At 45.8% G+C, this 72,089-nt stretch overlaps 1 long non-coding RNA gene and 1 pseudogene across 1 annotated transcript; both read left to right on the top strand.

The window, feature by feature from the left end:
- Positions 1 to 23,963: 23,963 nt before the first annotated feature.
- On the top strand, positions 23,964 to 41,716 carry LOC136502122 (uncharacterized). The gene is made up of 4 exons (XR_010770433.1): positions 23,964 to 24,022; positions 24,131 to 24,295; positions 24,472 to 24,585; positions 41,497 to 41,716. It is a non-coding gene; the product is annotated as an uncharacterized lncRNA (long non-coding RNA).
- Positions 41,717 to 43,647: 1,931 nt separating this feature from the next.
- Positions 43,648 to 50,252, top strand: LOC136499372 (uncharacterized; annotated as a pseudogene).
- The last annotated feature ends 21,837 nt before the right edge of the window (positions 50,253 to 72,089 follow it).

The following is a 72,089-nucleotide window of genomic DNA, read 5'->3' on the forward strand; positions in this document are numbered from 1 at the left end:
CAGGTCAGACAAACAAAGGATATAATGCATGCACACATTGTTTTGATGACCTTGACAGTATATATTTGAAAAGATGTCGAAAGGTCGTGTACCTTGGCCATCGTCGATTCCTTCCTTTGAATCACCAAGTAAGAAAGAAAGGGAAGCATTTTAAAGGTAAGCCAGACCACCGGAAGAAGCCTCATAACCGAACCGAGGAAGATGTACTCGCAATGGTCAAGGATGTGAAAGTAGTATTTGGAAAGGGACAAGGCAGCGAATCTGTTCCCAAAGATGCTAAGGGACACACACCCATGTGGAAGAAGAAGTCCATCTTTTGGGAGCTACCCTATTGGCAAGTCCTAGAGGTCCGCAACGCAATCGACGTGATGCACCTGACAAAGAATCTTTATGTGAACCTATTAGGATTCATGGGTGTGTACGGGAAGCCAAAGGATTCACTTGAAGCACGCCAGGACTTGCAGGGCATGAAAGAACGAGACAACCTTCATCCAGAGAAGATAGATGATGGACGTCATTACTTAAGTCCTGCTAGCTACACGCTTAGCAAAGAAGAGAGGGACAGCATGTTCGAATGTCTAAGCAGCATCAAGGTCCCATCGGGATTCTCCTTCAATATAAAGGGTATAATAAATGTGCCAGATAAGAAATTCCTAAACTTAAAGTCCCACGACTGCCACGTGCTTATGACGCAATTGCTTCCAGTTGCTTTAAGAGGAATTCTACCTCCACATGTACGTCTAGCCACCGTGAAGCTATGTGCATTCCTCAATGCAATTTCTCAGAAGGCAATCAATCCAGTGGAACTAGATACTCTATAGAATGATGTGTTGTCAGCTTTGAGTTGGTGTTCCCTCCATCCTTCTTTAATATCATGACACACCTCCTAGTTCATTTGGTGAAGGAGATTAGTATTCTTGGACCTGTGTTCTTACATAACATGTTCCCCTTCGAGAGGTTTATGGGAGTCTTGAAGAAATATGTGAAAGTCCGTTCTAAGCCTGAAGGAAGCATCGCCCAGGGCTATGGAACAGAGGAGGTCATTGAGTTATGTGTTGACTTTATTCCTGACCTTACCCCGATTGGCGTTCCCGAATCACGGCACGAGGGAAGACTCAGTGGTAAAGGAACTTTAGGGAAGAAAACATATATCGGCATGGAAGACGATTATTTCAATAAAGCACACTACACAGTTCTTTAGAACTCGTCCTTGGTGCATCCGTACATCGAGATACATAAGGAGTTCTTACGATCCAAGTTTCCAGGGAAGACTGAAGCTTGGATTAGGCGTCAGCACATGGAAAGTTTCAGTGGTTGGTTGCGAAAAGAATGTCAAGGCGATGACAATATTGATGAGCAGCTGTATTTGTTGGCTAGGCAACCATCGTGGCATATCCTCACGTACCAAGGGTATGAGATAAATGGGAATACATTTTACACAGTTGCCCAAGATAAAAGGAGCACCAATCAAAATAGTGGTGTTCGCATAGATGGCACAGATCCAAATGGGAATATACAAACATATTATGGCCTCATAGAAGAGATATGAGAACTAGACTACGCACCTAATTTTAAAGTCCCTTTGTTCCGGTGCCAATGGGTGAAGCTAACCGGAGGAGGGTAACAGTCGACAAAGAGTATGGAATGACAACAGTGGACCTCTACAATATTGGGTACAAAGAGGAACCATTCGTCCTTGCTGTCGATGTGAGTCAGGTGTTCTATGTGAAAGACATGTCTACAAAATCAAAGAGAGGAAAAAACGAAGACATCAACTCAATGATCAATGAGCCAAAGCGCCACATAATTCTTTCTGGGAAAATAAATATAGTGGGAATTGAAGACAAGTCAGACATGTCAGAAGATTATGAAAGAAATGTCCGAATTCCACCCTTCTTGCTGAGATGATCAAACTTGGTATTTATAGATTTTTCATCTAAGGTCATTTAGTGTCTCATTTGAGCAAGTTTGACCAAGTCAAATTTGGTCAAATGAAAAAACAACACTTTGACTCTAGTATTATGAACTCTAAATGACTTCAAATTGAAAAGTTTTGAATACCAAGTTTATTAAACTCATCAAGATCTACAATTGTTGTCTTGGTCAAATATCCATTTGAGAAAGTTTGGACGGTTCAAATTTGTGATTTTTAAATTTCGACACCTACAAACTAGTTTTCAGAACCCTAGATTGTCTCAAATTGAAAAGTTTTGAATACCAAGTTTGTTCAGATCATCAATATCTACAATCCTTATATAGGCCATTTTTTCATTTGAGAAAGCTTGAACAAAATGTAGTTCAAATTTCACAAGTGTGTGACATAGTTTTAGAAAGTCTATATGAGATTCAAGAAGTTGTGACTAGTGTTTGATAAAAATTTCTCAAATGGGAAAATGAGCTATGTAACAATTGTAGATCTTGCTGAGATGATCAAACTTGGTATTCAGAGTTTTTTCATCTGAGGTCATTTAGTTTCTCATTTGAGCAAGTTTGACCAAGTCAAATTTGGTCAAATGAAAAAAGAATACTTTGACTCTAGTATTATGAACTCTAAATGACTACAAATTGAAAAGTTTTGAATACCAAGTTTATTAAACTCATCAAGATCTACAATTTTTGTTTTGGTCAACTTTCCATTTGAGAAAGGTTGGACGGTTTAAATTTGTGATTTTTAAATTTCGACGCCTACAAACTAGTTTTCGGGAACCTAGATTGTCTCAAATTGAAAAGTTTTGAATACCAAGTTTGTTCAGCTCATCAATATCTACAATCCTTATATAGGACATTTTTTCATTTGAGAAATCTTGAATAAAATGTAGTTCAAATTTCACAAGTGTGTGACATAGTTTTAGAAAGTCTATATGAGATTCAAGAAGTTGTGACTAGTGTTTGACAAAAATTTCTCAAATGGGAAATGAGCTATGTAACAATTGTAGATCTTGCTGAGATGATCAAACTTGGTATTCAGAGTTTTTTCCTCCGAGGTCATTTAGTGTCTCATTTGAGCAAGTTTGACCAAGTCAAATTTGGTCAAATGAAAAAATAACACTTTGACTCTAGTATTATGAACTCTAAATGACTTCAAATTGAAAAGTTTTGAATACCAAGTTTATTAAACTCATCAAGATCTACAACTGTTGTTTTGGTCAACTTTCCATTTGAGAAAGTTTGGACGGTTCAAATTTGTGATTTTTAAATTTCGACGCCTACAAACTAGTTTTCGGGACCCTAGATTGTCTCAAATTGAAAAGTTTGGAATACCAAGTTTGTTCAGCTCATCAATATCTACAATCCTTATATAGGACATTTTTCATTTGAGAAATCTTGAACAAAATGTAGTTCAAATTTCACAAGTGTGTGACATAGTTTTAGAAAGTCTATATGAGATTCAAGAAATTGTGACTAGTGTTTGATAAAAAAATTTCAAATGGGAAAATGAGCTATGTAACAATTGTAGATCTTGCTGAGCTGATCAAACTTGGTATTCAGAGTTTTTTCATCTGAGGTCATTTAGTGTCTCATTTGAGCAAGTTTGACCAAGTCAAATTTGGTCAAATGAAAAAAGAACACTTTGACTCTAGTATTATGAACTCTAAATGACTTCAAATTGAAAAGTTTTGAATACCAAGTTTATTAAACTCATCAGGATCTACAATTGTTATGTTGGTCAACTTTCCATTCCATTTGAGAAAGTTTGGATGGTTCAAATTTGTGATTTTTAAATTTCGACGCCTACAAACTAGTTTTCGGGACCCTAGATTATCTCAAATTGAAAAGTTTTGAATACCAAGTTTGTTCAGATCATCAATATCTACAATCTTTATATAGGCCATTTTTTCATTTGAGAAATCTTGAACAAAATGTTGTTCAAATTTCACAAGTGTGTGACATAGTTTTAGAAAGTCTACATGAGATTCAAGAAGTTGTGACTAGTGTTTGATAAAAATTTCTCAAATGGGAAAATGAGCTATGTAACAATTGTAGATCTTGCTGAGATGATCAAACTTGGTATTCAGAGTTTTTTCATCTGAGGTCATTTAGTGTCTCATTTGAGCAAGTTTGACCAAGTCAAATTTGGTCAAATGAAAAAACAACACTTTGACTCTAGTATTATGAACTTTAAATGACTTCAAATTGAAAAGTTTTGAATACCAAGTTTATTAAACTAATCAAGATCTACAATTGTTGTTTCCATTTGAGAAAGTTTGGATGGTTCAAATTTTTTATTTTTAAATTTCGACGCCTACAAACTAGTTTTCGGGACCCTAGATTGTCTCAAATTGAAAAGTTTTGAATACCAAGTTGTAGAACAAAAATACTACATTTTCTTTATTTTTATAAGTTCATAAAAAATTTCCTGTCAATTTTGGTCAAAAACCGAGAAAAAATTGAAACATTGACGTTACAATAATGTGATAATAAATTTCCTATCGAATAATATTAGTTTTATTAATTTTAAGTTACAAATATATTTTTGCATTAACAAAATACTTAGTATTAGTAACATTTATATTCTATATTCATAAAAGAAATTAAAAACTTTAGGTTATAAAATTTTCCTATTTACAATAAATAATTAGTAAATCAATAGTATTTTTTTAAAATAAATATTGCAAAGTATTGAAGTTGATATGGAATTAATTGATTGACCTAGTATTAAACAAAATCAAAATCCCAAGCCTTTCCAATTACGCTGGCGGGTTGCCAAAATTTTTAGGCCTTCAGTCGCGGCCCAGGCCAAGAACCGGGACTAAAGGGTGGGCGGCAATTTCGGTGCCCGCCCAAAAATACCTTTAGTCCCGGCTGGTAACACCAACCGGGACTAAAGCCTTTAGTCCCGGCTGGTAAGGCGAGCCGGGACTAAAGGGTTGGACCTTTAGTCCCGGTTAGGCTTACCAGTCGGGACTAAATGGCCACCAGCCGGAACTAAAGGGTCCCGGCCTATATATATCGAACGGCTGTTCTGTTCATCTTCGATCTCGCCTCCGTCGCCCAGCCCCACTTGGCCGCGCCATCCGCCGTCGTCGAGCTCATCTCTGCCGCGCCGCCGTCGTCGTCTACCCCCGCCCGACCACGCCATTCTCCCGGCCCGCATCGCGCGCCGCATCCCGTCTTCGCCGCCACACCCGACCCCACCCTCCGTCGCCGACGCTTCCCGCGCGCCCACCCTCCGTCGAACTCGTCTGCCGCGCTTGTAAGTATGGCATTTGATGCATCTATGAACTATCCCAAGCTTGTCTTGTCTTCTAACATTTCGGTCACTAATGCAGCATGAGGAGAACACTAGGAGTTTAAACAAGACAGTGATCAATTTAAATCAGCATATATGCGCTTGAATTGCTCCTTTTTTCCCTATTGCTGTGTCCTTTAATCTAAAGCTGTAGCGATGCCTGATGTTTGAGTAATTTCCATCCTACTATAGATCAAACAAGCACTGAAGGCTAGAGCATCACCTGAAAGAGGATCAGTTGATACTATTCTGCAAGAAATTCAGAAATCAGTGGAGGCGAGATCGAAGATTAGCTTGCCGTACGTCGTCCTCGCGCGAGGTGCCCAGCTCGGCCCCGTGGCCGGCCAGCACGCCCTGCTCGGCCCGCCATCCGCTATAGCTAGCTGCTCTCGATCGGCCATGTTTTTTAGATTTTTTTTACAAAGTCTCGGTCGTATGTTAGATTAAAATGTATTAAAATTTAATTAGTAGTTTATTGTTAGTTTTTTAGTTATTTTTTAGATAGTTTTTGATATATGTTAGATTTAAATGTATTAAAATTTAATTAGTATTTTATTTAGATAGTTTTTTAGATAGTTTTTTATTATAGTTTTTGATATATGTTAGATTAAAATGTATTATCTATTACTAGTTTATTTAATTTCATGTTAGATTTATTTAATTGGATTTAGTAATTATATATTCTATCTCTCTATATATATCTAGAGAGAGATTCTATATGTATACATATGTACTTAATTATTTCTATATGTATATATACATGTACTTATTTCTATGTGTTGAGAGAGAGAGAAAATTGTATCTAGAGAGACATTATATGTGTTATCACATGCATATCTAGAGATATATACATATGCACTTATTTCTATGTATTGAGAGAGAGAGAAAATTGTATCATTCTATGTGTATATATATACATGTACTTATTTCCATGTTTTTGGATCGAAAGTGTTTTTGATTCGATTCCAAAGCCTATACCTTATTATTGTTTATCCTTATGAAATATTATGTGTTATTATATTTAATTGGATTTAGTAATTCTATATGTGTTATCACATGTACTTATGTTATGTGCCATAGTAATTCTATCTATGTGTTATCTTGAAGATACAAATGGCTGCTCCGGATGATAACTTGAGTGATGACATAATGGCGGATATTATCAACGCCGGCACCAAAGCGGATGTAGATGACACGAGTCAGTGCTTTGCTGATTATGAGGATATCCTGAATATCCCGGTGGTTGAAGATCAACAAATTGTCGCGCAAGAAAATACTGGCGAGGTATATTCGATTATCTATCATCTCTTATAGATGCATGCGTACGTATATTTGTTGTTAATCGTTGTGTTTCTACTCATGTAGCCGGTCTCTGGATCTACATCAACCACCGACAAAAGTAGGAAAGTCTGAGGGCCAAAAAAGCCATTGGAGGGCCGTTTCATAATATCAGAATTCGACACCGACACCGGCAAACCATTAGGACCATATGCTCAGACATATGTCAATCAATGTGGGTTCATTGTAAGGGATAGGATCCCAGTTAGTGCTCGTGAATGGAAGCAGAAGATATCCGCTCCTAATGTTAGTTTTGTATCTGATCGTGACAAGAACCTAGCTTGGAGAGATATCACTCAGCATTTCACATTACAAGCAGATGATGCTTTGAAGGAGCTAGTGAGGGATTGGACAATGAAGAAGATGGCAACATTGTTCCAGAGTTGGAAGAAGACATTGTATAAAAAGTTGATCTTGAAGAATGCTACGCCGGATTTCAATGCTAAGGCGTTTGTCAAGTTGGAGTCCCATTGGGATGCCTTCGTAGAATACAAGACATCTCAAGACAGTGAGGAACGTGTGATGAGGAATCAACAGAATGCCCGACAGAAGCAATACCATCATCGCATGGGATCAGGTGGTTATAGGAGTGCTATTCCCAAGTGGCAGAACCTAGAAGCAGAGATTACTGCCAAGGGAATCATACCTGAAACAATAGAGAAGAACTGGCCTCAACGCGCGAAGAATTGGTTCTACGCTCATGGGGGAAGCCTAGACCCAGACACTGGCAAGCTAATTTTTGGCCAAAAAATTGAGAGAGCAACACAGAGACTAGCTCGTGCTAGGGAAGAAGCTGATAGTGGTGTTTTCAAGCCCAACAGAGAGAAGGATGAATTGACATATGCCCTAGAGAATCCTGAACGCGGTGGTCGAACAAGAGGCTATGGGGCGGTTCCGTGGCTACACGCATTCCCAGCAGACAAGGATACCTACAGAAGCTGCCAGAGAAAGAAGGATGAGGAGGCAGAACGAATCCGTGTATTGGAGCAATTTGTTGATGAGTCAGGACAAGCATTGCTTGAATCACGTGAACGAGAAAAATCTCTTGAGGCAAGAATGCAGGAGGAGATCAAGAGGCAAGTGCAGCTAGCAATGAGTCAAATGCAATCGCAATCAACGCCGGGAGTCACCATTAGCCTCGTTGGTCAGATGAAAAGCAGTTATGCTTCCACGGAGCTGCCAGTTATTCAAGATGACACTGGGTTGCGCTTCCCTGTTGATGACATTACCGAGCCTCTAACAACATGTGAGCTGCACATTCTAGATGGTAATAATGCATCAATCATGGTGGCTGTCGGGGTTGTATCTCCATTAGACCAAACGAAGACACCAAGAATCTATGGGTTAGTTATTCAACCTGGATATGCTAGCGTCTCGGTCGATAGAGTGCTCAAAGGTTACAGCAATGTTCCTCTTGACATTAAAGGCGGTGATGGGGAGAAGACACTAGGAGTAGCAGAGAAGACATTTATTCAATGGCGCAAACACTTCATCATCATTCCTGGGGCGCCACCGCTTCCCCTACCTCACCCTAGGTACGAATGAAAGTGAATGAAATATTTTTTTCTATTAATTTTCTATTGGCTTCAAAAATAATTGACTCACAACTTGTTTTTGTAGCAGGGTCTCCCCCAGCCTAGCCCAATCATTCATTCCCCATCTCATCACAGCGTCGCGGGGGGCGAGACGACTTCATCCCCACAGCGATCTCCAACTCCTACACCAGCCCCATCGCCTCCACAACGATCTCCAACTCCTACACCGGCCCCACCGCCTCCACAACGATCTCCAACGCCTCCACGCCAGTCTCCACCAACACCGGCCTCATCGCCTCCACGCCGGTCTCCAACACCGCCCCCACCCCCTCCACAGCGACGCACTACAAAGACGTCTAAGGTCCCGGCAGCAAAGAAGACCCCGAGAAAAAGAGTTATTTCTCAAGAAATACTTCCTGAAAAGACTGATGAGCAAATAGCAGCTGAAGAAGACAAAAAAGTGAAAGATTTTTTTATAAATATCGAAAAGAAGAGACAAGCAAAGCTTAAGGAGAAGCCGTACTTTTACATACCATGAGATGTGCTGAGGCAGAAGGTCGATGCTCACAAGAAAAAGATGATTGAACTTCGTAAGCCTTCGCCACTATCAGACTATGACCGCTCCCTCGTGAAGTCACATGATGCAGATAAGAAAAGGAAAAGAGCATCAGGGAAGGATGTCCCACAGCTTAGACAACAGAAGCAACCAATGCAAAATCTTGTTGTTGCTAATGAATATGGTTCCAACATAGAAGTCTATCGACCAGACAACTCTGGAGAAGTGTCGGTTCAAGCCCTTAATGCTTTTTTTGAAGATACTGGTTTAACCTTGGATCAATTGACGGGCAAAGCTCCAATCCAGAACCTGGAAGACTTATAAATATGGCAAAAGTCTGTACAACCCTGCGGCTCTGAATGAATTGGGTACGCAAATGTACTTGCTCAACAAGTGGTACATGCAGGCGTGTGGCAGGGGTGAGCAGTGGATCTTTCTCAGATTTAGAGACCATCATTACTTCCGTGGCGATGACATCTTACATATTAGTTTCGAAGAATTGCATCAACTATACCACATGGACGCTCTGGACAAATCAATCATTAGCACCTTTTGTTTGTAAGTGATTCTTACTTTTATTTAATAAACTCACTTCCATGCGTACGTGTATATAATTATCCTCACATGTAACTTATATTTATATACAGATTCCAGATGTCAGAGCTCCAAAGAATACAAGACACCAGTGTTGGCTTCATTGATCCTTATATCGTATTCAAAACCGGTATTATTGTCAAGGAGCGGTGGGTATCTGAAGCATAGGAGAATATCATGAGGTTCTTCGTGAAGCAGCACGACAAGACAACAATACTTTTCCCGTACAACTTTGAGTAAGTGTTAATAATAATGTAGTCTACACATTTTATGTAATATCAATACAACTTATATGCATGTACGTGTGTGTATAAACCAATGTAGGTTTCACTGGATACTCATTGTCATTGAGTTAAACTCAAGTCGGTTAGTAATCTTTGACTCGTTGAGAAAAGAGCGGGCACTATACCAAGATATGATAGACATTATACAGGGGTAATTTCGATCTCTCGCGCACAACTATTATTGAATAGACTTTGCCATAATTTATTAACGATCGTACATTATTGGTCGCACAGGGTTTGGAAAGAGTTTATTCGGCAACACCGCAAGGATTGCAAGGCACCACTTAATGTAGTTGAAATACCAGTAAGTTGTACTATATACACTTCCCCACGTGATTAATTACTATATCGTACTTCAATTTACGTGTGAGATGATGAGAATAATCTTCTTCTCGTACAGTGGTGTTTGCGGCAGCAACCACGTAATAACTTATGTGGATACTATATTTGTGAATTTATCACTGCGCACATAAGAAGAACTCCTAAAGATGTCCTCAGAGTACGTATATATCAATTTTTTATTTATTTTTAAATGAATATATATATATATATATATATTAATACTTTTTCTTTTATTTCAAATGCAAGACTGAATGGTTGAAACGAAGGGTCATGCAAAAAGACCATCTGAAAGCAGTTCAAGAGTCAATAGCAGGATTTCTTCTAGAAAAAGTGCTCAATCCCAACGGCGAGTTCTACTTTGATCCTAAGGAATAAATGATGCAAATTAAATGTTTATTGATATCGTTATTTTCGAGAACAAGATTATGAAAGTGTTGTCTATATAAATATATATCTATAATATATATAGTTTCATACTTTATTCGAATATAATAATGCTCGAGATGAGAATTAGATGTAATTATATGCGTGCGTGTATTTATATTAGCAGCGTAGAATACATACATAAAAACATATTATATATTAAACAAATACGTGTAACTGAACTGAAAACAAATTAAACAAAAAAAAGGAAAAGAAAAGGAACCTTTAGTCCCGGTTGGGGTTACCAACCGGGACTAAAGGGACCAACCGGGACTAAAGGCCGTTACCGCCCGGAACAACAAGTCCATCGTGTAGTAGTGCCCAGACAGAAACATTTCTCAGCCACTGTGCTATCCTCATAACGGTATGCTAGCAATGCCTCCACGCCACGCTCATCAGAATACGTGGGCTTGATGTAGAGATGTCGCAGCAGGTTTCCTTGCTCCGAATAATAAGTGAGAGTTTTCCCTTCAAGGAGATGCCTAACAATAGGGTTGCAAAAGGTGTAGTGATGAAGTGAACAACCAGAGTCCAAGTCCCTCACAAACCTTCCGGCACAATCTGCATACCATTCAAATCTTCCAACATCAACTGTGCTCAAGCCAGCACAATTAAACCATCGCTTGCGCTTATTTACCACTTGCGGGAGCTCTTCCTGGCCGGGAGGCATCGCTTGCTGCTTGTGCTTGTCCAGCAGCTCCATGGCCTCGACGTAGGCACGCTTGATATTCTTCCTGCGCTGGAGCAAGGAGAGGTGTCTGATGGGCAGCTCCATGGCCCTCTCAAGTGCAAACTCCAGCTCGCTGACTGCCATCTCGAGCCTCTCCGTCAAGTGCCCTTGGGACGCCTTCTCCTCGCGTCTGCCCAAAGCAAAGGAGACGCCGCCTCTGCTCACGGTCTCCTGAACAAGTGCTGAACACACCATCTCCGCCATAAAGTCGCTACTCGCTAGCTGTAGGGATATGATTCGACCAACCTGCTGATCAGGACACAAAACAACAGCAGGGGTTATACTCCAATTTGACGCACACAAGTACCGAAGTACGTACTAGATAAATAGATATACTAGCTGTAAATCTGTAATATGGAGGAGTGCATGTTTTTCATGCTTAATTGGGTTACCGGCCGATCCATATGCATGGAATATAATCCTTATTACCTTAGCTCTCCTCTAGATCATGCGTCGGCCTCCCTGCAGGCAGATGCAGCACCAACTGAAGGGATGAAGGAGGAGGGATCACCAACAGATATCAAAGAAGCCGCACACACTGCTGTGTTCCTCATTATTACTGAGAGTATATCCATATATATAGAGAAGCGAAAATGTATGGAGCCATGGAGGGGACTTTTTTGCGCTGTGTACAGTAGTGTGAACCTGCAGAAACAAGTGGAGCTGGAAAATTCAAGGAAGCGCTGAGGATGATTCTTCCTACTTGGCACTGATGATATATAGAGCATGTTCGGGACAGCTCCACCGGCTCCAGATCCACGAAATTCAGATCCAGATCCAATTTTTTTTAGCCAAACACCTCTAGTTCCATCAGCTTGTAACATCCTAGATGTTAAAAAGTAATTAAAATTTTGATCACGTCATCATCAAGCATAATCATCGTGCATTGTGATCATCATGTTGTAGTTGCACCAAATAAAATGAATACATGTTGATTATATTGTGTTTTATATGTTATGAAATGATGTCAATAATAGCGATTAAGAAACTTTGTGATTTTATGGGATGAAAAGTTCTTAAACAAATAAAATTTTGCTAAACTCAACTTTCAAGCGAAAAGTGTGTTCTACAATATTGAATCAAAGTTTGTGTATATTTTCAAGCCAAACATGTTTAAATTGGAGCTCAAACATTCACTAGTAGAGAACAGACCTTTGATCCAAGGACCAAACCAGGCTCTAGTCCCGGCATTTTTTGCGCCCGGGACTAGAGAGACCTTTAGTCCCGGTTGGTGGATCCAACCGGGACTGAAGGTCCCCTCCTACGCCAGGTCGTTGTGGCAGGGAACCTTTAGTCCCGGTTGGAGCCACCAACCGGGACTAAAGGTCGACCTTTACTCCCGGTTGGTGGCTCCAACCGGGAGTAAAGCTCTTGTCCCGGCTGGTGGCGTGGCCCGTGGCTGAAAACAGACCTTTAGTCCCGGTTGGATCCACCAACCGGGACTAAAGGTACACCCTATATGTACCGGCCGGCTTCTTCCTCCCCGAGCCCGCCCGAGAGCTTCAGTTCAAATTTAAGCAGTGTTCTTGCTCTTCCATCCATTCTTCTTCGATTTCTCCGTCGATTTCTTCGATTCTTCGGTTCTAAAGGTTACCAACTTCAAACTCTCATGTTTCACCATTGTCTTATCTCATTTTGTTCACTATATATATATATGGTTCTTTATTGTGGTTTTTTTTATTTGTAAGCAATTTGAGCTCAAAATCACTTAAAGTTTGCATATTTACATTAAGGAAGGTTAAAGTAGCTATTAAAAACTAGTATTCACCGTTCATTTGTAGCATGCATAGCACACTTCATTGTTTAGAGATATAGAGAATTTTAGAGTTTTTTTTTAATTTTATTTGATTATAAAATGAGAAATTTATAGTGTATTAAAAAATGAGTATAGAGAGTAGATGGCAACTGCTTCCGGGTCCTCGGCCTCTCATGGGTTCCCAAAGCGACTTAGGCCGGGCCTCCCACTCATTGCATGCGGCAAGTGTTGTGATGAGACGAAGATTGTGATGGAGTACCGAGTGAAGAAGGAGGGTCCGAACAAGGGTCGCATTTTCTACAAGTGTCCGAATCGCAATGTGAGTTATTTTATCGTATTTAATGACTATGGTTAGTTAATACCTATTTTCATGATGGTTGTGATTAAAGTTCTAATTTATGTTTTAATTTCAGTGGGATGGCACTGGATGTTCAGGCTTCTACTGGGAGGAAGAATATGTTGAACTTGTGCAAAAATATCTTGCACAACAGGCAGATATGGTGGCTAATGATGCAGTGATCTAGCCGAAGAAGCCCAAAGATGTTGAACAAACGGGAGATCTGTTTGTTTTAGTTGAGATTGGTCGCGAAATCCTTGTTCTGCTGAAGTGCATTTTAGCTTTAGTGTTTATAGTGGTAGTTGGGATTGTCTACATTGTAGCGAGGCTTTCTTAAATTTATAGCTTTTGTGGTGGTATGCATGTTGTATAGTTAACTAATTATGTTCTAGGTTTTAATACGGTATTTATGTCATGTAATGCAGATGAGTCGGCATTGGATGTACAATGCTGATCGTCGCTCACAAGAGTTCATGGACGGCGTGCATTCTTTGTTACGTGCGGCCGAGGCAAACAAACGCGATGGTTTCATGTGCTGCCCATGTGCCGTATGTAAGAATACGATGGAATATGCTAACTCAAAGACTCTTCATTCACACTTGTTCAAGTTGGGTTTCATGGCAAACTATATTTGTTGGACGAAGCACGGAGAAACCGGAGTTGTAATGGAAGAAGGTGAAGAAGAACAATGGGGCGATGATGACATTTTTGCTGAATATGGTGCCTTCAATGATACTGCAATGGGGGAAGCTGAAGAAGAGGTGGGGGCAAAGGAGAAACCCGCTGAAGAAGAGGCGGGGGCAGAGGAGGAGCCCGCTGACGATCTTGGTCAGGCCATTCGTGACGCACAAAGAGAATGCGAAAGTGAAAAGGAGAAGATCAAGTTCGACCGCATGCTAGAGGATCACAAGAAATTGCTATACCCAACTTGTGATGCGGGGCAGAAAAAGTTAGGTACCACATTGGAATTGCTGCAATGGAAGGCAAAGAATGGTGTATCTGACAAGGGATTCGCGGAGTTGCTAAAAATCCAAAAGAAGATGCTTCCGAAGGATAACGAATTGCCCAGCACTACGTACGAAGCAAAACAGGTAGTCTGCCCTTTAGGATTAGAAATCCAGAAGATACATGCATGCCCTAATGACTGCATCCTCTACCATGGCAATGAATACGATAATTTGGATGAATGCCCGGTATGTCACGCATCGCGGTATAAGATCAGGCGAGATGACCCTGGTGATGTTGAGGGCGAACGTCCCAAGAAGAAAATCCCTGCCAAGGTTATGTGGTATGCTCCTATAATACCACGCTTGAAACGTCTTTTTAGAAACGGAGACCATGCAAAGTTGTTGCGATGGCACAAAGAAGACCGTAAGGTAGACAATATGTTGAGACACCCTACTGATGGGTCCCAGTGGAGAGTAATCGATAGAGAATTCCCCGAGTTTGCAAGTGACGCAAGAAACTTAAGGTTTGCTTTAAGTACGGATGGTATGAATCCTTTCGGGGAGCAGAGCAGTAGTCACAGCACTTGGCCTGTTACTCTATGTATCTACAACCTTCCTCCCTGGTTATGCATGAAGCATAAGTTTATTATGATGTCGGTGCTCATCCAAGGCCCAAAGCAACCTGGCAAAGACATCGATGTGTACCTGAGGCCACTAGTTGAAGAACTTCTACTTTTGTGGAACAAGCCAGGTGTACGCGTGTGGGATGAGCACAAGCAGGAGCACTTTGACCTGCGAGCATTGTTGTTTGTAACAATCAATGATTGGCCAGCTCTAAGTAATCTTTCAGGACAATCAAACAAGGGATATAATGCATGCACGCACTGTTTCGGTGACATGAAAGGTATATTCTTGAAAAAGTGTCGCAAGGTCGTGTACCTTGGGCATCGACGATTTCTTCCTGCAAATCACCCCGTAAGAAAGAAAGGCAAGCATTTTAAAGGTAAGGCAGACCACCAGACCAAGCCTCACAACTGAACTGGTGAGGACGTCCTCGATATGGTCAATGATGTGAAAGTACTATTTGGAAAGGGACCTGGCAGCCAACCTGTTTCGAAGGACGCCAACGGTCACGCACCCATGTGGAAGAAGAAGTCCATATTTTGGGAGCTACCCTATTGGCAAGTCCTAGAGGTCCGCAGCGCGATCGACATGATGCACCTGACGAAGAATCTTTGTGTGAACCTGCTAGGCTTCATGGGCGTGTATGGGAAGCCTAAGGACACAATTGAAGCACGACAGGACCTGCGGTGTTTGAAAGAATGAGACAACCTACATCCAGAGAAGACAGATGATGGACGCCAGTACTTAAGTCCTGCCAGCTACACTCTTAGCAAAGAAGAGAAGGACAGCTTGTTTGAATGCCTAGATAGCATTAAGGTACCGTCTGGATTCTCCTTGAATATAAAGGGTATAATAAATGTGCCAGAGAAGAAATTTTGACACTTAAAGTCCCATGACTGCCACGTGCTCATGACTCAATTGCTTCCAGTTGCATTAAGAGGAATTCTACCGCCAAATGTACGTCTAGCCACCGTGAAGCTATGTGCATTCCTCAATGCAATTTCTCAGAAGGCAATTGATCCAACGGATCTAGCGAAACTACAGAATGATGTGGTTCAATGTCTTGTCAGCTTTGAGTTGGTGTTCCCTCCTTCCTTCTTTGATATCATGACACACCTCCTAGTTCATCTGGTCAAGGAGATTACTATTCTCGGTCCTGTGTTCCTACACAACATGTTCCCCTTTGAGAGGTTTATGGGAGTCCTAAAAAAATATGTTCATAACCGTGCTCGGCCAGAAGGAAGCATCGTCAAGGGCTACGGAACAGAGGAGGTCATTGAGTTCTGTGTTGACTTCATTCCCGATATTAACCCGATTGGTGTTCCTGAATCGCGACACGAGGGGAGACTAAGTGGAAAGGGGACACTAGGGAAGAAAACATAAATTGGTAAGGGTGATGATTATTTCAATAAAGCACACTACACAGTTCTACAGAACTCCTCCTTGGTAGATCCGTATATCGAGACACACAAGAACCTCCTCCGATCTGAGTTCTCAGGGAAGTCTGAAGCATGGATTACGCGTCAGCACATGGAAACTTTCAGCGACTGGTTGCGAAAAGAATGTCAGGGTGATGAGAGTATTGATGAGGAGTTGTATTTGTTGGCTAGGCAGCCATCGTGGCATATCCTCACATACAAAGGGTACGAGATAAATGGGAATATATTTTACACAGTAGCACAAGATAAAAGGAGCACCAACCAGAACAGTGGTGTCCGCATAGATGCCACCGACCCTAGTGGGAACAAGCAAACATATTATGGCCGCATAGAGGAGATATGGGAACTGGACTATGCATCTCATTTTAAGGTACCTTTGTTCAAGTGCCAGTGGGTAAAGACGGCTGGAGGCGGCGTAGCAGTCGACAACCAGTATGGAATGACAACAGTGGACCTCAACAATATTGGGTACAAAGGCTAACCGTTTGTCCTTGCGAAGGATGTGACTCAGGTGTTCTATGTCAAGGATATGTCTACAAAACCGAAGAGAGGGAAAAACGACAACCACCCAATCAATGATGAGCCAAAGCGCCACATAGTTCTTTCAGGAAAAAGAAATATCGTCGGAATCGAAGAGAAGTCAGACATGTCAGAAGATTATGAAAAGGATGACCGAATTTCACCCTTCACAGTGAACAAAGACCCTAGCATCTAGCTAAACGATGAGGACACTCCATGGTTACGGCGCGATCATAACCAAGGGACATACGTCAAGAAGAAGTTCACTACTGTGCCCGCTTGATATATATATTGATGTTCAATAGTGTGTATTAGAGATATTATGTAATAATTGTGAATTTATGTTTGAATGTGGGGTTATGTCACGTTGAAACGATGTGAAAACAAATTTATGTTTGATGTTGGGATTATGTCACGTTGAAATGATGTGAAAACAAATTTATGTTTGATGGTGGGATAATGTCACGTTCAAATGATGTGAAAACAAATTTCCAGTCGAAACACAAGAGTTTTTCTGAATTTAATTAAACATTATATTTTTGCATTATCGAAATAGTAATTTAAACACAATATTGTGTTTTAAAACTTGTTAAAAAAAATTAAAACTTTAGGTCACAGAATTTTGCTGTGTACAATAAAGCAAAATAGAATCTATATTTTTTTAAAACATTTTTATGCCTTGTATTTTATTTTCTGTGCATTTAACAAACATTTTATCAATTGTATTTAATAAAGCAAAATAAAATCCTAATGAATTGGCGGGCAGTGAAACTGCAGTTTTGCTGCCCGCCAAAACACCTTTAGTCCCGGTCCCTGTTACCACTCGGGACTAAAGGTAACCTTTAGTCCCGGGCGCAACCACCAGCCGGGACTAAAGGTTGACCTTTAGTCCCGGGCGTTAACAGGGCCCGGGACTAAAGTCCCTTTAGTCCCGGCTGGTGGTGGCGCCCGGGACTAAAGGTATTTTCCTCTGCTCCCGCCCCGGCCCCTCAGGGACCTTTAGTCCCGGGCCCTGTGAACGCCCGGGACTAAAGGGCCTTTAGTCCCGGCTGGTGGTGGCGCCCGGGACTAAAGGTTCTCCACCTATATATATAAGCGCCCGCCCGGCCCCTCTTCTTCCTCCTCCCCACTGCCCTAAGTCTACCGCCGCCGACGCCGACGCCGCACCTCGCCCGCACGCCACCTCGCCGATGCGGCCCACCTCGACGACACCGGCGCCGCTCCTCGACCTCGCGTCGGCCCCCGACCCCCACCGGCTCAGCCCACCGGCGCCCCTCCTTGACCTCGCGCCCACCGGCGCCCCTCCGATCCTCCACCTCGCGCCGGCCCCCGACCCCCACGGCTCGGCCCACCGGCGCCCCGACCACCCCGCATTCCACGTACACCGGTTCGACCGCACGCCACACCGACACGCCGCCCCCCGACCACACCGCCGCCCTAGATCGACGGCCCTACGCCGCCGACCCTACGCCGACCCTCGACGCCGGCCATCACCGCCCCGACGCCCACCGAAGCTCACCGCCGAGCACACGGTATATGACTTGCATTGTGTGTATATGACTTGTGTGTATGCAGTGTATGTTGTAACTGCGGAGCAACGCCGCCCCGTTGTTGTATATGCGGAGCAACGCCGCCCCGTTGTTGTATATGCGGAGCAACGCCGCCGTGTTGTTGTATATGCGGAGCAACGCCGCCCCGTTGTGTTGTATATGCGTAGCAACGTACGCCGCGATTCGTCCTAGCGAGAACGACGATTCGCCCTAGCGAGAACGACGATTCGCCCTAGCGAGAACGACGATTCGCCCTAGCGAGAAGGGCGAATTCGCCCTAGCGAGAACGACGATTCGCCCTAGCGAGAAGGGCGAATTTGCCCTAGCGAAAACGACGAATTCGCCCTAGCGAGAACGACAATTCGCCCTAGCGAGAACGACGATTCGCCCTTCTCGCTAGGGCGAATCGTCGTTCTCGCTGGGGCGATTTTCCCTTCTCGCTAGGGCGAATTGTCGTTCTCGCTACAGCGAATCGTCGTTCTCGCTAGGGCGAATTGTCATTCTCGCTACGGCGAATTGTCGTTCTCGCTAGGGCGAATTGTACATATATGACTTGTTTACATATATGAATTGTTTATATATATGACTTGTTTATATATGTGACTTAGATTTATTTTGTATATGATTTATTGTACATATATGACTTGTTTACATATGTGAATTGTTTATATATATGACTTGTTTATATATGTGACTTAGATTTATTTTGTATATGACTTATTGTACATATATGACTTGTTTACATATATGAATTGTTTATATATATGACTTGTTTATATATGTGACTTATATTTATTTTGTATATGATTTATTGTACATATATGACTTGTTTACATATATGAATTGTTTATATATATGACTTGTTTATATATGTGACTTAGATTTATTTTGTATATGACTTATTGTACATATATGACTTGTTTACATATATGAATTTTTTATATATATGACTTGTTTATATATGTGACTTAGATTTATTTTGTATATGACTTATTGTACATATATGACTTGTTTACATATATGAATTGTTTATATATATGACTTGTTTATATCTGTGACTTAAATTTTGTTAAATTTGTTAGATATGGCTGCCTCGGGAGACAACATGGATGAAGAAATGATGAATATTATTGCTGGAGGTGATGAGCAGGATGTTGATGACGGAAGTCAATACCTAGCTCTTGAAAATGAGCAAGAAAATGTTTTGCAAGAAAATACAGGCGAGGTATATATACTAAATATATATTATATGTGAATATTGTATATATTTCTGTGTACAAAAGATATTTATTTATTATTTTTTATATGTAGCCCTCTGGATCGGTGACCACAACGGCGAAGAGCAAAAATGTTCGAGGACCGAAGAAACCACTGGAGGGCCGGTACATAATATCGGAATTCAAGATCGAGACAGGCGAACCACTTGGTCCACATAAAAGGAAATTCGTGGAACACTGTGGGTACCTTGTAAGGGACAGAATTCCGATCAGTATCCGTGAATGGAAGAAAAAGATCAACGAGCCTGATGTTAGTTTTGTCCCTGATGTTGACAAGAATTTGCTCTGGAATGATATCCTTGCCCATTTCACGTTGCAAGCGGATGATTATGATGATATCAACGATGATGAATTGAAGGAGGTAGTTCGATCATGGGCTATGAAGAAGATGGCCACACAATTCCAGACTTGGAAGAAATACCTATACAACACATACATCAAGAAGAACGAAACGCCGAATTGGGTTACTGCTAAGGGCCCGATCTCGAAACAGAGGGCCTATTGGAATGCTTTCGTACAGTACAAGACATCAGAAGAGGGTGAGGCACGGGTGAGAAGGAACCAAGAGAATGCCCGAAAAAAGGTATACCACCATGACATGGGATCAGGTGGCTACGATACTTGCATTCCGAAGTGGCAAAAAATGGAAGCGGACATTATTGCCAAGGGGATCGAACCAGAATCAGCCAAGTGGCCCCTACGCTCGAAGAATTGGTTTTTCGGTCATGGGGGAAGACTCGACCCACAGACCGGTCGGGCAGTGTATGGGCCAAAACTCAAAACAGCAGCACGCCGATTGGCTTTTGCTATAGAAGCCAAAGAGATTGGTGCGTTCAAGCCCAATAGAGAGAAGGATGAGCTGACGTATGCCATCGGGACTGCTGAACACACTAGCCGAACCAGAGGCTTAGGACGCAACACTCCATGGGTTCATGGTTTTCCTGATGATAGGGAAACCTACCGAAGCCGCCAGAGAAGCAAGGAGGAGCAAGCAGCGCGGGTGGCAGTGTTGGAGGAAATGGTGCTTGAAGCAAAGGAGTGAGAAAAAGCAATGGAAGCAAGAATGCAGGAAGAAATCAGAAAGCAAGTGCAGATAGCAATGAGTGCTTAGAGGCAGGCATCAGAGCCAGGAATGAATGTTAATATTAGCCCCCCTGGTCAGTTGAAAAGCAGCTGCGCTTCCACTGAGCTGCCAAAGCAAGATGACGCAGCGCTGCGCTTACCCGTGGATGATGTCACTATTCCAATGACATCAATTGAGCTACATGTTCCAAGGGGGAATGACACAATCAAGGTCGCTGTCGGTGTTTTTACTCCTCTAGACCCTACCAAGACACCAAGAATCCATGGGGCAACAATACAACCTGGATATGCTAGGGTTGCAGTGGACCAAGTGAGCAAAGGTTATGAGGATCTAGTTCTTGACATTCCTGGAGGTGATGGAGAGAAGACTCTAGGAGAAGCAGAGAAGGCATATATACTATGGCGCAAGCGCTACATCATTATCCCTAGGGCGTCTGCTCCACCGCCACCAGTTGTTGCTTCTCCCGACCATCATAGTGCTCAGGGCAATGATGACGCCTTCGAAGGCACTGCTACATCCCCACCATCTCCAACTCCTCCGCCGCCTCCAAGGAAGTCCACAACTCCTCCGCCGAGGTCTCCAACGCCTCCGCCGCCTCCAAAGTCTGCACTGCCTCCAAGGCGGTCTCCAACGCGTCCCCCGCCTCCAAGGAAGCCAGCCCCTAAAAGGTCCGCCCCGCAAATGAAGCCGTTGCCCCGCCCGTCGGCAAAGAAGCAGAAAGCAAGTACTCATCCAGTTCCCCAAAAACTATCTTATGAGAAAAGTGATCAGGAATTAAAGGATGCAGTACAAAAAGATGTGCATGATTTCTTTGAAGGTGTAAAACAGGCACAACGAGCGAGGGACAACCCGGAGAAATCATACTTCTACCTACCTCCGGATCAGCTAAGAAAGAAGGTGGAACAAAAAAAACGGGATTCTCTTAAGAGCGCCGCGAAACAACCGATATCGGACTATGACCGCTCTCTCACCAAGTCATATGAGGCGGCGCAAAAAAAGAAGACAGTAGGGAAAGGTGTTGCACAACTCGGACAACAATCGCAACAATCAATCCCCCCCCCTTGTCGTTCCTAACGAATGTGGTTCAAACTTAAACTTAATGGAGGAGGTAGGCGGCTATGAGTCGTTGCTTCAGTTTTATCACGACACTGGTTTGAACCTTGCCCAAGTGCTCGCTGAAGGACCATCTGCTCCGGAAGTGGATCCTTATAAGAAGTTTGTAGCAGGCCAGAGTCTATACAACCCAGAGAAATTAGATGAACTGGGTACGCAAATGTACCTGCTAAACGGGTGGTACATGTCGGCGTCTGCTGCGGGACAAATCTATATTTCTGTCAGAATTAGAAACCACCATTACTTCCGTGGCAATGACATTATCTATGTCGAGCTTCCAGAATTACACCAACTATGCCACCTGGACTCTCTCGACAAAAGTCTCATTAGCTGCTATTGTCTGTAAGTGTGATTATTTTCTACTATATTCACAATTTCTTTATTATATATTCACAATATATATATTCACTATTTTCATGTATGCAGATATGAGATGACAGAACTTAGAAAGAGAAAGGATAATGATGTTGGGTTCATTGATCCGTATGTCGTATTCAAACACCCTAACCCCCCGAAGGATTATAAGCCAGAACCTGAGAGAAATCTCATGAATTTCTTAGTGAACCAACGCGACAAGAAGGAGATACTCTTCCCCTACAACTTCAAGTGAGTGTTATTATAAGTAATTAATGTCGATCATATATATGGGACATCAATATTTCCTTACTAGCTAGTTACCTCTCTCACACACACATATATATATATATATATGTTTATGCAGCAATCACTGGATATTAATGGTCATCGATATGGCCAATAGTAGATTGAAAATCTTAGACTCGTTGAGAAAATCACAAACGGAGTATCAAGACATGATAGATATTATACAAGGATAATTAATTTAGTTTCTCTATAACAACATATATATATATATATAATGGCGCCGATCTCTGAACAATTATTAAAGGTTAAATTATTTTTTTTATTTTATTGGGAGCAGGGTTTGGAAAAGGTTCATTGAGGAATAAAAAATGAAACATTGCAAAGAGCCACTGGATGTAATCGCACACAAAGTAAGTACTATAACTACACATTTATATTCAATTAACACCATGCATATGATGATTTCAATTCACCCTAATTGATTTTTTTTCGTAAAAGTGGGTTCTAAGGCAGGAGCAGGGTAACAACTACTGCGGATACTATGTTTGCGAGTTCATCATGGCGTACTCAAAGAGAACTCCTGAAGAGCGTCTCAAAGTACGTATATAAATACTTTTTCCTTCATATTATTTCAATCGTATATTTACAATTTCTTTATTGCTCTCATTTGTATAAGTAATTACATGAGCAATACACATACATATATATATATTAATACTTTTTCCTTTAACTTTTATTGAAGACTGAATGGTTGAGGAAAAGAGTCATACGACTTGACCAACTTAAAGCAATTCGAGAGACTATAGCAGGATTTCTCAATGACCAGGTCATCAACCCCAACGACGAGTTCTACAATGACCCGAACGAAACGTGGAAGCCAAATCTGGAGGAGTGAATTCCTAAGGACATAAACAATTTATATATCAAACATTTGTAATATATATAGAGTATGGTGTACAAAGTAAGGACGCGTATATTCGTTTGTTATTTATGTACAAAGTTCGAACGAAAACTTACGCGTGCGAAGTACACATATATATTACTATTATATATTACTATTAGCAGCGTATTCGAAAATATATTTTAATATCAAAACTAACTAATCATTAAATGAAAAAAGAAACCAAAAATAGAAACCAGAAAAAGGAAAAAAAAAGAGGGACCTTTAGTCCATGTTGGTAACACCAACCGGGACTAAAAGTCCTGCCGCGTGGCGTTGAACGCCAACCCTGGAGACCCCCCTTTAGTCCCGGTTGGTGTTTCCAACTGGGACTAAAGGGGGACCTTTAGTCCCGGGCGCCAAGCCGGGACTAAAGGAGGGTACCTTTAGTACCGGATTGGTGCTCCCGGTTGGGAAACCGGGACTAAAGGGGTTTCCCAACCGGGAGCAAAAACCCTTGCTGCACCAGTGATTGAATTTAATGCTGTTTTCAGCACTTAACCAAAATGGTGAAATCCCTGAAAATTTGTATTAAGTTCAATATTTGGGAATTTATTGAATGGATTTTTATGAATAAAAATTGTGAAACTTTGGCTATGAATTGGTATGAAGCTTAAGATTTGATAATGTGTTATTGGTTGTGATGTTTGACAACTAATTGCCCACTAATTAATTGACCAAAGTCAGTTAATCATACTTGAGAGTAGCTTGTTTACCATACTCTGATGAACCACCATTTATGCAGAGACCATATGTTCCCTGCGCCGTCACAACAATTGCTGTATATCTTCAAGTTTATCAGTAAGAGAGATATACATGACTTGAAAATTCTTTGGTGACAGATGGTTTTCATGCCTCTGTAGTGCAAGTCGCTGAATCTCGTGTTATTTCCATGCCATTTATTGTTAGGTTGATGTGAAAGATAGAGTTGACTCTTGGGAGCAGCATTTTGATAAAATTTCTATTGAGGAACGGAGTAAATTTGATGAAGAAACTCTCTACAACTTGGAAGGAATCAAGAGAGAGAAAACTTACTCCAGAAAACCTGATGGCTTCAGGAACGAATACATTGTGGTACGTGTACTTCTTACAGGGCAAAATTCTACCAAAAGGACAATTGTTATCCACATCACTATGAACTGGTTTAGACTATTTCTATGAACCGATGTTTTTTCTGTTGAAACATCAAGCATATCAAGCTTCATACTGCAGAATGACTTTTTTTTTTGTGATAATTTCCAAATCTTCAGTTAACCATACTGGTTGCTGTCGATGGAGCACTAAAATTCCCCGAAGTCAGAAACTATGGAGATCTGGAAGCAGTTGTGGAAAAGCTCAACTCTATATCCGCAAGACAAATTCAGGTATAGTGTTGCAGATAATTCTTTTTCCCTTCAGTTTCACAAGTGATTTGCTTTTTTAGATGCATAACTGCGAGTCTGCGACATGCATTAGAATAAAAATGACAGAATTAATGTGAAAACCTATTTACTATATATCTCAAGTGATTCATCCTTCTGATACCGTTGTGAGAGAATTGTTGTGAGAGAATTTGGCTGAATTTGGTTGAAAAACACTGTTCGCTTGGCTAAATTGTTGTGAGAGAAAAACACCGTTCCGGCTGAAAAAAGAAACCGAATAAGCCGGATTATAAAGTAAGCCGAATGGGGTCAAGCTTCCGGCCGAACCGTCACGGGTCTTGTTCCCTTCGGTACACGGTGGCAGCCACACCACAAACGCGGTTGGTGTGGTCTCGCAAGACTACAAGCCCCGCCGAATACAAACACGGTGCGCGCAAGCACCTTGGGTTTAGAGGTATACAAACCTCAATAGCAACTAGACCTAAGCCTAGAGCAAGCGCATATGAGCGTGATCTAACTAACCTAAGCACTTCGCAAATCGCCTACGCTAATCACCAAGTGATCTTTAAGTTGTATGCATGTGGAGAGCACAAATGAGGTGTAGCAACACCCTCCTATCTTCCCTCGGCTCTCTCCCACTTCAAATGGCTGGTTGGCGCAAGTATTTATAGCCCCCAAGTCGAAACCAGTCGTTGTGGCCAAGATCCTCTTCTCTGCATGGTCACCGGACAGGGCGTGGACTAGCTGTTGCTCACTAACAGGCCAATCGTTGGGGTACTGTTCACCGGGGCGGTGACCTGGGCGCTGCCCGAGTCCCCCTTCACTGCTCTTTGGAATTTTAGGGCAGTGGCTCCGCCATCCCCTGTCCGGTGCACCGCCACACCATGGCGGTGACTAGGGTGGTGCACACGTTGCTGTCTGGTGCCCCTCTCTCCTAGCTACAGCAGCTGTGGCAGAACTGCCCGAAATAGCACACTTACGGAGATGCTCGTCTTCCACCAGACACTAAGCACCCCGAAAGCAGGCTACAACGGACTGTATCCGTCGGACACACCCAATGGAGAACCCGAAAGATCCACATTTTTCCCAAGGATCCAATAATGAGAATGAGTTATAATACTGGACCATTTCATACATCAGAGTTTCATAAAAAGTACATTATTACATTACCAAATGTCAGAGTGCGGAATACTAAACAGCGGAATTTAAAATAACATCTAGCGATAAGAACGAGGATCCGTCTGTGCCCACCAGAAGAATCCTTCACACAAAGGTACTTCCCATGCATCACCTGCAACAGGGGTAAATAAACCCTGAGTATACAATGTACTCGCAAGACTTATCCGACTAGTGGGAATAATTTCCCGACTCCAAGGAATATGAGAAGCTTTATGGTTTGCTGGTTTATTTTAGCAGAAAGCAATACTAACAGTGAGTTCTTATTTAGGTTATTACTATTGGCCGCATTAAGTTATTATCTATCTAGTCTATATAAGCACCTATTCTACTTTCAAGCAAGAGTTGAACAATCAGTTCCATTTTATCATCTTCCATCTTTCAGTTCTTACTACGATGCTAGAGTTAAGACAAGTCGTACCGACTCGACGGCGATTCACGAACCAATGTGCCCAGCTGGGTGCCCCAAAAACACATGTCCCGCTTGTACCCCAGGCACAAGCAGGACCAACCCATCACTCTCCTATCCCGGGTGTCCAGGTTGAAAGGTCGAGATGGCGACTAGATGGGGGGTGAATAGTCCTTTTTAAAACTTAATCGCGTCGGCTAACCGAAACAAGTGCGGAATTAAAACTATCGGTCTAGCCAAGACTACACCCCTCTATCTATGTTCTTTAGCACCTTTCAAATATACTAATTAAGCAACTAAGGTGCCGGGCTAGCTAGAGCTCACCTAAACAATTCTACGTGTAAGGTCACACAAACCTATGCCACTAGTACTTTAAGCGACAAGGGAGCTCCTACACATGCTAGTAAGCAAAAGCACTAAGCCACCTAAGCTCACTAGCAATGCTCAATAACAAGGCAACCAATGCCAAATTAGAGAGCGCAAATACTTAGCTACACAAACTAAGCAATGTGACTAACAAGGTTACTCAAACCAAATTAGCCACGCAAGGGAGCTACTTCTATGCTACACAAGCAAGAAGATAACTAGTAAGCTACACAAGCTAACTAATTATAAAAGCAACTACACAAGCCCTATATATATGAAAGTAATTACAAGCTTGTGTAATGAGGATGCAAACCAATGGGAAGAACAAAGTTGACACGATGATTTTTCTCCCGAGGTTCACGTGTTTGCCAACACGCTAGTCCCCGTTGTGTCGACCGCTCACTTGGTGGTTCGGCGGCTAATTAGCATCACCCGCTAAGCCCGCACATCGGGCGCCGCAAGAACCTACCCCATAAGTGAGGGTAGCTCAATGACACGCTTTACTAAAGTTGCTCTTCGTGGCTCCCGTGGGGCGAGCACAATGCCCCTCACAAGCTTTTCTCCGGAGCCCCACACAAGCTTCTTGCGGGCTTCGACGGAGACCACCACCAAGCTGTCTAGGAGGTGGCAACCTCCAAGAGTAACAAGCACCACCGGCTTGCAACTCGATCACCTAGTGCCACTCGATGTAACCTCACGATGCAATCGCACTAGAATCGCTCACTCACACAATCGAATGATCACTATCAAGTATATGTGTGATGGAGGGCTCCCAAGCACTCACAAGCATGGACACTAAGTCCCCTAAGGTGCTCAGCACCAGCCATGGCCGAGGGCCACTTGTATTTATAGCCCCACGGTCTAAACTAGCCGTTACCCCTTCACTGGGCAACTGTTGGGCCGACCGGACGCTCCGGTCAAATCGACCGGACGCTCTGGTCAGATCGACCGGACGCTGGACCTTAGCATTCGGTCGTGCGATGTACGCCATGTGTCCCCTCCTTCAAACGCTGTTCATCTGATCTCAACGGTCATCTGTTGACCAGATGCAGTAGCTTCAACTGACTAGACGCTAGACCCTCAGCGTCCGGTCGTTTCCAGTAAGCTCCCGAGCATGACCGGACGCATCCGGTCGAACGCGATCGGATGCAGCACCAGCGTCTGGTCACTCTCCAGCTACTGCGACACTCCACGTCAGCTTGACCGGACGCACCCAGCCAGTGTCTAGTCACTTTCAGTGCCAGCGTCTGGTTGAAGACCGACGCCCGCACGCTCTCTGCCGCCACTGACCGGACGCAGGACCCTAGCGTCTGGTCACCATGTGACCAGCGTCCGGTCCACTCTGTGAGACCCTGTCTTTTCTGTCTAGGGTGCCGGTGGCACCGTCGAACTGTCCGCACTCTACGGGCGGACACTCCGCCGGTGGAGTTCGAACCTTTTTCGCCTCCATTCCATCGCCGAGTTGATCCACATCAACTCCAACTTCATCACCTTTGTAAATGTGCCAACACCATCAAGTGTACACCACCATGTGTATGTGTGTTAGCTTTTCACAATCATTTCCCAAAGGGTTAGCCACTCAACTTGCCACGCCACTCAATCCTAGCGATGATGCAAAGTTAGATCACTCGCGTGGCACTTAGATGACCGATATGCAAACAAGTTTGCTCCTCTTGATAGTACGGCCATCTATCCTAAACCCGGTCATAAACTTCTCTACACACCTATGACCAGTAAAATGAAATGACCTAGGTTATACCTTTGCCTTGCGCATTCCATTCCATCTCCTCCAATGTCGATGCAACACATGCACCAACATGATCAACAATGATATGATCCACTTCATATCATCATGTGATCACATTGGTTCATCGATCTTGACCTCACTTGCTTTTAACCGTTGCCTTCGTCCATCGGCGCCAAGTCTTGCTCAAGCTTCACCGCCACGCGGTCCATCACTCCAAAGCCTTCGACTTGCCCTTCACTCTTGCAATCGGTCCATCAAGCCAAGTCTTGTCTTCATCTTCTCCACCTTGATCACATGACTCAATGTCATGTCTCATGTGCGTTAAGCTCCTTCATCATCACATGTGTGAGCTTTGCAACATCTCTAAGCCATTTTCACCTTCATGGCATATGTTGCTCACACACATGTACCTGTGGACTAATCACCTGTGTATCTCACATAAACACAATTAGTCCACCTAAGTTGTCACTCAATTACCAAAACCAAACAAGGACCTTTCAATCTCCCCCTTTTTGGTAATTGATGACAACTCTACAAAGATATGGAAATTAAGCTCTTTTGGATTCATGTTGCTTGCCCAAGCAATTTTATCATGTGTAAATGATTATGGACAAGTACCACAAACCCAAAATGGTAGTATTAGCTCCCCCTACATATGTGCTAGAGTATTTAAATTGAAGCTTGCACATATGCATAGATTGAAAAATGTGGGAGAGTGACTACTACCGAATGATGCTAAGTTGTATAGAATAAACCTTTGAAGTGTGATACCGATTGTAGTTGCACCTTTAAGTTCATCCTTAGCACCATGGTTAGCTAGACAACACATGGAAATAAAGACACTAGATACCTCATGAGATCATCATTAAAAGCAAGGTACTAGCATTATTTGAAAAACATACCAAGTGTCTAGCTATCATCTTATGCATGCTAGTTATCAAATCATAATTCAAGTTCTACAACTAGCATACACCACACAAGCATGCATATTAAATTTAAGAACTTATGCAATGCAGGCAAGCATATGAATATGCATATATCAAATGCCATCAATCAAAGTTCATGAGCTTGCTCCCCCTACTTGTGTGCTTCTCTTGTCCAAGACTTTTGATCCTTTTCTTTTCTTCAATGTTGCTCCCTCTTTGTTCATGTCCATGTCCTATCTCTTCCTTTTGCCTTTTGTACACTCTCAAGATTTTCATATTTTTCTTATGTTTGTACAATCTCTCCCCATATATCTTTCATATCTTTGTACAATTTCTCCCCCTTTGTCATCAATTTCCATAAAAGGTATGCTTCTTATTGATGCAAAGGTATGCACTTTGGAGGTAGATGGTTGAGACTTGAATCTTGCATTTTTTATGGACATTACTTTATTGTTGGAATGACACTACTTGTAGATACCATTTATAACTTGTAACTTGTACTACTTGTATCTTATCATTTTATGCATAGGTCATCCTTTTGATATACTTGAGCTCTTGTATGTGAGGGATGCATTCTTCATTTGATGATTATTTAAAGTTGAGGATCACTTGTGGAACCATCGTTTTGCATGATTGATACCACTTGTATGATTGATACCATATGTAGATATGATACCATTTTAAATAATTTTCTAGTATGGAACCACTTGTTGGATTTATCAATAAAACCATTTCTTGAACATTTGTTATTTTTATGAGTGCCACTTATAGGATATCACTTGTGAGTTGATCTAGACATTACTTGTGAGTTCTTGATGAAATACTTAAGTCTAGATACCATTTGAAACATACACACTAGATCTCCATTTGCATTGTTGTCTTGTGCTTGTACTCTTATTATTTTCATGAGCTTCTTATGTGGCTTGAACTAAATTGACTTGCCTAAGCTTTCGAGTCCGGTTTGATCCAATGACAAGCTTCTTCACACCTCTTGCAAGGGTTATCTTGCCAATGTTGTACTTGTCACTTGTTTTAGCAATTCAATTTAAATCAAGTACATGGGTTCACTAGCTCATGAACAAATTCATATACTAACCACTAGATCAAGTAATCATTCAAGCAATAGTGGTAGGCTGTGAATTTAAACATTTCATTTGTTATGCATGATCCTATGAAGCATGTACTATATGCACTAACCGCATACTAGTAAGGGATGAAATGATCATGCACATTACAATGATACCTTTGCTATGTTGGAGTAGAGGATAGTCACATAGATTCCAATTCATTACTCCAATAGCAATGTGAAGTCCAATTTTAATTTTGGTGAAGACCAATAAATACCAAATTGAATACCAATCTTCATCCATATGACATGAATACCACTTATGATCAAGTGCACTTTCTTGTTGTGGTTGGCTTGCTTCATCTTTTGATCTTTGCTTGCTTGAGAGTATCACTATGAGAATATCACTTGAAATATCATGACTAGCTCTCTTTTGGGTGTTGCTTGCTTTTCTTGATCAATCCTTTTGATTGCTTCAACTAAGCATCTCAAATGTCCCTCGGATCACCACTTCCATGTTAGCCTTCCAAGTACCACACTTGGTTAACCTACTCATAGGCGGCAAGCCCCTACACTAGGGAGAAGTGACCTCTCTCCAAGAACCATTCTTGATACTCACTTGAAATGACTTGATTGATTGATCCAAGTGATGGACTTAACTTGATGAGTAACCTTGATTCCTTCTTTAAGTCCTTTTCTTTCTACTTGTTTAAGTCCTTTTCTTTCTACCAAATGATCTCCAATCATATCTAGAACTTAAACTTCATCTTCATCTTGAGTTTGATCTTGATCTTTACTTTGAGTACCAAAAGTGTGCAAAATACACTCCTCAATCAAATGGCCTTGTACTCTTTTCTTATCATGCTTATAGATCATCTCAAAACCAAACTTAGGTACCTCAAATACTTGTAATCATGTTTCCAACTTGAGGACCTTTCAATCAAAGTGACTCTAGATCAATCCAATATTTGTCACTTTTCTGGCAGATTCTGTACTCTCCAAAGAAATAAGCATATCTCCCAAAGTACTAATCCAAATACCACGAAATTTGGTGGATATGTGTTTCACTAAGTTATCTAGCAGTTGTAAAAATTTAACCTTCATTTGACTTCTAGATTGCTACTAGATTTCAATTCTTCCACCACTGCTACATGCTGAAAACTGCTGCACTATAGTTGACAAGAACTACTCGAAAACCAAAGCATTTCTTATCCAATTCTCATGAAATTTCTACAGAATCTCATACCATAAGTCTAGAGCATGTACACAAATTTTTATGCCAATCCAATAGGTTTTGATCACTCAAATATGGCTAAGTTCACGGCTAGCTCAGATTTTCAATATAGGACCGATTTCAATCACTTGAGCTATATTTCATCAAATATGAATCAACCTTGAAACTAACTTGTTTGTATACTTTCATAAGACATATATCCATTCAAACCACTTACTAAATGTCATCTTATAAACTTATCCAACACAAATCAATCCAAACTTGATTACTAATCAATTATCCATTCAATCATCTCATAGCAAGCCACATTGCATATTTATCCAATTCAATCAACTTATATGCACCCATATGAAATGATCAGCAAGAGATATACCTTGGTTAATTCATGATCATTTAACTAGCAAGCTTCAACTGAATTATTTGCAAGTCATCAAATATATACAATAAATCACCAACAACTTGAATATGACACTTGTATGTTGGTAGCACTTGAACTTCACTCTATTTGACATGGCATTGGGATGATAATCACTTAGCAATACTTGGCTCAACTATATGATCAGCAAGGTGAATATCATTTGAATCAAGCCTCCAATGCCAATGGTTCCTACAAACAATCATCTACTTTTTGATGGTACCCAAACAACTTTGGGTCCTCTCAAGTTAGGAGCAACATACTTAGGCAATGCCTTAGTATGAGTAGCGGGATGTTTTTCAATAGCAACCATAGAGGTACCATTACCATCCTTTCTAAGCACATTATTATCAACAATTGAAATATGCTTAGAAATATCACCTAGGGGACATGAATATGCCATCTGTCCCCTTTCCCGGCATGAGTAGCACTTCCTTTTTGATTGAGCCTTCTCTTCCTTGCTCATGTGGTGCTTCTCATTGCCTTGCCTCTCATGTATTGCTTGAGCCTTCTTCTCAAGCTTGGTAGGACACTTAGAGGCAAAGTGTCCTGTACTTTCACACTTGAAGCACTTGATGTGAGCATAGGCTTTCTTCTCATCTTCATTCTTGCTCATCATCTTGGCATCTTGGATTTGCATTGGATGTCTTGCCTTTCCACCCCTTCTTGTTTTCTTCTTCTTGATCATCAAATCACCATCTTCATTGTTGATCTTGATTTGCTCTTGGGGTGTCTTCTCTTGCTCAACTTGTGGCTTTGGTTGAGGCTTCTCTTGTTGCTTTACCAATTGCTTCGTTGGGCACATTGAGGTAAGATGACCCCAAGTGCGGCACGTGAAGCACTTGACATGCTTTAGCCTCTCTTCTTCTTTTATCATCTTGAGCTTCTCAATGTTAGGGCAACCATTTGCAAGGTGTCCCGCTTTATGACACCGGTAGCACATGGTATGAGAGAGCTTTCTTTGTTGTAGCTTCTTTATCTTTCTCTCTCTCTTTCTTTCGCCCTTTCTCATCTTCTTCTCGAAGCCAAGGCCACACTTGTCACCATAGATTCTTTGAGTCTTCAACATGTGCTCAAAGGTGACTTTTGAGTTGTAGCACCTCTCTAACTTGTTGCTCAATTTCTTCACTTCATTTTTGAGCTCATTGTTCTCCTTCAAAATGTTAGTCTCACAAGATATAGAAGTAGAACAAGCATCTATATGTGAAGAGCATGGCATATCTAATAAATCATCACAAGAGGTGGATACATGCTTGTTCTCTACATCACAAGGGTTAGCAACTTTTTGCAATTGATCATTTGATCCATGTGATGAGCTCTCATTATTTTTAAGTTTGTTTGTAAATACTTTAATGAGAGAAGCATGTTATTCTAATAATTCATCATGAGATGCAAGAAGTGTCTCATGATTCAATTTAAGCTCATCAAGTGAAGATTTATAAGCATTAAGCAAATTCTTATGTTCTTCACAAGAGTTCTTTAGAAATGAGTTTTCATTTTCTAATTTCAATGTTTTAGCTTTCTCATTTTCTAAAGACGTGGTCATGCTAGTAAGTTTACTAACAAGCTCATCATATGAATCAATATGATCAACCACATTACCAATTGATACCTTGGTGTCACCTTGTGACATGAAGCAATGTGGTGATGTAGAAGAGCTTGTAGTAGCATCATCATCATTGCTTGAGCATGAGCCATCATCATCATGATCACCACCAAGTGTGCTTAAGGTAGAATCTTCATGTGCAACACTTGTGGCATCATCATCATTCTTGTCAAGTGAGCTAGTAGTGGATCGATCATCATCATCCTCACTTGACCATGAGGTGGAGCAATCTTCCACAATCACCAATTTATGGTTATGCTCAACACACTCATGCGCCTCCTTCTTGGGCTCATCATCTCATCGGAGACCGTCCCATATTTCTCATTGAGATAACTCCAAATCTCATGGGCGGTCTTCATATCCATGATATCCCCAAATATATTATCTTTCATGGATTGATAAAAAATGTTAGTAGCTTGGATGTCGAGATTTAGGCATTTCTCTTGTGCTTGAGTTAGATCATTTTCATCCAACACATGAGAAAAGCCTACATCTACCATCCACCACATTTGGGGGAAATGAACTTAAAATTGCATGTCATCCAATTTTTCCACCGTGCAAAGTGTGTCCCATCAAAAGTGTATGGACACTCAACATCTAGCCCATAAGACGCTATCCTCTCGGGTCGGTGAAGACCACAAATGAGAGACCGGGCTCTGATACCACTTGAAAGGTCGAGATGGCGACTAGAGGGGGGGTGAATAGTCCTTTTTAAAACTTAATCGTGTCGGCTAACCGAAACAAGTGCGGAATTAAAACTATCGGTCTAGCCAAGACTGCACCCCTCTATCTATGTTCTTTAGCACCTTTCAAATATACAAATTAAGCAACTAAGGTGCCGGGCTAGCTAGATCTCACCTAAACAATTCTAGGTGCAAGGTCACACAAACCTATGCCACTAATACTTTAAGCGACATGGGAGCTCCTACACATGCTAGTAAGCAAAAGCACTAAGCCACCTAAGCTCACTAGCAACGCTCAATAACAAGGCAACCAATGCCAAATTAGAGAGCGCAAATACTTAGCTACACAAACTAAGCAATATGACTAACAAGGTTACTCAAACCAAATTAGCCACGCAAGGGAGCTACTTCTATGCTACACAAGCAAGAAGATAACTAGTAAGCTACACAAGCTAACTAATTATAAAAGCAACTACACAAGCTCTATATATATGAAAGTAATTACATGCTTGTGAAATGAGGATGCAAACCAACGGGAAGAACAAAGTTGACACGATGATTTTTCTCCCGAGGTTCACGTGTTTGCCAACACGCTAGTCCCCGTTGTGATGACCGCTCACTTGGTGGTTCGGTGGCTAATTAGCATCACCCGCTAAGCCCGCACATCGGGCGCCACAAGAACCTACCCCGTAAGTGAGGGTAGCTCAATGACACGCTTTACTAAAGTTGCTCTTCGTTGCTCCCGCGGGGCGAGCATAATGCCCCTCACAAGCTTTTCTTTGGAGCCCCGCACAAGCTTCTTGCGGGCTTCGACGGAGACCACCACCAAGCCATCTAGGAGGTGGCAACCTCCAAGAGTAACAAGCACCACCGGCTTGCAACTCGATCACCTAGTGCCACTAGATGCAACCTCATGATGCAATCGCACTAGAATCGCTCACTCACACATTCGAATGATCACTATCAAGTATATGTGTGATGGAGTGCTCCCAAGCACTCACAAGCATGGACACTAAGTCCCCTGAGGTGCTCAGCACCAGCCATGGCCGAGGGCCACTTCTATTTATAGCCCCACGGGCTAAACTAGCCGTTACCCCTTCACTGGGCAACTGTCGGGCCAACCGGATGCTGGACCTCAGCGTCCGGTCGTGCGATGCACGCCACGTGTCCCCTCCTTCAAACACTATTCATCCGATCTCAACGGTCATCTGTTGACCGGACGCAGCAGCTTCAACTGACCGGACGCTAGACCCTCAGCGTTCGGTCGTTTCCAGTAAGCTCCCGAGCATGACCGGACGCGTCCGGTCGAACGCGATCGGACGCAGCACCAGCGTCTGGTCACTCTCCAGCTACTGTGACACTCCACGTCAGGTTGACCGGATGCACCCAGCCAGCGTCCGGTCACTTTCAGCGCCAGCGTCTAGTCGAAGACCGACGCCTGCACGCTCTCTGCCGCCACTGACCGGACGCAGGACCCTAGCGTCCGGTCACCACATGACCAGCGTTCGGTCCACTCTGTGAGACCTTGTCTTTTCTGTCTAGGGTGCCGGTGGCACCGTCGAACTGTCCGCACTTCGCCGGTGGAGTTCGAACCTTTCTCGCCTCCATTCCATCGCCGAGTTGATCCACATCAACTCCAACTTCATCTCCTTTGTAAATGTGCCAACACCATCCAGTGTACACCACCATGTGTATGTGTGTTAGCTTTTCACAATCATTTCCCAAAGGGTTAGCCACTCAACTTGCCACGTCACTCAATCCTAGCGACGATGCAAAGTTAGATCACTCGCGTGGCACTTAGATGACCGATATGCAAACAAGTTTGCTCCTCTTGATAGTACGGCCATCTATCCTAAACCCGGTCATAAACTTCTCTACACACCTATGACAAGTAAAATGAAATGCCCTAGGTTATACCTTTGCCTTGCGCATTCCATTCCATCTCCTCCAATGTCGATGCAACACATGCACCAACATGATCAACAATGATATGATCCACTTCATATCATCATGTGATCACATTGGTTCATCGATCTTGACCTCACTTGCTTTTCACCGTTGCCTTCGTCCTTCGGCGCCAAGTCTTGCTCAAGCTTCACCGCCACGCGGTCCATCACTCCAAAGCCTTCGACTTGCCCTTCACTCTTGCAACCGGTCCATCAAGCCAAGTCTTGTCTTCATCTTCTCCACCTTGATCACATGACTCAATGTCATGTCTCGTGTGCGTTAAGCTCCTTCATCATCACATGTGTGAGCTTTGCAACATCTCTAAGCCATTTTCACCTTCATGGCATATGTTGCTCACACACATGTACCTGTGGACTAATCACCTGTGTATCTCACATAAACACAATTAGTCCACCTAAGTTGTCACTCAATTATCAAAACCAAACAAGGACCTTTCACAGGTCCCCGTCCAAACTTGGACTCCAAGCCCCCACTCCTGAGTCCCGGACTTAGTGCGGTGCAAGGACCTCCACCATCTCCGCCTCCAATCAGTCGGTCCGGAAAGAGCCGGATCCATGACAAGACAGCAACAAGTCTTCCCTGCGCCCATACCCAGGTATGCGCTTGGGACAATAGATCTGTGACTTGGCTAGCGTCCATTGCAATGACCGGTCCTTAATTGACACAGACAGGGTAAAAGTGTAACCGAGCTATGCCCCGTTGGCCGCAGGACACAACCCCTTATACCCACCAGTACCCAAACCATATCCCTGCTCGGTCATCATTTTCCTTTCCACCATTTTATCATGAGTGATCATATTTTATCACCTATTTACGAGTAACGGCAGGTTACTCACGCTACCTATATCCTGAGCATAGTAGCTACTCGACATGTACTAGTAGGACCCATGGGTAGATATATTTATGCATGTAGTTTCCATAAAATGCCTATAACTTAAATGCACATCACATATATATATTCAATGATCAGTAAAAATAGGGCTTATGCCTCAGGGCTTGCCATGGGCAGGCGACGGGTCAGTAAGGTCAGCACCAACAGGCTCCGGGGCTCCCTCCTGCACAAGGATCTCCTCCTCGTACTCCTCATTCACCTCGTCGTACTCCTGTTCGTCGACGGGCACGAATTCTACCAGCTCGCGATCTACATGCATGAAATGATGATGCAATGCCTAGTAATATAGCAACATCAACTCTTAAAATAAAAGTACCTCTGTCTAACTACTGAGCTAGTGCTACCGACCATGGTACTAAGCTATCTATTATTACTGATAACAAGTTTGAAGCATGGTACATATTATTATAGCAACTACATGTATTCTTACTCCCATTGTTGATTTATGCTATATATGACACAACAAGGATAATAGCTACTCTACTTATCAACTTACCGTAGGACTACAAAATTTACAGCAAGTACCTACCAACCTAGTGAGTCTACTGTAAAATTTTCATATCTATAGCTATCACCAATTTTCCATAAATAATGCTACAAATATTAATCTACATAATACTAAGCTCTTTAGTTTGAATTTATGACCCTACCATCGTTACAGTTAACTGTAATCTAATTGTACTAACAAGTAGATAGTCACTTTGTGAATCTAACAAAATTGGCTTCACTATTTTTGGACAACAACATAATTTACTACAATTTATCCAAGTTCAGCTAAAAACTTTATTGAACAAACACTTCCTATTTTACTGGAAATTGGAAAACGAAATTCAATCGCGCGGCCCACGCGCCTCGGCTCGGCCCACAACAGCGCGACGCACGCGCAAGCGAAGCGTGGCCCACGTGGGGGCATGGCCCAGCCGGACGATGGCCCGCGGAGGAAGGGACCCACGCGTGCCGGGCAATAAGCAGAAGCCCCCCGGACTACTCTGTATTCCCCGCGAGTGCTAAGGCACTGTTCCGCTAGTCTACAATTTTACGGTTACGCCCTTGGAAAACCCTACCTTCACAACAGCTACATCCCCAACACCCGTGCGCGTGCTCCGGCGTGGCGGCGCTGGCACCAGCGGCATACGCCGGCCACAGCAGACCTTCCCGTCCCCAACAACCGAGCCGACCCTTACCTAGGAGCGAACGCAAAGTGCCGGGCGAAGGAAACGCGAGCCGAGATGTAGCAGCGCGGCCTGACCACGATGGCGGAGGTCTTGTAGTCACGGCGGTGTCGTTCCGGTTAATGTCAGCTAGGCGGGGGCAAAATAGGTAGCTAGAGAGCTCTAGTGACTCACCATGGAACCCTTCGAGACGGTGATTTGTTCGGAGATGGCCCAAGCCGAGCTGGCCGCGTGGGCGCGGGGTGGTGTGGCGGCGCACGGCGATGGCATGGCTGCGTTAGGGAAAGCTGGGCTGCGGTAGCGTTATGGCTGAGGTGCGCAGGGTACTTAGGAGGGGGAGACGAGGCCGGTGGTGCAAGGAATCGCCACGGGGTGCTTTGGATAGGTGGCTTGACGATGGCGCATGCCCGTCCGGTCTTAAGGACCCGGCGGAGCGGCGATTCCAAATTGAGGCACTGTGTGGTGGTACAAGCAGCGAGGTGGGGTAGGTTGTGCGGCTAGCTACCCAGCGGAGCCGAGGACATGACTAATTGGATTATGGTGCTGCCATCATGGCGAATCGAAGGAAACGGCCCCACCGGCCATGGCGACAGCGGAGATAGGGGAGTTAGGCACGGCCTGGCTCGACACTGTCATGGTCGTCAACGCAAGGTACAAGCACGCATGGGCGATGGGGCGCAGCGAGGCGTGCACAAGATGTCGCCACACTGCACCGCACACGCGCCGATGGTGACTTGGCACTGATCGCCGCAGAGGATGGTAGGTCCGGGAAGGTAGCGACGAAACATGGCAGTGAACATGGGCGTGCTGGCAAAATTAGGTGGCCCTCCCACGCGCATGCAGCTGTGCTGCGTCAATGGCAATAGTGACGCACGGGAACACGCCTGGCGAATGGCGACACCAGAACGGTGCAAGCGGACACGACGGCGGGCAGAGCAGCAGGGCCCACCGGTGCAGTGCGTGTGCATGCACGAGCGCGTGCCAGGGCACAGCAGGAGGGACCCTAGCCAGCAGCGCGGCCATGCGTGTGGGCGGTGTGCACGGCGATGCGGGACCGCGTGGCATGGCGCGAGCGGGAGCTTGCGCGGTGTGCCAAGGCAGCAACGCGACGTGGTTAGTAGGGCGGTTACAATGGCAAGGACGGCTGGTGCAGCGGCCCGCGCATGGCGTGCTCACAGGGCAGTAGATGCGGCGACGACGAGCGCTGGCATGACAACACCACGGGCCGAGCAGGGTGACCGCGGCCAGCGCTGGCACCGTTCATAGATATGTGACCTCCACGCTTATTAAAGCGGCTCAAAAACTCAAACCCGATGCTCCAAATGCCAAACCAGTTGTTCTACACTCAAAAGGGTACCTAGGGCTAGGCAACCGTGCCAAAACATCTCGCCACTTCTTAACCCGATCGCTCTACAACAATTGACGAACATGGCTTCGTCGACCCTTTTTCAAACTTACGCGAAATGACTTAAACTTCGAATAGTTTCGCGTTGCATTCCTTTCCCAAGCTACTTGACACACTAGCTAGCGAACCCCATTTCCGACCGCAAGTATTTCACGGTCACCTATGAAGTTTATACTACCCACTTTATTAAAGTTCACATACGCGGCCTATAGCATTTCTGTTCAATAAAAATTCATTAAGAACCCTAAGTAACACCATGCGGCATGAAATGTAAACTCGTTGCATGTTTCAAATGAACGCTTCAAGTTTCAAAAATTGCTTTATACCCTATAATACCAACATGTATACACAAATATGATGCTTATGCAGTGTGTTAGCGAAAAACTGTACAATATAACACCGAGGGTGTTACAACAGCCCTCTGTTTGGTGGCACCACCACCCCCTGGCAGTGCACCACCGTGCCTAGGGCGGTGACCCCTCTTGCTGTTTCTTCGCGTTTCTTCATCGAGGCTTCGTCGTCTTCGTGTCTTGGACTCCTTGCTTCTCTCCTAAGCTGTCAACACCTCCTCCAATGTCTTCTCTTGAGTGTTGATCAATTTATTCACATTCCAAAGTTGGTCCAAGTCCGCGTTGCATCCTATTTGACTATAAAATAGACACTAGCAAACACATTAGTCTAATTTGGTTGTGTTGGTCATCAAACACCAAAATCAAAGTAAATGGGACTAGGGTCCATTTTCCTTACAATCTCTCCTTTTTGGTGATTAATGACAACACGACCAAAGCAAGCAAATGATAATAGATGCAAAAATTTAAAAACTATCTATTTGCTAGGATGCAATGCAAAGGCAAGTTTATATGATGCAAAAAGATACCACTTGTGAAAACTTTAAAAACTTATCTTGCCCTTGCAAATGTCCCCATGTGGCATTATGGATTTAAGCCTCCCCTAACTCCATAATCCACTATTCTCCCTATCTTGGACCATTACCACTTGTAAATTATTATGATTGGGCTTGTTTTTGGTCCTACAAATTCTCCCCCTTTGGAATCAAACACCGAAAAGGAAGACATTAGTACTACAAGGGAGGGTCAAACTTTGTGATCCTTTGTATGTGGAGTGAAATAGGTCACAAAATTTGACTCTCACATTATATAGACTAAACTCCCCCTAAATATATACATACATATGATGGAGGGTGAAATATATGCATAATCGGCAAATTAATGCACAAGTGAGTTTAATCTATATAATGCATGAAAAAGACATATAAATATCAAATTGAAGTCAACACAATGATATCGGTTAGGAATATCACATGTAGAAACCAATTTGATTGACACCACTTGAAATGGGTGGTGATCATTTGAACTTTGATGCTTATCTTTAGGGACTCCATTTTTCTTGCAATGAGACTACTACACACATGATAGGCTTGAAAAGGTGTTAGTCTCAAAGCATCCAACTTGTAGAGTAACCTCTCCCTAAATTTGTACACACAAGTATGGAATACTTGTAGAGGACATGCACATTGATTTTGGAATAAAAAAATACCACTTGAAAAATGACATCACATGAATGTGAGAATCATTTTAAAAAATGATATTCGGGGGAAATTATCTACAATTTTGACTTTGGCACATATTAGATAACCAATTGTAGAACAAGCTATGTGTCGTGCTCCTAAGCAATTTAAACCATGTAAGTTTGCTCCAAGGGTAAGAGTGGTACCGAGCAAGCCTACCATAAGATATACCTAGTGTATGCATGACAAAAAATTAAACACGCAAATGCAAACCTAGGCACGTAAACAATATTTGGTTCCTGATTGCACCTGCTTTTTCAGGGGATTCAAGTTTTATGGACTCCCCAAGATGAGAACGACGTTCTTTCGGAAGAGAAGCTACTAGAAGACTATCCTTATCTGAAGCCCTTGTGTGATGACTAGGATAGTTTTGTTTTCTCTCCATGCTATTTTGTTTCATCATCGTGCAAGCAAGTAATCTACGGTGGTTGATGATTGTCTTGCGCCAATCCATCACATTATATTATAAGATCATATGATCATATTAGGGTCTACTATGTGTTTGCTCGATTCACTGGACAGGCATTCAGCACTAGGTGCCCACCTTTACAGCATAGCAGATTAGCTGCTGTGTCTTTCCTGGTTTTAATTTGTTGCAGCGTTTGTAGGATATGAGTACGATCACTTTGAATGCAACGCTCATGCACCGCACCAATTGTATACTGCTGGGAGTGAGCGAGCACTCACTCTACGGCTACGGTGCACGGACCCGTGTATTGGTTGGGTCCATAGCTGAGAATTGTCTTGTATCCCTCAACGATTCTCTACCCTCAAGAAATGCGGCCAAGTTTTGTCTAGGGTATCAAATTGTATTTATTATTAATAGGCCGGTTTGAACAACACGTGCATGTAAACAACAACAACGACATACGCGTTTCTAGATCTTGTGCTGAAAAATACTCCCTTCGTCCAAAAAAGAATGCAATTCTAGCACAGTGCCACGTTTTAGTATCTCAGGTTCTATCAATTATAAATAAAAAAGTATCAACATTTATGATATCAAATAAATATCATTAGAATAAGTATGAAATGTATTTTCATAATAAATTAATTTTGATCCATAAATGTGAATATTATTCACCGGAAACATGGTCAAACGTGTGCCACTTTAGTTGGCACGTAACCCGCAGTTGCATTCCTTTTGGGACAGAGGTAGTATGAACCCGAAGATACATACCTCCGTCCTGTAAAATAATGTATTCTATCATTCAAAAATTGTATCTAAATATAAGGTATTTTAGGGGACAAGAGCTATTCTGTATTTAATAGTTGCGTAATTTTGGTATGTATTATAACAAATTTGGTATGCATTATGGGCCTAATTGGTTTGTGACCAAATTTGTCATGCCAAATATTTGGCAAGCCAAAGTAAGATAAAAAATTTGCCATAGATTTGGTAAGCCAAACATGAGAGGTTGGCAAGTTTTTGGTAGCAAACCAAATAAAGGCCAAAATCATGGTTTGCCAATTCTTTGGTTTGGCACATTTTTGGAAACCAACCAATCAGGCTCTATATCAATACTTGTTATTATTAATCAGCTTCCATTAGTCACGCTAATGATAACGTTCGATTGGAAAATGAAGTCAGGGGTCTTTTGTATTCTCTCTTAATCTATCTTAACTTTTTTGATATACTATGTTACAGAATGAAGAGAGTATTTATGAGTAGCTAGGATGCTTTGAGACTTTGGACATGGACATGGCATGATTAGTCGAAATAGTTCTCTTATAAATTGATGCTAATTTATGATTTACTAGTACTACTACTGCTACACTTCGTGGCAACAGTTAAAGGTAAGCAATAAAGTGTCCAGGGAGGGAACCAACATGTGGGTCTGTTCGGCTGGTATTAAAACCGGCTGATAAGTCGGTCTTGGCTGATTTATTCTGAGAGAAAAATACTGTAGATTCTAGCTGATAAGCTGGCTGATAAGTTCAAGCGAACAGGCCCGACAGGCCAGTCGGTCCACTCTGATTGATCCATTTCAACGGTCGAGATGTACAGCCGGTTCGCTGGTTGGTTTCTGGGCTGATAAGGCCGACTAGTGCTGGTTTGCTGTGAGAGGAAAATATTGTTGGTTGGCTGATAAGCTCTGGCTGAAACCAACAAGCGAACAGGCTGGTAGATTACATATGGACGATTGGACTTAGATTTAGAATAGATTAGACGCAGATATAAGTGTAGATGGGTAGATATAGACGTAGATTTAGAGATATAGATATGCATATGATATGATATGATTAGTGGAACCAGTTCTCATTAATTGATGATTGATTTATATATACATGGGCTTGCTATATCAGAGGTACACTCTACACTGGTACAGGCAAGTGGCCACGTGACTACGTGAGATAAGCGCAAGTGAACATGGGTTCGCTACTCAGGCGGCCGGCCAGGCCCACTTCCGTTCCATGTGCCGGTTGGGCGGCCTAAAATTGGGGCGGCGACGGGGCCCACCGCATTGCTATCCCTATCCGTCGCCAACAGCACAGGTCACGACAGCACGCGTCCACATCTCTGTCTCGCCCTCGCCTGGACAAAGAAAAAAAAAACCAAAAGCAAATCACGCACCCACCGTCCACATCTCCCTCCTCCTCCTCCTCCTCTGCGTCTACTCCACCTCCTCGCGCCCTGCAGGCCCCTCCGTAACTGCAACAACCGTCGCCTCCACAACTGCCACCACCACCACCACGGTGCCGCTGACCCTGTCACCGTCGTCCCCAGCTGAACAAGACGCTGGACCCGCGTCTCCGCCGCGAGTGGGCGACGCGGGACTGGCGGCGGAAGGTGGACGCTTTCGCGCGCCTCTTCGCGGGGCTCCGTTGTTGGCCCACAGGATCACCGACTCACGACAGTGAACCACTCCGCCGATCTTACCGACCACCGGCTCAGGCGAGAGAAGCACTTGCCGGTCTCGCCGAGAACTCGCTAGTGTTGTCGAGCACCCACTAGCCGTGCCGACCACGATCAGGCGTTGTCCGTACCCACTCGCTATGGACGGAGCTAGAAAAAAGGGAGAACAGAGTAAGCACACACAATACAAGACAACAGCGTTGGCCGAGACCCTGTCTGTGAGATGGCAAATCTGAGCTCTCTTTACTGAGTTGCCTTGGTGCTCTATTTATACAACTCTATCTATCTAATCCTAGTACAGTACACATGCTGTAACAGTAACTAGATAAGCATACATGGCTGACTCTGCGCCGGCCACTGCATGTGCCTACAGTGCTGCAGGTGAGCCGTGCGGCACCTGCACTTGCAGCGGCTACAGTATCACAGCAGGGGGCAAAGTCGGCGCCGCCTTCCTCTGCTGTGTTCATACAAGGTGGCAGTAGATTAGCTAACAATCTTCCCCTAATCCTACTGCTAACCCTTGTACCCCCTCCATGCCGATCATCTCTTTCAGCTCCGTGAGTCGAAGTCGTCCGAGCGGCTTGGTGAGGACGTCCGCGAGTTGCCAACCAGTTTCGACAAACTCGATAACGATCTGCCCTCCATCGACACAGTCCTTGAGGAAGTGGAACTTAACGTCGATGTGTTTACTCCGGTCATGCAGAACCGGATTCTTCGCGAGGGCGATGGCAGACTGGTTGTCCACCATCAGTGCTGGTGGGTGAGCTTCCACGCCGGTCAGCTCGCCCAGCAGCCGGCGTAGCCATACAATTTGGCACGCCGCTGTGGCCACTGCTACGTACTCTGCCTCGCACGTAGATAGCGCTACCACCTTCTGTTTCAGCGATAGCCATAAAATTGGGGCCGACCCGAGGAAGACGAGCACTCTAGAAGTGCTCCGTCGTCCGTCGATGTCCCCCTCCATGTCTGCATCGCTGAACACCGTGAGCTGCAGCCTACTCCCGCCGGTCTTTTGAAAAATGATCCCATGATTCACCGTCCCCTTGACGTAGCGTAGTAGACGCTTCACCGCAGCCCAGTGATCCTCTCTAGGATCCTCCATGAAGCGACTGACGTAGCCCACGGCGAACGCGATGTCCAGCCTCGTGTGGACTAGGTAGCGCAGACCGCCGACGATGCTCCGGTAGAGTGTTGCATCCACCTTCGCCGCGGTACTGGCCTTCGTCAGTTTCAGCCGCTCCTCCATCGGAGTCACGCATGGCTTGCACTCCGCCATGCCGCTCCTCTCCAACAGCTTGGAGGCATACGCGCTCTGACCGAGCATGAGTTCCTCTTTCCCCTGTCTCACCTCGATGCCGGGGTAGTAGGAGAGTGCGCCGAGATCGCTCATTCAAAAATGAGTTGCCATCTCGTGCTTGAAGCTGTTGATGTCCTTCGTGCGTGCGTCGGTGACGATTAAGTCATCCACATACACGCCGACCATGAGCTCTTCCTTCCCCCATCGTCGTGTGTAGAGCACGTGCTCGGTTGCGCACCTCTGAAACCCAAGCTCGCCCAGCGTGGCGTCAAGCTTGGCGTTCCATGCTCGAGGGGCTTGCCGCAGCCCGTAGAGCGCTTTGCGCAGTCGGAGCACCCTATGCTCCTCTCCCTTGATGGCGAACCCTGGAGGTTGCCTGACGAAGACCGTTTCCGCCAGTTCGCCATTGAGGAAGGCCGATTTAACATCCAAGTGATGGACGCGCCAGTCCTTTGCTGCTACCAAAGCAAGTAGCAAACGGACCGACTCCATGCGCGCTACTAGTGCAAAGACCTCCTCGAAGTCGATGCCCTCGCGCTGTACAAAGCCTCAAGCGACGAGGCGCGCCTTGTGCTTAACAATAGCGTCGAGCTCGTCCCTTTTGACCTTGTACACCCACTTCAGGCTGATCGGACGGCATCCTGGAGGTGGATCGATGAGCTGCCAAGTCTCATTTTCCTCGATCGCCTTCATCTCCTCCAGCATCGCCCGTCGCCAGTCTCCATCGCGCTCGGCTAGCGCGAACGTGGGTGGTTCCTCTGCACTACGAGTAGCAGCTCTGTGTCGTTGAGCAGCCTACCCGCCAGACCTGAGGGACCTGTGTCGCCGACGATATCGTCCAGCCTGTGGAACCTCAGCTCCTCACCTTCATGGTAGGCATCCACGAACTCAATGATGTCACTTGGAGGTGAGGCGAACTCGATCGGCGTCGATGGAGCTCCCTGTTCCGCTGGAGTGCTCGGCATAGCACCCGAAGTGGTCGGCACGGCTTTTGGACAGCTCGTCATAACTCCTGCAGTGTTCGGCCACACTATAGGAGTACCCAGCCTCAGTCTTGGAGTTTTTGGCACCACTGTAAGACTTCTTGGCTGCGCCACGGGAGTGCTCGGCAGCCGTCCTGAGGTGGTCGCCACCACTGCAGGACCTCCTGGCTCCACTCCTGGCATGCTCGGCACTGCCCCAGGAGTGCTCGACTCTACCGCCAGAGTGCTCGGCTGTCCTCTCGGAGTGCTTGGCACCTGTTCCGCAGTGTCTCCACCGCCGTGGATGACCAAGTGCTCGACGACGAAGGTGTTGGTGAAGCCGCCAGCTTCCCTAGTGCTCGGACTGCTCCAGTCCCAAGCTGCCTCCTCGTTGAACATAACGTCGCGCGAGACAATTACCTTGCCTCCGCGTGGGTCATAGAGCCGGTACGCCTTGGTACCCTCCGCATAGCCCAGGAACACCAAGGGTGTGCTCCTGTCCTCCAGCTTGGAGAGGTTCAGCCTTGTCTTCGTGACATGGCCGATGCAACTGAATGTCCGGAGGAATGACACGTTCGGCTTGCTCCCATACCAAGCTTCGAACGACGTCTTGCCCATCAGGGCCTTGGTCGGAGCGCGGTTGAGGATGAACACCGCCGTGGTCACCGCCTCTCCCCAGAGCTTCGCCGACATCCCTTGGGCCTTCATCATGGATCGGGCCATGCTGACCACCGTCTGGTTCTGTCGCTCCACCACGCCATTCTGTTGAGGCAAGTACGACGCGGTGTGATGTTGCCCCACACCTTGATCTGCGCAGTATGCAACGAACTCCACCGAAGTGAATTCACCGCCACGATCAGTCCTCAGTACGCGGAGCTTCTTGCCGCTCTCGGCCTCCGCGCGCGTCTTGAACTTCTTGATCGCCGCTGCCGCTTCATCCTTGCTCGTCAGGAGCTGTAGCCACATGTAGCGACTGCAATCGTCCACGAGCAGGAGAAAGTACCGCCGACCACCGCATGTAGTAGGCGTGATTGGCCCACAGAGGTCGCCGTGAACGAGCTCGAGAGCTTCCTCCGCGTGATACTTGGCCGCCTTTGGGAAAGGTAGCCTCCTCTGCTTTTTGGCCAGGGAGCTGTCACACAGCTCGCCTCCGTGCTTGATGTGGGGCATACCTCGGACCATCTTCTCCAGCCGACCAAGTTCATCGAAGCTGAGATGTCCGAACCGGGCATGCCACATCCACGGTTCCTCGAAGTGCCTTGTCGCCAGGCAAACCGGCTGCTCTACCTTCAGGTCGAGCAGGTACAACCGGTTCTGGCACCAGAAGATGATGGTGCCATGCCCTTGGATTGCCATCCTTGAGCCGTCACCAAACTTCACCGAACCGGTAACATCACCGTCGAGCTCGGAGAAGGATGCCTTGGAGCCTGTCATGTGGTTGCTGGCACCGGAGTCCAGGTACCACCGTTGCTCCTGGTCGGCGCCCACACGCCCGAGATGGACTTGGGCGCGTTGTTCGTCGAGGTTGACGGTCTTCAGGGCCTTCCCAGGTCCTTCCACCGTCGTCGCCTCTTCCCTTTCCATTGCCTCGACGTCGTGCAGTGCACAGAATGTCGCCATCAGGATAGTAGCCTCATCCTCATCATCGGCTTTCGCCAGGTGAGCCTGAGCCCTCTTCTCCTTCTTGCGATTTGGGCACTACTGTGCCCAATGGCCCATCTTCTCGCAACACAGATAGGCGTTGGGGTCGACCTGCTTCTTCTCCGAAGAAGCCTTGCCGCGGCGCTTGCCCTCGCCACTGCGACTGGAGGAGGCTGCCTTCCCGGAGTTCCTCCGAGCAGCCCACTCCTCTTCCGTTAGCAGGAGTTTCCCGCTGTCCTTCATTGCTGTCGTCTGCTCTAGGCGCTCGTCCACCGCCTGCAGACGGCCTGCCACATCCTCAATGGTGAGGGTGGACAAGTCCAGCATCGTCTCTATTGAGAGAGCGATCTGGATGTACTTCGCCAGCACGGAGTGGAAGAACTTGGAGACCGCCTCCTCTTCATCGATAGTGACGCCGTGGCTCTTCAGCTTGCTGATGAGCGTCTACAGGCGGAGGGAGAAGTCCTCCACCGTTTCACCATCCTTGAACTTGAGGTTGGCGTACTCCTGCTTTAGAAGCTGGGCCGTCGCCTTCTTTGCGCGGTCGGAACCGATGTGCATGGCCGCAATGGCCTCCCATGCCTCCTTAGCCGAGCTCTTTGTCCCCAATGGCTCCCTGTACTCCGCCGGTACAGCAGCGAGGATAACCTCCAGTGCTGACATGTCGTCTTCCTCCACGTCGGTGCCCTTGTCAACAGTATTCCAGAGCCGCCGGGCTCTGAGCTTGACCTTCATGGTCACCGACCACTCTCCATAGTTAGTGCGAGTCAGCATCGGCAAAGTGGTGCCACTGACCTCCCGCACCATGCGAACAACCACCTCCGGTCGTGGCTGGGCAGCCACAACAGTGCCACTGCTGTCGCCCAACTCCGAACCGCCCGTCATCGCCATTAGTTAGGTGGCGACGACACTTGTACGGCTCTGATACCACTTGTTGGCCCATAGGATCACCGACTCACGACAGTGAACCACTCCGCCGATCTTGCCGACCACCGGCTCAGGCGAGTGAAGCACTTGCCGGTCTCATCGAGCACTCGCTAGTGTTGCCAAGCACCCACTAGCCGTGCCGACCACGATCAGGCCTTGTCCGTACCCACTCGCTATGGACGGGGCTAGAAAAAAGGGAGAACAGAGTAAGCACGCACAATACAAGACAACAGCGTTGGCCGAGACCCTGTCTGTGAGATGGCAAATCTGAGCTCTCTTTACTGAGTTGCCTTGGTGCTCTATTTATACAACTCTATCTATCTAATCCTAGTACAGCACACATGCTGTAACAGTAACTAGATAAGCATACAGGGCTGACTCTGCGCCGGCCACTGCATGTGCCTATAGTGCTGCAGGTGTGCCGTGCGGCGCCTGCACCTGCAGCGGCTACAGTATCACAGCAGGGGGCAAAGTCGGCGCCGCCTTCCTCTGCTGTGTTCATACAAGGTGGTAGTAGATTAGCTAACATCCGTGACGAGGGCCTCCTCTCCGACGCCTCCCACGCGCTCTGCGTCGGTGCGCGCCTGGGCCAGGAGGTGGCCGCGCTGCGGCAGGTCGGCGTCCGGGGCGCGCTCGGCATCGACCTGGCCCCGGCACCGCCGCTCGTCGCGCGCGGCGACTTCCACGCGCAGCCTTTCCCCGACGCCACCTTCGACTTCGAGTTCTCCAACGTCTTCGACCACGTGCTGTACCCGGACCGGTTCGCCGCCGAGGTCGAGCGCACGCTGCGACCGGGGGGCGTCGCCGTGCACCGGCGCGGGGACAAGTACTCCGCCAATGACTTGCTCGACGTGCGAGGACTCGTCGGGCTGTTCCCGCGGTGCGACGTCGTGCGGGTCTCCAAGGTCGATGCGTTTGGGCTCGACACCGAGGTCATCGTCCGCAAGAAGGGGTCGTCTCGTCGTCGTCGTCTCTAGCCGTGCGGACATCCATTGTTGAGTCCTCCAAAACAGTCACCGGCCGACCACACGATCCAATCTTGTCTTGGCTTGCAAATTACGCAAGAAAAAAGGGAAGTTTTGGGCATCGGTTTTATTTTTGTTTTTACTACCAGTACACTACTAATTGTGGCCTTGTAATTCTAGGTGCTAGGTAGGAGGTGATTTTTTGGTGACCAACCACACAGTACGCATCTCATTCATCTTGTTCTTGTATACCTAGGCAGGGAATTGGTAGGAAAAAACAATTGAATCGATTAAATTGTGTGCCAAGAAAGAAAGAAAAGCAATTTGAGGAAGGGCACGATGATTGTAGTATGTGCTTTCCCTTCTTTTCTTGAACATTGCCTTTGTTGCTTGTTCTTGGCTTTTTTAGACTTCTTTTCGGAAAGACTCTTTCATCCAATTGCTGTAGCTTGCTGTGAGTTGCTGCAGATGGTATGGTGGTAGTAGCTTGCTGTGAGCCATGCAACTGTGTATTGGGTGACTGACTTTTGCATACATGAAGCACGGTCCATGTGTGTGCCAACATGCCTGCCCCATTGTAGGTAAAGTAAAAAAAAAAAAAATACAAGGATGAGACGAGAGATGGCATGCATAGCAGATACTCCTCCTGGCTATGGCTGGCAGTGTTTGAACGCGGGAAGAGAGAGAGCTTCACGAGCAGAACAAGACTGGCAAAGATGTGAACGCATGCCTCATTTAACCTCGGTTAGTGTAACTGAACGGTTACTTTAGATTAAATGGCATGCAAATCCAAGGGGGACCTTTCGTGATAACAGTTGTACGTAGCAGACTTTAAGGGAGAAAGGGCTGTTCGCTTGTATTACAACTTGTTTTTTTAGCCGTAACAGTGTTTTTCTCTCACAACAAATCATTCGGAACAGTATTTCAGCTTGTTTTTTCAGCGAAACGAACGGGGCCAAAGAAATAAAAGCATCTCATCAGAAAAATAACTATAGGAGTGTTTTATTCCTAACGAAAGCCATCTAAGGATCCCTTTGGAACACAAGATATAAAAAAACATAGAAATAGAAAAAAAATAGGATTGGAGTTCCACGTCACTTGCAATCCTACATGAATTGAAAACGCAGAAAATTCTCTAATTGAGTATTTGGAGTATTTGGATACAACACAGGAGAAAACACAATTCTCTAATTGAGTATTTGGATACAACACAGGAGAAACAAAGGAATTAGAAGAGAGACACACAAAGGAAAGTTTTCAAGAGGTTGGAGCTCATGTTAGATTTTGTCCAAAATTCCTATGAATTGAGCCATTCCATAGAAATTTTGTAGGATTACAGGATGGCTAATCCTTTGTTCAAAGGGGGCTTAATAATACTTCACGTATATTAACTCTATATAAGTAACCAAACGCATAAAATGATGTACACCGCTGCACGCCTCTGATGACGAAAACGAGTAAAAGATGGAGTGGGGCACAGGCAAGACGCCGGGAATCGGAGTAGGGAGACCGTAACATGGGCAGCTCAGAGCACGGGGCAAATGTACTAGAGTAGCGTAGAAAGGCCCGTTCACTGTTCATTCACATGCACACCACCGCTAGATCCAAGGTACCAGTCCCGGCCAGTATCTGTGGATACGTACGTACCGGCTGTAGAGAATCTGGTGGTGCGGTAAGCTACGAGTACGATTGCTTCAAATATTTCTTTTTTTTCTTCGTCCTCCGGCCGTTCACGCAAAAATGATGGATAAACGATGGATCAGGAGCCTGGGCGCTCTGGCTCCCACGCAATAGGTATGTAGCCAAGATCAAGATCCGGAAAAAAAAGAGTTCCTCTGCCCCTTCGGCTTTACCATCATCGTAGGCGAACAAACTTGTTGGTTGTAGCCAAAAACGGCAACTCATATGAGCAGGAATGTCTAGGATAGCCATCGGAAGCTGTTCATCTAAATCTGACAATACATGTGTTCTTTGTTTCGCTTCTCTCTCCTCATTGAGACAAAAATAAGTGTGGTTACGGTAATCGTGCATAAGTTTGACTAGATTTATAGCAAATATTAGCAATATTTTTATCTCTAAATAAGTTTATTATAAAAATAGATTCAACGATCTATCTAATAATACTAATTATATAGAGTCTGTCTACCTGGCTTTCGAGTGTTTCATCCAGTTTCAACACATGATTTTTTTTCAACCGTACAAGAAGATCCAACACCTACAGCTCTTCTTCTACCTTCGGTGCCACTCTAGCTCTGGCCCCCGCTGCTCGGCGAGCGCTCCGCCGCCGGCGCTCACCCAGCCGCCGGTGCGCGGCCCGCCTCTCCCCCATTACTCCTTGGCACAAATCACAAATCACAAATCATAAATCACAAATCACAAATCACAAATCACAAATCACAAATCACAAATCACAAATCACAAGAAATAATTTTTTCTATGAAAGGACAAGGACAAAATTTGGGGAGAGGCTAGCCGGAACCCTAGCCACTGCCGCCGTCGTCTTTGGCTCCGGTCGACACAGATCTAGGAGGAGGAGGAAGAAGAGGAGGAGGAGGAAGAGGAGGGAGCAGGGCGCGACCCGGGGGAGGCGGCAGAGGGAGCAGCGGCCGGCCTACGGGAGGCGGCCGGGCTGGGGCGGCGGCGGATGGAGCAGCGGCCGGTGGGGAAGCAACGGCCATGCGGGGTTCCTTCGAGGCGGCGGGCGCGTGCTTTGTGCGGGTGCGAGCGATGGCCGGGGTGCGGTGGCTGAGATGCAAGCAACGTAAGATCCAACCACCAGAAATTCATGTCACTGGACTCTAAAACACTCGGTCATCCATTAGCATTTCTGAATTATATACTATAAATATTAATATTTTCTTGTATATATTTGGTCAAACTTGAAAGCGTTTGACTTTTGAAAAAAACGAGAACGACACCTACTTTGGACGAAGGGAGTACGTGGTATCCTAATATGCAGTGCCTCCTTCGCTGCGATGCAATCTCCAATTGATGCATGCGTCTTTTGTCAGACGAAGGAGTAGAGACCTCTGACAGCCTACGAGCCTGTTCGTTTGAACTTATCAGCTATGGCACAATATTTTTCTCTCACAACAAATTAGCCATACAAATTAGCACACACGGCTTATAGACCAGCCGAACAGAGCCGTATAACTACTCCCTACGACATGGATGCTCGCTGCAAACACGAATGACGAGGCAGCACGCCATAGTAATGTTGCGTTAGGGAAGCCCTGACTTAGCTCGCACGTGTAACACCCTAAAATTTGCACTTTATTAAATAAGTTAAATTGATTTGTTTATGCTTTGTCGTTCACATTAAAACATAGGCAAAATAATATTTTTATTTAAAATCAACTATAAGGTTAGCAACATGTTTATGCATTCATGCTGTTGCATTTGTGTTTTTGGGATGAGTGGTTTTGACTTAAATTCAAAACTAATTTAAATTTGTTTTGCAAAAAGCTTTGAAAGAAAAGAAAAAAAGACATTTCTTTTTATCTCTCCCACCCTTTCCCTGTTTCCGGCCCAGGCAGCAGGCCTGTCCTGCTCTCTCCCAGGCCTCACTCCTCCTCTCGACCCTTTCACGCGGGCCCAAGGCCTTGGCCCGACGCCTCCGACCTCTCTCCCCTTCTCCGGCCTCTTGGTCCAAGTGGCGCAGCAGGCCCAACTGCAGGGCCCAAGCGCCAGCCGCACCCTCTCTCTCTGTTTCTCTGCCGCATGGACCCCGCCTCCCCAGCTCTCTGACGCTCGGGGCCTGGCTGTCAGCCTCCCTTCTCCTTTCTTCCCCGCCGTGACCGAGCCGGGCTATGTCCCGATGGAAATCGCCGTCCAAATCCCGGGTGTTTGGGGATTTCTCTGCGTGAGGCGCAAACTGAGCACCCTATAAATCCGAGATCGCCACGCCACACCGTCTCTTTTGAGTCGCATCTCAGCCTCCGCCGTGCCCTGACCTTGCGTCCCGGGCTCCCCAAACCCTAAACCGCCGCCGCCCATCGATCTCCTTCCCCGTATCTTCGCTAGTGTCATTAGCCCCTTGCCGGTCTTCGGAATCAGGTGAGGATCCCGTAGGTACCGTCCCCTAGCCCTCTATCGCTCTGTGCCGTCCGAAAGAGCTCGACGGAGCGTCACCGTGCGCCTCGACTCGCCATACCCCGTCCACCATCGTCACCGATACTCCCATCGAGTTCTCCGTGACGAGTTCTTCATATCCGTGCCTTCCCCAATGCAACCCGAGGCCTCTACGCCTTTTTCGACGAACTCCGGTGAGGTCCAGGGGTTTCCGGCCATGGAGGTCCTCGTCGCCGTCACTGTGCCGGCAACCCTTCTCCACTTCTAATCTCCACCGTCTAGATCGAAATCTACGGCCCAGATTAGATCCCGTGTACCAGTCAACCGCGTCAACCCTGTACTTTTTGCAAAAGAGACCTCTGTGTTTTTCAAAATTAATCCACAGTTAGATCCAGTTCAAAAGTAATTCAAATTTAGTCCTTTTTCGTCCGTTTTAACCCCTGTATTTTATCAAAATAGAACCCGCACTCCATAGAGGTAGTTTTATAGGTTAGACCTCATGTTTATAATCCAAATTACGTATAGATCCGGTTTGAAAATCACAAAACTGCCACGGAACCTTGTTTTAAGCCTAGATTCTCCGTTTTAACTCCAATTTGAGTGTTTTTCGCGTCTGTATGCTCGTAGCATCGCGTAAAACAGTTTTAAAACCTTTTTAACCTCTTTTTATAATGTTTGGTGTACTGTTCTAATTAGTCTATATTTGTTTGTTATGCATGTATGTATGGATGCTTGTGTGGTGCTGTTTGATCTCGAGTAGACAGTGAGTTTTCCATTGGTGATCTGGAGCAACCCTTTGAGGATCAAGACCAGCAGCAAAACTTTGAAGAAGGCAACTATAATATGAGGCTCCTTGATTACCTACTCACCTTTAATACATTACTATTCATATGCATGTGTTATTGAACCGCCTGGAGTTTATCTACCTTGATATTGATACCTAATCCTTGGTTTACCTATGGGATGTTGCACGTGGGTAATATGCTTAGCTTGCTTCTACAAATTACTGAGATGTGAACCTGACTAAGGATATATATGCAATTGGTGATTAAAAGATGCTTTTTAGCAACATGGAACCTAGGGGGCTAGAGCATTGAGCCTTTCTTTTGGTGCTCTAGTTTCTCTCCATAAGGACTCATCTTTAAACGGCAACCCAGGACTTACAGTACAATCATGAGGACCACATGGCTCTGGTCTTAGTCTAATACCTTGCTCTGTTCTGGTTTGTAGCAACTTACTGAAAGGGCAAGAGGGGAGTGCTGTGATGGTTATGGGTCTTATCCTGCCATCATGTGTATAATGCTACGAGCACGTGTGCCACTTTGGGGGATGGGCTCCATGACGGGTGGTCGACTGAAACCATAGCGGTTGCTATTTATTAGAATGATTGGGGAAATCTTCATAGTGTACCCTACCGCACTTCCTTGGAAGAGGTGATATGGGATTCATGACCCCTGGCATATGGGAATCACGACTCATGGGTAAAGATGTATAGCCTCTGCAGAGTATTTTAAACTGATATATCAGCCGTGCTCTCGGTCATGATCGGCTTGGATCCTTACTGAATAGTGCTTACTTGGATGGTTTTGTAATATTGATGATATCTTTAATTATTATTCATACTCGGGAGCCTAAGCATAACTTAGCAACTTATGATTAATAATGAATGTGACCAACTAAAATTGCTTATCGTAGTTCAGCCATGTCAAGCCTTTGAGCCTGCATCCCCTCATATTATGCTTGTTAAGCGGTAGTAGCTTACGCTTGTTTTATTTGAATACTTTGGCAAAATCCTGGATGGGTACAGATGGAGGTTCTTCAGTGGAGTTTCCCAAGAGGTTTAGGCTTGTGATCAACTAGTTGACGATTCCTATGGTGTTGGAGGCTTCGCTAGAAGAATAGAGCTATAGTACATTGTGTGATGTAAGACTATGCCCTTTGTAATGAATAATTATATGATATGTAATAAAGGCATTATCTTTGGTATTACCCCTTCGTTTGTAGCTATATGTGTGAATTGAATTCCTGGGCACACATATGGTTTGTACCTGGTTTTGTTCCTTAAAACTGGTGAAGGGTTGAGATGGCGGACTAGAGGGAGGATGAATAGTCCTTTCTAAAATTAATCCCGTTGGCTAACCAAAACAAATGTGGAATTAAAACTATCAGTTTAGCCAAGACTATACCCCTCTATCTAAATTCTCAAGCACCTTTATAAAGATCCTAATTCGGTAACAAAGGTGTCGAGCTAGATAGAGCTCACATAACAATTCTAGCTTGCGAGGTCAAGGTCACACAAACCTATGCAACTAGTACTTTAAGCAAACCGGGAAGCTCCTGCACAAACTAGTGAAGCAAAGCGCACAAAGCCTAAGCTCACTAGCAATGCTTAATAGCAAGGCTACACAAGCCAAACTAGAGAGCTCAAATTACTTAGCTACACAAACTATGCAAAGTGACTAACAAGGCTACTCAAGCCAATTAGTCACGCAATAGAGCTACTTCTATGCTACACAAGCAAGAAGGTAACTAGCAAGATACTAAAACTAAACTAGTTACTAGAGCAACTACACAAGCACAAAGTATATGAAGAAGTAAGTGACTTGTGTATGTAAAGAGCAAACCACCGAGAAGATGATGACAAGGTTGACATGGTGTGTCTGGGACTAATACTAGGGTACCCGAAGAGGAGGAGCTAGTGACCATCAACATTAATTCATCCTAGCAGTCAAGAGCGCGACTATAGCCCCAACCAACCCCTAGGTACGCGGGCTCCGCCTCGCTCGATCCCAAGGTCGTGCGATCCGCCTCACCCGACCCCAAGGTTGCGAGCTCTACCTCACCCGACCTCTAGGGGCGGGCTCCACCTCACCCGACACCAAGGTCATGGACTCTGCCTGGCCCGACCTCTAGGGGCGGGCTCTGCCTCACCCGACACCGAGGCCACAGGTTCTGTCTCACATGACCCCAAGGCCACGGGCTCCGTCTCGCCCGACCTCTAGGGATGGGCTCCGCCTCGCTCAACCCTAAGGTCATAGGCTCCGCCTCGTCCGACCCTTGGATTCGTGCTCTGCCTCACCCAACCCCAAGGCCACGGGCTCTAACTCACCCGACCCTTGGGTTCACGCTCTGCCTCGCCTGACCCCAAGGCCACGAGCTCTGTCTTGCCTGACCCTTGGGTTCGCGCTCTGCCTCGCCCGACCCCAAGGCCGCGGGCTCTGCCTCGCCTGACCCTTGGGTTTGCTCTCTGCCTCGCCCGACCCTAAGGCCGCGGGCTTCGCCTTGCCCGATCCTTGGGTTCACGCTCTGCCTCGCCCGACCCTAAGGTCGTGGGCTCTGCCTCACCTGACCCTTGGGTTCGCGCTCCGCCTCGCCCGACGGAGACCCATACCACCGCTAACCACTCCAGGTCCAAGCGTATGGGCCTGGGTCAAAGCTCTGACATCAGGGAAGAGATCTACACGCCCTGATATAACCCGTGGCCATGACGGGCCATACCCGAGGATTCACATCAGGAACAACATCGGGCATACCGGTGCTGTTCTGCCTAACCCCCGTATGAACACTGATAGGAGCGTCAGTTCACCAAGACATCCGCTAGGATGGAGTGGAGCGCCATGACCGGCAGACGACGCCTGCACATGGCGCTAGTGACGGACATGGCCGCAATGTGGAGCTATCCCTATTGACATCTACAGGGTGGGTAGGACCCGCATGAAGGAGATGAAGAACCCGATGGTCCTGAAGGACTTCTTCTCTCTCTCTCTCTCTCTCTCTCGTTCTCCTCTCTTCCTCCGCTGTAACCCGCGCTTTCCCTTGGCCTATAAAAGAGAAAGCAAGGTGTCCCATGAGGGGCATCGACTCATCTGACCATTGGATCTATTCATGCCAGATCTAAATAGACCCATCGAACCCCGAACAAACGGCTGAGTAGCAACCGAGCTCTCTTAGCACCCGTTCACTCCTTTCACCAGAGACTTGGGACCCATCCCTCTCTCGCCTGTTTGGAACCCCTACTACAAACTTTCAGTGCTAGTAACACAAGTAGCAGTGACAAACTAGATGTAGGGACATTCTGCCCGAACCAGTATAAACCTTGTGTCCTCTAAGCACACCATCTGAGCCAGATGTGCAATATTAGAAATTTACTCATTGGTGGTTACTCAAAACACCAACAGTTGGTGCACTAGGTAGGGGCCTTTTGCACATCTCGACATCCACACTACGCCTTGGATGGCTAGTGACAATGTCAGCTGGGTCCTGGGCACGCACATGCACTTTGGGAGCCTAGACTTCGTCGTCACGACGGAGGGAGAATTGGTGCGGCCTCCTATCGCTGTCCAACCTCTCCACTTCACCGACCTCGACACGATCGCTGAGGCGCTTGGGGAGCTATAGCTACACACGCCAGAGGCCCGTGCCCCTAGGAGTGACTAGCTCCTCGGCTTCGACTATGGGAGGTTAGAGCGCCAGCTCAGCGCCTTCCTAGGACCCCGATCATCCTAGGAGGACCTGTGCCACCTCACCTTCTCATTCGCCAATGTCATGACGTAGCTTGCTAGAGGAGAGCCCCTCTCCCTAGAATACCTCATCTGGAGCGCCCCGACAGTGCTCCCGATCGGTCTCCATAACACCGCAGAGACCCTTGGCCACCTTGTGGCGCAACGCATGCCTCCATCCCCCATGAACGATGAGTTCATGGGGATGACCGAATATGTTGCAGAGTCCTTCTATGACCTCCTTGCGAGAGAAATAGAGTCGCCCTCCACCTCTGACTCTAGCAGGGGGAGTCATCACCCTTCTTGTGAATGTTTTATGGTAGGTACCCCCAAGAGACACGTCAAAAGCATCCACGAGGAAGAGGCTACCCCGAAAAATGACCTCGACGATGAGGTTGAGGGGGATGCAGGAGCCCCACCCCGCCTGCGGGTGGAGCAGCTGAAGGCCCGGCACCAAGAGCTCAAGGAAGCGCGACTCCAGCTTGAGCAGGAACATGTGGAGCTCGAGCGAGAGATCGAGCACCATGGAGATGGTGGGCACGCGCGCCATGGCCGATGATGTAAACTGAAGGATCATCAAGGATGATGAAGCCCTCCCACACTTCACCTAGGTGAGCCACAACATCGCTGCTACAGCGGCCTTGCTCCGGGGGCTTTCAGGGCCCATGATGCCCGAAGACCGCCGGGCCCATCGTGAGATTCGCATGCTGCTCAAGCGTGTAGTGGCGCAGCAGGATGAGAGCTCGCTATCTTGATGACGTGAGCTCGACGCCAGCCAGCGCACGCCCTTAGAGTGACCCAACAAGGACGTGTTAGTCCACCAGGTGCCACAAGGCGGTAGGCTACGCACGCGGTCCCGATGCATGAGCATCTCGACCACAACCGTGACACCCTCGACGCCCACAGGCATGCCCGCGATGATCCAAGGGAGGGAGCTAGCCGCAGCTACCACCCTCATCATGGCGGATGCTATGACAGCGGCGAGGACTGAGGCCCAAACCCTGGCCTGCTAGGACCTCAGGCCTTTGGCCGACACATCCTCAACGCCGCCTTCCCACCACGGTACCGACCACCAACCAACGTCCAGAAATACTTTGGGGAAACAAACCCTAGACTATGGCTTGAGGATTGTTGGCTTGCTTGCCAAGCTGGTGGAGCAGATAATGACGATTTCATTATCCGCAACCTTCCATTGTTCCTAGTCGATTCGGCGAGAACATGGTTGGAACACCTTCCGCCCAACAGAATCCAAAGTTGGGCGGACCTGAAAGAGATCTTTGTGGGGAACTTCCCGGGCACATACAAGCGTCCTAGGAACCCATGGGATCTAAAAATCTGCCGATAGAAGGCCAGAGAAACCCTTTGTGGGTACATCCGGCACTTTTCTCGACAATGCAATGAGCTGCTCAACGTCGTTGACGTCGATGTCATAGGAGCCTTCCTGTCTAGTACCACCTATGAGTATCTAGTTTACAAGCTAGGATGTAAGGGCCTGCGAACCGCCAAGGAGCTCCTCGACATTGCCACCAGCCATGCCTCGAGCGAGGAGGCGGTCAGAGTGATCTTCGACCACCTCAAGGGCAAGGCGAAGTGGGATGAGGACGCCGACGAAGGCGCCTCCAATGGTCCAAGCAAGAAGAAGAATAGACAGTGGTGCGAGGGCTCGCTCGTGGCCACCGCCAACCGTAGAGGGGGTCGGAAGCCCGCCGAGGGTACCTAGGACCACTTCAAGAAGCTACTCAAAGGGCCATGCCCAAACCATGCTTTCACCGTCATGCATCTATACAAGGAATGCAGCCTCATGAAATGGTTCTTGTCCGAAGGCTTCAACAAGGGGGAGTATGGGAAGGACCCCAAGCCGACCATGGACGACGCCGAGGGCAACGACGATGGCTTTTCGACGCTGGATGGCTCATGCCTCATGATGTTCGGAGGGCTGGCGGCCTATGACTCCAAGCGCCACCAGAAGCTTGCGCACCGTGAGGTCTATATGGCCGAGCCTACCACGCCTACCTTCCTCCGATGGTTGGAGTCCACCATAACCTTTGATCGAATCGACCACCCGGAATGCATCCCACAGTTGGGACGATATCCACTCATGGTCGATCCAATCATTGGCATGAAGTGGCTCACCAAGGTACTGATGGATGGAGACAACGGCCTCAATATAATGTATGCCAAAACGCTCGACGCCATGGGCATCGATCGATCGCGCATCCGATTGACCAGAGCGCCTTTCCACGGCATCGTGCCTAGAAAGCAGGCCGTGCCACTTGGGCAAATTGATCTGCCCATCACCTTTGGGGAGTCATCCAATTATAGGACAGAGACCCTCACCTTCGAGGTGGTCGGGTTCCATGGAACCTACCACGCCATCCTGGGACATCCATGCTACACGAAGTTCATTGCCGTCCCTAACTACACCTATCTTAAGCAGAAGATGCCGAGACCATGTGGGGTCATCACCATCAGCACCTCCTTCCAGCGCGCCTACAAGTGCGATTTCGAATGCTGCGAACACGCCGCGGTAATCATCACATCCAAGGAGCTTGAGGCCATCAAGGAGGTCACTGAAGAAGCACCCGACCCCAAGCGATCGACTGGGTCTTTTGAGCCAGTGGAGGTCGCCAAGGAGGTCGTCATAGACCCCAGCGGCTCCAAGAGCAAAGTGGTGCACATTGGCACCACACTTTCCTCTGAATAGGAAAGCACGCTCGTTGACTTCCTCCGCGCCAACAAAGACATCTTTGCGTGGAAACCCTCGGACATGCCAGGTATTCCAAGAGAATTCACCGAGCATGCCTTGACGATCAAGCCAGGCTCCAAGCCGATGAAGCAGTGCCTGCGTCGCTTCAATGAGGGGAAACGTAGGGCCATTGGTGAGGAGATCGCAAAACTTTTTGCAGCCAGGTTCATCAAGGAAGTATACCACCGTGAGTGGTTAGCCAATCCCATTCTTGTACGAAAGAAGAGTGGGAAATGGAGAATGTGTGTTGAATACACGGGTCTCAACAAAGCGTGTCCAAAGGATCCATTTCCTTTGCCACGCATAGACCAAGTAGTCGACTCTACCTCAGGGTGCAAAACCCTTTGGTTCCTTGATGCGTACTTTGGGTACCATCAAATCATGATGAAAGAGTCCGACTAGCTCGCGACATCTTTCATCACCCCATTCGGATCATTCTGCTTTGTCACAATGCCGTTCGGTCTAAAGAACACTAGGACTATGTATCAGCATTGTATGCTCAAGTGTTTTGGGGACCTCATCGGGTGAACGATTGAGGCCTACGTGGACGACATCGTGGTCAAGTCCAAACGGGCTGACCAGGTCATAGCCGACCTTGAGCAGACCTTCACAAAACTCCAAGCAAACGGCATTAAGCTCAATCCCGAGAAGTGTGTTTTCGGGGTCCTGAGGGGTATGCTACTAGGTTTCATCGTCTCTGAGCGTGGCATTGAAGCCAACCCGGAGAAGATCTTGGCCATCATAAGGATGGGCCCGATTCATAACATAAAGGGGGGTACAACGAGTTACAGGGTGCCTTGCCGCACTCAGCCGCTTCATCTCGTGCCTCAGCAAACGAGGTCTCCCCCTCTATCGGCTTTTGAAGAAGGCCGACCATTTTGAATGGACGTTCGAGGCCCAGGAGGCGCTTGATACGGCCAAGCAGCTTCTAACGAAGGCCCCAATCCTAGTTCCTCCAACCGATGGAGAACCGCTTTTGTTCTATATTGCGACCACCACACAAGTGGTCAGCGCCGCCCTGGTGGTGGAGCGAGAAGAAGAGGGGCACGCCCTCAAGGTACAGTGCCCCATGTACTTCATTAGCGAGGTACTGTCCGATTCCACAACCCACTACCCCCGAATCCAGAAGCTCCTGTACGCCGTCCTCATCGCCAAGAGGAAGCTGCGTCACTACTTCGAGTCACATCCGGTGATGGTCGTGACATCCTTCCCCCTCGGTGAGGTCATCCAAAACCAGGATGCCACGTGGAGAATCACGAAGTGGGCACTCAAGCTGATGGGTCAAGGAATTTCGTATGCCTCCGGGATGGCCATCAAGTCCCAAGTGCTGGCTGATTTCATTGCAGAGTGGACCAAGGTCCAAATGCCACCGGCGGTCATCGACCAAGAGTACTCGACGATGTACTTTGATAGATCGCTAATGAAGAAAGGCGTCGGTGTAGGGCTGGTCTTCGTTTTGCCCTTCAGGGTACGCATGAGGTACATGGTTCACATCCATTTCCCCTCCTCCAACAATGTGGCTGAGTATGAGGCGCTCATCAATGGCCTACGCATCACCATCAAGTAGGGTATCCGATGCCTCGACGTCCAGGGCGACTCCCAGCTGGTCATCAACCAAGTAATTGAGGAGTTGAGCTGCCACAACACCAAGATGGCTGCATATTGCCGAGAAGTCTGCCCGCTAGAGGACAAGTTCAACAGTCTCGAGCTCAACCACTTCCTAAGGCGTCTGAACGAGGCGGCCAACACACTGGCGAAACGGCATTTGGCCGAGAGCCAGTGCCAATGGGCGTCTTTGCTAGCGATCAACACAAGCCCTCGGTCCGCTACGAGGAGCTAGAACAAGCCGGTGGTAGGTAGCCTGCCCTAGGCTTAGGAGCAAACTAGCCATAGGCTCCATCCAACCCAGAGGTCATGGAGCTTGACGAGAATCCAGCGACAGAGCCTGACCCTCTAGTCGACTGGAGGACACCTTACCTCAACTACCTCCTCTGTGAGGCTCTGCCAGAGGACAAGACAGAGGCTCAGTGGCTCACGCGTCGTGCCAAGTTTTTTTGTCCTTGTTGAGGGTGAACTCTACAAGCGAAGCCACACCGAGATCCTGCATCGCTGCATCCCCATCGAATAGGGTAAGTGGTTTCTTAGCGATATCCATGGTGGGGTCTGCGATCACCTTGCCGTGCCTAGAACCCTTGTCAGAAATGCATTCCGACAAGGCTTGTACTGGTCGACTGCAGTAGTCGATGCCTAATAGATTGTGCGCACCTACGGAGGGTGTCAGTACTATGCTCGGCAGACCCACCTGCCAGCCCAAGAGCTCTAGATGATCCCCATCACGTGGCCATTTGTGGTCTGGGGGCTCGATCTGGTCAGACCTCTCAAAAGGGTGCCTGAGGGCTATACACACTTGCTTATCACCGTAGACAAGTTTACAAAGTGGACAGAGGCTTGACCGATCTCTGCGATCAAGTCCGAGCAAGCCATGCTGTTCTTCCTTGACATCGTCCATCGCTTTGGGGTCCCAAACTCCATCATCACGGACAACGGCATGCAGTTCACCAGAAAGAAGTTCCTCCGATTCTATGATGAATACCACATCCGTGTTGATTGGGCCACCGTAGCGCACCCCCACATGAACGGGCATGTCGAGCACGCAAATGACATGGTCCTATAAGGCCTCAAGCCTAGGATCTTCAATCGGTTGAACAAGTTTGGTGGATGTTGGGTCGCGGAGCTTCCCGCGGTGCTTTAGAGCCTAAGGACGAACCCTGGCCGGGCCACCGGCTACACACCATTCTACATGGTCTACGGTTTCGAGGCTATCCTCTCGACCGATCTTGACTATGGAGCGCCAAGGGTCAGGGTGTACGATGAACAGGGAGCTGAGGCGTCCCTCGAAGATGCCATGGACTAGCTAGATGAAGCGCGTGACATCGCCCTCCTTCGCTTGGCCAAATACCAGCAAGCGTTGCGCTAGTACCACAGCCGTCGAGTATGGGGTTGGTCCTTCAACGTCGGAGACCTGGTGTTTCGCCTCGTCCAGAGCAACAAGAACTGCCATAAGCTCTCTCCGCCATGGGAAGGACGGTACATCATCGTGGAGGTGCTCCGGCCAGGCGCCAACAAGCTCAAGACCATTGACGATGAGGCCTTCGTTAATGCCTAGAACATCGAGCAGCTACGTCGCTTTTACCCTTAATAAACATATACTTTCTCTTATTAGTTTCGCTATCAACTCCCTGATCTTTAGTGACACCCGACCCCAGCAATGGCGAGGGGTTAGGCCTCACTCGGGGGCTAATAAGAGCATACCTATTTGGTAGACATTCTCTACGGCCGACCATCTCTCACATTAAGACCCAGAAGCGAGGTTTGCGGAAACGAACGCTGAGTAAAACTGGTCGGACTATGAGAAACCCACGCCCCGACGGCTACGACGTCTTTGCTCACCAGCGTGATCATAGTTTTTTCCGCACCCTAGGCTTTTTGGCCTTAGCTATGGAGGGAGTCGGTGCGCGTCTAAGAGTATATCCACCTGATAAACTTTCTCTATGCCCGACCCCCCTGTCATGTTGAGACCCAGAAGCTAGGGTTGCGGAAATGAACTATAAGTATAACTGGTCGAACTGCGAGAAACCTACTCCCCCGTGGCTATGGCGCCTTTGCTCACTAGCGTGATCAGAATTTGTTCACCCGCACCCCGAGCTTTATGGCCTTAACGACGGGAAGGATCAGAACGCACTAACCTTTTTGTATGAAAAGGGGAGAAGGGCAAAAAATATGTTAGGCTATAACGAAATTTAAAGAGCTTGTCCACATAATACAAGTTCACCAACTGGCGTATCTGCCTAACTAATTCCTTGGGCGGGATGTTCTCATCCTCTATCTCCCCAGGTAAGTCCAATAACAGCGGGTCACACAAGTCAATCGGACAGCTTGGCCGCTGCCGAGAGAAGGGCAAGGAGCAGTAGGACGCCCCATGCGGGTTATTACGACTCCGTCACGAACGATTGTAACACCCTAAAATTAACTATTTTCTAAAAAGAGTAAAATGATTTCTGTTAATTGTTTTGTGCTCATAAAAACATAGAGAAAATATTTTTTTCTTTAAATTAAAATCCAGCATAAGGGTAGCGACATGTTTGTGCATACATGCCGTTGCATTGGTACTTTTGTGATGGGTGGTTTGGAAAATAAATTCAAATCTCAATCTTCAAAATATTATTTTCAAGTAGTGGTTTAAAAAGAATTTGAAAACTTATAAAAAACAAAAGTTAGATAAGATGTTTTGTTTTCAAAATCCAAAGGCTTAGAAAAGGTTTTAAGACACGTTAGAACGATGCCTCTCTTTCCGGGAATATTTTCGACCTTTTTCGGGATTAAATTCCTAATTCTTGGAGTTTTGTCTTTTTCCTTGATCAATTCAAAAGTCTTTTTCGGGAGCTAAAACCACTTTGGTTGTGTTCCTTATCCTTTCATCAATCCCTAGAAATTTTTAGGGATTTTTTTTGAGCTCAGAGATATTTTCAGAGCCTAAATAGTAATTCTCTATTTTTTGTAATTATTTTAATTCCGAAAATCAATTATTTCCTAAAATATCTCGGATTTCCAAAACCTCCAGACCCTGCGTATATATATATATGCTGGCGTAGCCCTAGACGCGCTGATTCCAAAAGTATGACCACTTTCGCGAGCCACCACTCATAGCCCCACAGATCGGACGCCGAATTTCGGAAAAAACTAGGTTGCCGGCGAACTCTTCGGCGAGCTTTTCCGGCAAAACCGTCGCGTTCCGGCGTCAACCACCACCACCACAAGGTAGATATCGTCGTTCTCTACACCGCAGTGTCCTTTTGTTGAATACATCAACGTTTGACCATTTCGCGTTCGTTTTTCTTTCTCCGACGAGGTATCCGGCGAACTTCACCATGGTTTTCTCTGTTTCTGGCCATCTCTGGCCATGGCCGCGGCCCTCCTTGCCTAGGGCCTAGCGCCACCGCCCCTGGCCCTCACCCGCACCGCCACCCGGAGGGCCCCACCCCACACGGACTCCGCACCCCATTCCCGGCCCCGCGGCCTCCCGCGCCCTGCACAGCAGGCGCCGCCGCCGGCCTATGCGGGCTCGGCCGTGCAGGCCCTGCGCTGGCCGCCATGACCCCGCGGGAGGGCCCAGTGCGCCGCCGCCGTGGGCCCCAGCGCTGCTGCTGCCCCACCGGCTAGCCGGCAGGCCGAGGCTGAGCCCCCTCCCTTCCCTGCGTGGAGCAGCACAGCTGCAGACAAACATGGCCACGTACAGACTGAGATGAAGCAAGGCAGAAGATGATGATATTTATGAAATTGCCACTGTTTCTTTTAATCCCCGCCGTTTAATCGTTTTAGCTCCGTTTCAGTTCATTTCAGTTGCGTTAGTTTCGTGTCGTCGAGATTTATGCAGTAGCACTATTAGTTTTCATGTCACATGTTTTTAGTATATAATTAAATAATTAATTTAATTAGTCTATACACAGCTAGTTTTATAATTAGGAAAAAATAATGTAAGTAAACTTCGGTCTTTCGTAAGCAAATGTTAATTGGATTAATGTTAACTTATATGTTTCAAATTGTAATATACTTAAATTAATACCGTTCCATGTAAAAAATTCGTGTTAGAGGCTCACATGCTTTTCTCTTTTACGTTGTTAAAGTTTGAATGGATTAAATAATAGACACATGTTTATAATTAAAATATGATTAGTTTAACTCATCTTTCTAAATTAGATATATAATTTAACTAATCTGAACTAGTAGTTTCAAATGATTTTGGTTACTTAAAATAATACGAGCATGCGCAGCACCAAGGCCGAGCACCGTGCTCCTGCCTCGCTCCTTGCTGACATTAGCATGACGTGTCTTAACTTTATGGCCGTTTTTTTAGAAAAATAAATCTAGTAAATACACTCCAAATACACCTTCATGGACATGGTCCATGGTGGATCGCTCTGACAGCCCCTCCCCGGTCCACGGTTCAAGGACCGAGTTCACAGCATAGTGCACACGTATTTTGCGTTCTAACCCCTGTACTTTTCTGTAATCAATCCACTGTTATAATTAAATATTAATTTGATTAACATTTATTTAATAGTCTTTTTAATTAAAATCAATCTAGTTTTAAATTATGTTTCCGATCTACGCTCGCTTTGTAACGTTGTATGCTAGGCAATGACGATGTTATATACCATGTCCCGTGTTTATAGTTTTCAACACAAATATTAATTGGATTAATATTATTGCTCACACCATTTTTCGTACTAAAAGCAAATTAGGTTTTATTCTTTTTATATCGAGCCGTTCTTGTCGCGTTACTTTTGTTTGTCATGTTCTATGCAGTGGCGTTAGTGGTTCTCATGTTACTCAAATGTGTTTTGGCAGTTAAAAAGTTAATTGTATTAATACTATCACTTGCATCATTTTTGGAATATAAAGTCAATATAGGTTTTATACTACGCTCTTTCTTAAGCAATGAATCAAGTTGATTAATGAAAATATTTACATGTGTTTCTACAGTTAAAATAAGTTAAATGGATAGGTTTTATTTTTCGTTGCACTGAAAATCCTTCGATAGTCGCTTTTTCGTTGAATCGCATATAGCGTGTCTTTTGCGTTTGTGTGTTCGTAGCGATACGCCGTTTTGCTTATTATATTGGTTGGTGTAGTGTTCTCATATATTCTTGTTTGTATGCCATGTATGGAAGTTTGTGCGGTGATATATGGTTCAGTAAATCGGTGAGGTTTACGTGGTGATTAAGAAGCTGTTCTCTGAAGACTAGAAGCTGAGAATTGGAAGCAGAAGATTGAAAGATTAATACTAAAGGCTTTTGAGTGTATTGCTTTGGGGGGAAAGCATGTTAAGGCAAGTATAATATGAGGCTCCTTGTTACCTATTCATTTTAATGCAATCTCAATTCATATGCATATGTTAATGAACCACCTGGAGTCTATTTACCTTGATATTGATTATCCTATCCTTGATTTACCTATGGGTTTTCATGTGGGTAGTATGCTCAGTTTGCTTCAACTAATATTGACTAAAGAATACAATTAAAGATATATGCAAAATGGTATTAAAAGATGCTTTTTAGGAACATAGACAGAAGGGGGCAAGAGCATTGGGCCTTTTTGGGAGCTCTAGTCTACTGTAGCACATGATTTTAAAGGCAAAACCAGATATACACTATATGTGAACCCAGGAAGTCAAATCTCACATATAGCCACAAATAAGGGTAATATCAAGAGACAATACTTATTATATAATGTATAAGTATAAAGCATATAACCTTAGACTATAGACAGCGGAAAGTTGACTCCGATCTTCTGGCGAAGACTCCAAATCCACAGGAACAACTGACTGGTTGACCACAAGCCTAACTCCTCTAAACCAGCAATCTGGTACCCATCCGGGATTTTTATCCAAAGTATAGAAAAGTAAAGCAAGCGTAAGTACATGTCGTACTTAACAATTATATCATGGGGTTCATGAGGCTCAAAAGGCTGACACTGGTTTAAATGCGATTAGCTTTAATAGGTCATCTTTTTAAGCAATTGAGTGGCAAAGAATTTATCATTCCCATAAACACATGATCAGGTAAACATGAATAATGTATAGCATAAATGATTAATTATTAGCATGATCATCCATTAGTGATCATCTCTATTCCATAAGGGTCCAAGGCCGCTCGTGTCCGTGAGCACGGCTGTTATAACAGTTTTACACTCTGCAGAGGTTGTACACTTTCACTGTGAGTCGTGATTTACCCTTTCGCCTGAGGTAGCTAGTCTCTTGACCCACTTCCAAGGAAGGTCGGCAGGGTTCACTATGAAGCCTTTCAAAGGATTTCGTCTAACAAGTTAGGGCCGCTAGGCGTATGTGGCCCATCTCTAGGAGTGGCACGCGTGGGCATCGCAGCATCGTACACACATCCCAGCAGGAAAGGAAACATACCCAATGCCATAAAGGTAACCACTAACAAGCTAGAAAAGGTCCTCATACTGAGCTAAAGCTAGAGCCATATAGCCCTCACAGCTGTACTGTAAGTCCCAGATGATCGCTTACAGATAAGTCCTTAGGGAGAGGAATCTGAAGCAGTTAGAAAGTAGCTAAATACTCCAGCCCCCTATTTCCATGTTGCTAAAAAGTCATGTTTTAATGTTTATTGCATATACCATTAGTTACAAGATCATGGTTTTGATTAAGCACTAGCAAAAACTACCCAGTGCAATATCCCAAAGGTTTCAAGGTACAAGATATCAAATATCTAGGATGTCCTTATTGGTAACAAGGTAGACACATGCAATATGAATTAAGTGATTAAATGTGAATAGGTAACAAGGATGGTCCCATGCTATACTTGCCTTACACACCGATCCTTCGGTAAGCTTTAATCTTCAATGTCCTTCTTCTTCTTCTGGATCACCACGTATATCTCACCGACTGGACAATTGTAGAACACCACACAAACATCCATACACATACATGCATAGCATACAATTGCATCTATATAAGAACAGTACACCAATCATAGAAAAATAAGTAAAAGAGATTGAAACACGATTCTACGCATCGCTACAAACACACAGTTGCGAGAGGCACTCTAATCGGAGCTACGGTTGAAACAATACAACTACCGAGGGATTTGGCTTATACGTGGAAAAGAAAGCTATAGGCTTCATTTATGTTAACCATATGAATTCATATATAAAATATATTTTATAAATAATACAGATTAAATTAAGTCAATTTTAGGTTTTGGATTATAAACTTAAGGTAAAACAAATCATATTTTATTTATGAAATCCAGTTGCATAATCATGATATGATTTAAACCATGGTTCTTCTGAAATAGTAACATAGTAAACACTATTACTATTGCGTAGATCTCGTCGCTACGAATCTAACGCAACTTGAACGGACTATTTTGGAGTTAAAATGAATAAGTTATGATTTAAACAAGTTTTACTTTAGTTAAATAATAGATTAAATCTACCCATGAATTTTAAATATTTAAAACATGCCTAACAATTGTATAAACATGTAGAAAACGTAAATACGGTCCTAACGCAATTTGAACGGGTCAAATCGGACTTAAAACGCAAAAGTTACGCATGAAATAAGGTGCAATGGCATTTCTGCAATTAACTCGAACTCATTTTTGAATTAAAACAATTAAAAATCTGAATTTACACGGTCATTGGACTGGGGGTACTATTTCTGTAAAATACAGGGGCTAAAATAGAAGAAAACAAGACCTAAAAGAAATCATTTTGAACTGAATCGGACTGCGGGTTAATTACTTCAAAACGCGGGGGCTTTCCTGCAAGATGCGCATGGCTTGACTGTGGGTTGACTCGGCTGCTGACTCATCCGACACGTGGCGGGTGTGGACTGCTGTAGTGCACCACATGGCGTGGGCTAGCGCTGATGCAGGCACGGTGGACCGAGTCCGCGGGTCCTGGTGGACCGGTTATGATCCCCGAAGGGGTATCTAATCTGGACCGCTCGTTCCAGATCTGACGGCGCAGGCGAATGCGGGGGCAGCGGGTCGCCGGGGAAGAACATGACGGCGGCGCCATGGGTGCCGGTGTGCCGAACTCGCCGGTGACGCCGGTACAGGGGACTCCCGCCACCCCAGACCAATCCGAGGGCACGAGAACATCGAGCGCCTCTACGCGAATCCATTACGACCAAAAGTACGCCGGGAAAATGCATCGGGATGACGGCCCGTGGCGGCACCATGGCCGGTGGCCTGGATGCTTGTGGATGTGGCTTTCTAGCGCACTAATCGACGAATGGAGGGCATTGGGAGGACGAGTAGCTCACCGCGATTCGGGTTAAGGTGGTCGTGGCATCCGGTAAGTCTCCGAGGCGGGTCGTTGACGGCGGCGGCGGCTGGAAAAACGACGACGACGCGGTGAGGGAAAATCTAGGCTATTCATGGCCGAAACGTGAAATTGAAGTTACCTATAGAAGAGGGGGAACACGGCGGACCTTCGGGACACGTCGCCGACGAGGCTTGGGCACTGGTCGGCGTATTACCGCGGCGGTGGCGAGCTGCTTGAGCGCGGCCGGGAAAAGAGAGAAGGAGAGGGGTCTGGCTCGGGCTTTATAGGCAGGTGGGGCTGCAGCATACAAGGAAGGGGAGTGGGAGCGCGTTGATTGGGCGCTTCCATGCATGAGCGGTGGACCGGTGGCTTGCCATCCGTGGTGCGCCATCGGCGGTGAGGAGGAAAGGAAAGAAATAGGGGAGAAAAGGAAAGAAGGGAAAGGAAGGGGACGATGGGCGTGCGGCGGCTGACATGCGGGGCCAAGTCGTAGCGAGAGGGAGCGGACGGCTCGTGCGGGCGGCATAGGCACGCGGTGAAGGGCCGAGCGAGCCAGGGTGCTGGGCTGGGCCGTGGGCGCGTGCGGTGCGCGTGGAAGAGAAGGGAGAGGCGCGGGACTGGGCCAGGCCGGGAAGGAGGAAAGGAGGGGAAGGGATGGGAAGGGAGGGGATGCTGGGCCTGGCCGGTTGCTGGGCTGGGCTGAATGAAGAAGATGAAATTTTTCCAAATTAAATTCTTTTCTATTTCTAGTTTTCCAATTCTTTTTCTTTCCTTAATTCAAAACAATTTCAAATATGATCTGAATCAAGTATAAATATGATTTAAAATACACTTTTCAATTCAAACATAAATGAATAAATTTTGAGTAAGTTTTCCAAGAATTTTTTTTTTAAATTCTTTCATTTTCTAATTTTCTTTTCTTTCTTTTCTTTTATTTCAAGGCCATTTCAAACCCTTTTCATATACATTCCAAATTACTTTGGAATTTGGATCAACACCATTCATCACAATAAATAAAATGCAACAGCATCTATGCT

Source organism: Miscanthus floridulus, chromosome 13 (assembly GCF_019320115.1).
Source record: "Miscanthus floridulus cultivar M001 chromosome 13, ASM1932011v1, whole genome shotgun sequence".
Taxonomy (NCBI): Eukaryota; Viridiplantae; Streptophyta; class Magnoliopsida; order Poales; family Poaceae; genus Miscanthus; species Miscanthus floridulus.